Below are 72089 nucleotides of genomic sequence, written 5' to 3'. Positions count from 1 at the left end.
CTCACACCTACGTGGCCCTAACGAGAAGGCATAAACTTTTAGGAGGGAGGATGAAGTGGAGGCTTGCAGATGCAAATGGAGCACGTGGAAAATGGCGGAGGTACAATGCAGAAGCTTGTTAGTGACTGAGAGGCGAACAGTGAGGACGATCGCGACACCTCGTCACTCGCCTTTTATCTCTCGTCACCGGCAGATGAAAAATCACTGTGAATCTGCCACATCCGTCTGCATTAACATAACAAAGCCTCAGAGGAGAGAGAGAAAGAGAGAGAGAGAGAGAGAGAGAGGTAGAAAGGGGGAGAGTGGGAGAGAGAGGCCGAAGAGACTGTCCTTTCCAAGTCTTCCCAAAGTCCAACCAATGTGCAGATTTGACAAATTATCTCCTCTTTTTATCTATTATTATTTATTCTTTTTCTTTCAGCTTCTTTCTTTCTTTGTCTGTCTGCTGCTCTGTCATTCATACACAAACACACACACACACACACACACACACACACACACACACACACACACACACACACATTCACACAGGATACAGGCAGTGAGAACAGATGTCAAGCAGCCACCTAAAGAAGATCCTCCCCAATCTTAGCATCATCTCACCACTCAGCCGGTCTTGTCAGCACAATAGACGGGACAGAATTACAGACAGGGTCTCTCTCTTTCTTTAAAAAAAGGCACAAAAAGAGGGGCTCATCACCTCTCTTTTTTTCTCTATCTCGCCATTCCCCTCCATCACCATCTCTACCCCCATCCTTCCATACAAAGCTCATTGGGTGGAAAGAGAGAGAGAGAGAGAAAGAGGAATGGGAAGAAGGAGAGGGGGGTTGAAAGACATTATGCATATGAAAATGTCCTGAAAGAGGTGTGATTTATGTATGCATTAGATGCAGATTCCATTACGGGCCAGTGGCTCAAGTGAGATCTTTCCAGGAACACCGAGGCGACCTGATCAAGCTCAGTCTCATTACTGGCCATACGGACAGCCGGGAAACTACTGACGGAAGAGAGAGAGGGTGCAGCAAAGGGAGAGAAGAAAAAAAGAGATAGAGGAGGCATATTTACAACCTGGACACACACACCTCACCCACAGGGAGAGAGTAAATTGCAATCTGCCCTCCAAGACCGCGGCGGATCACAGACAGGCGTTCACCTGAAAGACGAGTGGGAGAGAAAGAGAGGAGCGGGGAGAAACAGATGGCAAGAAAAGTGCGAATATATGTTTGCGGATAACCGTGGTCAACTGTGAACGTTGCTGGGTGGTGCGTCTGTCTACCATCCAGCAGCATTATTTTACACCCAAAATCCTCACTCACTGGTGCTGTGTACTGTATGTGTTGCAATCCATATGCCATCCTAAAAAATATATATGCAAGTGCACGTCCATAGGAAGCCCAGGGTGGAGGAGGAGGATTGTTTGGCTTGATAATCATGTGCCTGCTCGAGATAAGGAAAAAGTGTTTTGTGAAAAGAAAACATGGGCTGCAGTCCTCCATCCTGACTGACCCCGGCGCTGTAGCCCCTGTGATTGGGGTCAGCCTGGAGATTCCTCTCTGGCCAGCTAATGTGATTGCATCGGAGCAATCCCCTTAAACGCCATCAGCTCTGATCTGCATAGTAATTGGCTCGACTCTCCTTGGACGTGACCTTGGAAAGGGGCGCGCTGTCACTCCTGCCGCTCTTTCCTGTACTGGCAATCATGCACACACAAATGCAAACTCTGACGCACACACATATAGTCGTTGCGTGGCCATGGAAGCAGGCAAGGTGAGGAGCGGGTGCCCTACATGGTTCGACGGGTAGTGACTATGTGTGCAAAGTGACAAAGAAATTCAAGTGACAAGCACTAATAAACTACCAGGAAGTGGGGGATATCTCGCAATCAACATGTATTACCGCATAATGACAAACTAAGTGTTGAGCGTCTGTCGTTGTGGTGGGAAACCTTGTGAAAGGCAACATTTTAGGTGAGTTAGCAGGGGTACAAACTACAGTCATCTGCTTTCTAACTGAAGAAGAAGTGTGGCAAACAGTGCTGAAAATGCCCTTAGAGCTGCTTTAAGAATAAATGAATTTCTTTTCATGATTAACAGTAATTCATAAAGAAAGTGCAGTGAGATAGGGGTTAAGTCATGCTGCTGCAATTCCGCTTTTCAAACACCCTGTAACCTTCTCTCTTTTTGTCCTTCTTGCATCAGCACTATTTGTTGAAGATCTTAACGAAAGACAAAGAAGCAAATGTATATTTTATGAATGTGTGCCTCTGGTTTATCTTCCTTTGTGGGGCTTGTGTATACAATCGAAACCAGCTCTCGAAGAGAAAAGTGCTTTTTCTTCTCCTGTCCCCCGATGTCAACGACAAGGTAAGTTGTGGCTTTGGCTGGCTTTTTGATATGCATTTCAAACGGGGGAAAACTTCACAACCATAGAGGCTAATTTGCAATGGAGATTTTTTTTTTTATTATTATTATCGTTCTGTGCTTCGGAAAGCAAAACAGTCAAGGGTGTCAAGCGAGTGACAAGTTTGTTTTCCTGTAATGACTTCCGCTAACTTGAGGTCTGTTCTGTTTTGTTCCTTAGACAGTTTGACCTAGTTGGAGTGCGAGCACGTCCCCTCTCTCTTTCCCTCTCTCATGCATTGTTAAAGCTGTGGGCCCGTATTAAGCACTCTCAAGTCATCACATGTCAGGGCTAATATAAACTGCGTGTTTGTGAATAGAAATGCAGTATTTTATTTTTGGATATAGATTTTATTAGCTTTTTGCTAAGTTAGAGCCGAAGACGAATCAAGAATTTTACAAAATTAACCAAAAATCAACCGAAATCAACTGCCACCGCGGTGCAGTTCACTACAACAGATTAAGTGACATTCCCTCAGCTATGAGTGTGACATTAAAACGCCATCTATCCTCACTCCCCGAGTAACCCTGTGCATGGCCGCAGCAGCCGCAGTGGATTATTCATTTGAAAGATTGGCATTGAAACAGGCCCAGTGTCTGCGAGAAAAAGTTTCTGAGGCATCCTCAAATGGCTGTGGGGGAAGACTGGGGCCCAGAGGATTTGACTGGAGCGCACCCAGCAATACTCAAGAAAAAAACAAAAAAGGCAAAAAAAAAAAAAAAAAGAAGTGCTTTGTTAGAAGAGCGAGAGGCATCCCTTGGGCTGTCTCTTTGAATAAGCCAGGAGTAAAGCATCCACCAGCACCACCAACCCCACACACCCTCCACTTCTCCTCTCACTCACTCACTCTTGCTCTGTACTAACCATCTCCTCCCCCACTCCCCTCCCCTCTCCTCTCCCTTCAGAGCGACAGAGGTATAATTGTGCCACAGGGTTTTAGGTGGTGTGACATATCTGTCACCTGGAGACGTGCCGTATCGTGCTCTCCGGAGGAGCCTCGCCTTCCTGTTGGGTGTTGTGGGGAGAGAGAAAGAGAGAGTGAGAGTGAGAGTGGAAGAGAGAGAGAGAGATGCCGGCTGGCTGGGTCTGTTTGTTGACTTTTGTCATAGCGCTGACGCTTTGTAAACTTTCCAACGCCCCAAAGTTTTGTTACCACGCTCTGGTACATGAGGCGGCACGGCGGCCACATGCGTGCTGCATGGCTAGGGCTCTTTTTGAGTGTCATTAAATCTAATACACAGACACTGAGAGCGAACAATGTCTCTGCACGCTTTCATGAACTCAGAGAACACCAGGTATTGTTGCAGAAACACATGCAAGACAATATGGCTCTGGCTGTTGTCCCTCCTAAGAGGATAGTCACTGACTTTATATGAAAAGTCTCATTTTTACATCAATTATGAAAAGGACGTGGTCCTAAGCTGTCTATCTCAAACGGGCCTTCACTCTCTTCCTTTCGCCCTCTCACTTCACAGCCAAATCAAGAATTCTGTTGGCAGTGAAATATATTGAATTTGACAACTCCAAGAAAGACTTTCTGGAGGATAGCGTTTTATTTTGGGTGACCTAATTGTACGCTCCCCATGGCTGCTCCTTGTGCGGTATCTCACTCACTCCTGAAACAGCTTCATTTCTACATTCAAATTATTCATCATCGCCTGGATTTATTTCCTCCTTTCTTCACTTTTCATACCTTTGGTGTTCTCTGCGGGGATTTGAGATGAGGCGGGAGAAAAAGAGTGCTTCTTTGTTTTTTTTCGCGAGCTATTGTTGAAACACCTTAAGTCTCTGGTGTACGGCAGAAACTGAAGTGATAGACAGGGCTGCCCTATTTACAGCCAGATTAAAAAGAATCACACAGGAAGACAGTGTTAAATGATGATTGTCTATGACATTTAACAATTGATTAAAGAAAGATAAGTTTTAATAGGTGCTGGTGATGTGGGTGTTGGGGGAAGGAGTGAGGGAGGGCAGGTGTTCTTCTCGGCAGCAGTATTTTTTTGTGCATGCCATATTCTGCTGCTTGTAACAATAAAATAATAAATTTAACATAAAACATCTAAAGTGTATGAAAAGGAGTTTAGGTATTGAAGCAAGTGAGGATTTTTTTTTAACTTGTACAGACACCGTGGTACTTTTTCTCACACAGTTGCACATGCAAAACACACAAAAATAGATTTTAATAGATTCATTTAACAAATAAGTGTAATTAGGAAATCGCTTTATTTTTGTTTTTGGTTGAGTACTTTCAGATGTCATTTGTTTTTGCATGTGCAATATTTTATTATCTTTAAAAGGTGTGAATATATACAGTCTGTCATGGGAAAAGGGAAAACACAACCATCCCTGTTAACTCCACACAAATTGATGCTAACTATGGTTTTGGTACATGATGACTCTTTACTTCCTGTAAAAATGCACTGAGTCTGAACCTATTGAACCACAATGGCTGCTATTTCGAAGATTCAAGCCTGGAACTTAGCGTATCTTTTGCTTGAGCAATCCCTTACAAAAAGTTGCCACAGTCAGAGTAGCTGAACTAACAGCTCGTCTGCCTCAGTGAACTGATTTTACACCTCTCTGTGTTTTTGACTGCGGCGAACATTCTCAATCATAAAATCAAAATCATAATCTAGTTGAGTGTTTTGTATTACTAATGTCTGTCAGAATTGTCAAACCTGATGTCAGTCTGTCTCGCAGCATGCTAATTACACGTGCAAGGCGAGGGCACTGGAATAAGGGCAGATAGCACGAACACCTGACACAACCGCCGATATGAACGCTCTTAGACAAACAGGCGGATACGTGCTGACAAAGAGGCAGACAGACAGACAGACAGAGATTCACTGATGGAGAAGTTACACGGCTTACTGAAACTCCTGTTTTCTCGAATAAAAGGACAAAGTGACAGATAGCGTGGGATATTTGTACTTTCAGAAACAGAATGTCAAAGAGTCCATCAGTGAAGGGCTGCCAGTAAACGTCTCGGTCAGTAGTGTAAGTGTTACTCAGAACTTCACAGTCAAGATTTGAAAGAATGATATGTGTAGGTAAATTAGTTTCAGATTTTATTCTTTTGTCAAAGCATGAAACTGACTTCCCATTTACCTGCATGGTAGAATAAGTGATACACTCTTCACTGTTAGCAGTTGTCTAACATGATATATGTTTGACATGAAAGCCCACACAACAAGAAAATGGAAAATCTGGCAACAAAACAAAAGTCTTTTATTTTTTTTAAACTACACAGTCGTAGAATGTTGTTAAGTTATATTTGAATCCCACTGTGACCCAAACAGTTAAAACGCAGACTCAAAGTGTGGCACTCACACAGCTTTTTTTTTTTCTTGCCTGCTAACCATGTGTTCATGTACGCTGAAAATGTTTCCACCCTGAACTTTAAAAAACAAAACTAGATGTAGATGTAGAAATTCCACAGAAACAATTCAAGTTTTCCACTAAGAGTCAACACTGACAAATACAACTTCATCTGAGAGTTTAATGAGTTGAACTGCATTGTGCTGTAAATAGTATCTCTCTCCATAGGGCACTGTATTGGCCTGCGGACGGTTCCTGGCATGTCTGTGAAGTGTGGAGGTGCCCTGTGGGGGACGGGAATGTGCACACACGCACACACACTCTCTCTCTCTCACACACACACACACACACAACAGCCCCACCAGCATCCCCCCTCGCAACAGCTGCCGTGCTGCAGGAGGCAGCCGTACCCCTTGCTGATCAAATCTTGTCCGTCACATTTCCCCTAATTAACGGGCATCTGCTTCCCCCATTTTCCCTACATGGCTACACACTTTCCCTCTGTAGTTCCAATCATCTGATCGTTATGACCTTTAACCCCATCCGAGCTCGTACGCCTCAGAGCACGCCTGTGTTCACCCGCCTGGCTGCTCACACCAGCCACCCTCCTACCTGCCACAAACCAGCTGGGGCGACGCAAGGGCACGCAAACAAACAAACCAATGAGGCAGTGTTCATCTGGGGGACAGACATCCGTCTTTTACAGTGGTTATTGTTCCTGCCAAACTTCTTGTGGAATTCACTCATTTTCAAAAATTAATTCACAAAGCAATATCTCAAACTTAGAGAGTGACTATTTTCTTTTCTACTTGGCTATTGCAGGTTTTTATTCCTGAAATGGTCCAAACAAACCCTGAACATAACTCATCGTAAAATCCTTTTTTTTTCCTGAAGAGATTTGTCTCATTCCTGCTCTAAAGAAAATCTCATTTTGGAGAGGAAAGCTTGCCTTACAGTTCTGTAATGATTTTTATTTGACTAAGAGGAATGACATAATTAAAGTGTGGTAAAAGCCTGGATTAACACCAGTCACTCAGACCCCTCAGCCAGCCACCACTGTGAGGAAATCTTTCTTTTGCTGTAAGATTTAAGTGTTATGGTAGGGACAGAGGATGATGATGATGATGTATGTGTGTGTGTGTGTGTGTGTGTATGTGTGTGCATTCCGTCATTCACAACACAGAAGCACCTGAGCAGGCACCAGCTGGCAATGTGAGAGGTGCGCTCTAATTTAAAATGCATCTCATTAGAAACAACCCATAGCCTGTCACTATACTCTTTCTCTGTATAAAGACACAGTGTGGAATTAATTATTTCCTCAAAAAAAAAAGAAAAAAAGAAAAAACTGCATCTGTGGAAATATCTGTGGAAATGTTTCTTTGAATTAATACATTCTGTGGGAAAGAATTGCATTTAATAGCTCTTTTTAAAAAATATGTATTTGTTTTAACCAATAGGAAGTTTACGTAGATTTTTCTGTTGAAGTTTGACCTTGAATTATGTGCATTTCTATTGAGGAGAGATTGAAGGCTTTTGTTTGTTTGTTACTATTGTTTAAAACCCATTTCCCATTTGCAGGGAGAAATATACTTAAGAGAAGTGTTTATTCATTTGTAGAGATGGCTCCACTGCCAAGGAGAGGAGACTTGATGGAAGCTCAGATTCATTAAAACTTAATTAATATGCATCATTATGTAAATGAGGGTGCAGTTAATGAGTTTTTAAAAGAAGCATTCCTTAATTAGTTCACTTTTAATGGCATCATCATTTATCTTTTTCTTCTTTGAAGCAGAATGATGCACTAGATGCAGGCAGTTCTAAAATGCTAATCTACGTTTTATCATCTTATTTTTCTGATTTCCATGTGATAGCGACTACATCTCGAATCTTGTCGCTAATGAGGGACGTTTACACGTTTTAATGTCAGTTATTTCAATTCGAGACACTGTAAAATTTCTGAAAAAGGGGGAGGATTCTAAACAAACACAGAAGGCTTATCACATATCCTGAAAAAAAAAAAGATAATTAAAAATGTATCGACCAGGAGAAGTTAAATCCAGACCCTTAGGCTACTCACAAATGCAGTCTTTTTTTTTTCCATCCCATTTGGGTGGGGGGGGGGTGGAAAAATCTCAACAGTTCCATTTCCCAGAGAACAACACTGGCAGGGTGTCGGAAGACTTGACAAAACCTGGAGACTTCTGACAGCGTCACACTTCTGGATAATTGGTCCCCAGCACTTCCTGTAAGAAGCGGGCAAACTTCCTCCTTTACAGAGGTCCCAATAAAACTTTCTTCACAGTGTTGCACCTTTACCAACACCGCTTTTTTTTGTATTCATTGTCATGCATGCCGCACTGCTGTTTAAACCATAACGTAAACTGCACAGGAAGTGTGTTTTTTTTTTTTTTTTTTTTTTTTTTTTTTGTCATATTTCATTCAGTATCGAATCCTGACAGCATGTGAGAACAGGATTGTCAGGTGACAGTCTGAGTTTTAAATGGCTGTTTTTCATAAAGATAATTCAGTCTGTCTATATGATACATATGATACAGTACGCAGCATTTGAAAATTTATAAAGAAATAATAATAATAAAGAAATGGAAGCAGTTGGCTAATGTCTTTTCACAAGGTGTTTTAACATCCAAAAACACATAATGTGAACTGTGTGACCTGGGTCTAGTTCATCCACACACGTGCACACACACACACACACACACACACACACACACATCTCCACCCTTTCACATCTTCTCCTCTGATGAACATTTTGATTGTTCCGCCTCAGAAGGAATCAGTTGCATCATTTCTCCGAGGGCATCAGCACTGGGCGGTACAAGCCTTTTGCATTAACAATAAATTTATCATGCATGAGTGTGGTCCTCTCCTGCGAATTGATAAGTGGATGTGAGTAGGAAAATGCAGTATATTGGCCTGCAAGTGAAAGAGGGGTGAAATGACACAGGGAGCCTCAAAGTCCAAATGTGCACACCAATTTTATGTCCAAACTCACATGAGATGTTTAGATTTTTGACAGTGACAACATGCATTTTTTTATATCCATCTGCATATTCATAACAATAATATAAATGTGTTATTACAGGAAGTTAGTCTAACTTAATTTGTAGTGATAGCAAATCAAATCCCCTTACATAACTTATTGTTTTATTATGATTAATATTATTAGCAATATCATTATCATCATTATTATTATTATTATTATCATTATTGCTGCTGGTGTTGTTGTTGTTTTTGTTGTTGTTTGAATGCCTTTGTTTTGCTATTATTATCTCTCTGCTTCCCCTTATAGATGAAATGCAGCAGTTTCTCTCATTATTTAGATGTGCATTCCAGTGGAATCAATTCTCATAGACACATATAAATTATTGTTTAACGAGAAGCTGTATCCTATAAATTATTCAAAGCACCTGGGATTACAATACGAGATCAAATGATAGGAAAGAAAGAGCACTCTGCTGGAGGCAGCCCGCACACGAGCCATCACATCCCCAGTTTGATGTTCCACACAATCTGCTTATGCAGGAATAATTGGGGAGTAACAGACACCATGTGTACAGATATGCGGGCCTCGCTTTTGTAAGCCATATTTGGAGAGAGGTAATTGGGCCGCTGGACATGGTCAGCAATGTCACCCCGACTAGTGTACACGTTTGTCCTCTGTGCAGGCAAAGTTAGCAAGTAAGCTCCAGAATAACAAGAAAAAAAATAATCAGCTTGTTTATTCTTTCTCCTGCAGGAATCCTTACAAATCGAGAAAAAACCGAATTAAAGTTATTGGGGAGGAGCTACTTGTTTACAACTATCAAGCCGACATATGGAGGAGCAAACTGTAATAATTTTTTTCATGGCCACTTTCTCCTGTCCGGGTAAATTTAAAACCTCAGATTTCAGTAGGTAAGAATACGGAAACAGTAGAATTTATTGGTGTGTTATGGTGCCCTGATGTGTTGTAAAAAGGACACTCCAGTAGATAAGGCGAAAGTCATTGTGTGGCGTGTGACTGATGGAGAAAGGGGATTTAAATTGAGTCCTCAGTCATAAAATAAATAATGTCTGTGTCACCAAAGTGGGGAGTAGATAGAAAGAGAAAAGAGAAAGATGACAATGATCTGCTCTCACAGGAACCCAGGGCGTTGTAGGCCGGTAGACGGAGGGTATAGTGGGACTGTTACAAACAGGAGGGATGCAGGTGCACTGAGGGATGAATGTGGTTTTGCTGAGTGCGTGTGGCTGCGCTGGGATGGGGGGGGGGCATAATTGCCCCCACAGATGGGTGAAGTGTAAAGAGGCAAGAAGTGGGTGTGGGGAAGAGGCGGGAAGCCAGTATGTGCCATGGGTGCAAGAACTACTATATATGCACCTATTTTGCTTTGCAGAAACCTCAAGCAAATGAGTTATCCAGTGTGAAATGAAAAAAAAACTGTTACTGAAATATTCAAACTTCACCAAGCACAGGAGAAAAAGTTGAACAGAATAAGAGTGTGCATATGTGTCCAAGACAAACACAAGGCAGAAAAGATGTGAATTAGTCTACTCTTTCTGCAAAGTGCGTTAAGTTTAACAGGTGCTGCAATACCCACAACAGGACTACTTTTCCTTTTCTCATGAATCTGAAATAGACCTTAAAAAAATAAAAAAAGACACAGAGACTAAAAAACTCAAGGAGGACGAGGGACTAAGATGAAGGCAGGACGTGCCGTGGGGAAGGAGAGGGTGTGAGAAACAAAGATAGAGGGAAACAGATAGAGGGAGCGAGCGAGAGAGTGGGAGGGTATCAGGAAGAGGAAGATCATAGCGAGGGAAAAGAAGAAGACCGAAAGATCATAAGAGATGGAAATGCATTTGCACACGAGAGAAAAAGAGAGAAAGAGGGGGAGAGGGAGCAGGAGACCGTAGGGGACTGTCCCCATTCCTGCACCCCAGGCTGAGAACTCCTCTCCTCGACCGTGCCACTTCCGATCAGCCACGCAGACGAGCCTCAGCCCCCATGACAGAACTGCTGAGACTGGCGGTGCCCGCTAAAGGCTGGATCCCCACTGAATATACTGACGAGAGAGAGCGAGAAGTTTGGGCTCTCAGTAGGCATGTTCTTCCCTCTCTCATTCATTTCAATTACAAGGGGCTTGTATTCCTGCAGGGCAAGGCCCTGTCGTGTGATCCACTGTAATGCAGTGAGGGCGACATGGAGAAGACACGCTGATGCACCATTATCTGCATATTAGATAGAGCTGGTTACATTAGTGGTTACAGCATGAGGGGAAACGGGCAGGAAGTCTGCGCAGAAAGGTGAAAAAAGTTGAAGTGATAACGTAAACACATAAACAGCAGATTAGATTTTTTTTTAAATTGTTTAATACATCTTGAACACACTGAAAAAGAAATGCATCTATTTATGCTGTGCTGCAGCTGATGCAATTTGTTCTTGATTCAAGCACTGCCCAGTACAAGTCCTTGAAATATTCCAAATCACAATATTAAAATACATATATCCCAAACATTTTGATTGAATCATATCATGCTCGCAAACACTTGAGATGTTTTGAATTCTGTACTGCCGCATGAAAACACACACATGCATAAGCTTGCACGCATGCACGCTTCCCAAGAGCTGAGCGTTGCTGCACCTCTATTGTTCATGTGCAAAAAAAAAAAAAAAAAAAAAAATACAGTCCTCATGACTCATATATCATATTGTCGGGTATTGATTAATCTCAACCCAGACATTCTTTTGAGGAAAGAATATATTTAGAGATTCTTCTACCTGAAGACTTCCTATAATCTTTAGTTCAATTTCAGAGGAATACGGGTGTTTTGTAGTACGACTTCCTTTTCAGTGAGGGCTCTCTTTGTGCAGGCAGAGAATGTGTTTTATTTGTATTTATGCATATGAATAGCATACGCTGAATGCCAATGATTAGATGGCTTAAGTTCCCCTTCAGAGTTCATATCCTCCATAAAACTGTCCAATTATCTGTTCATGAGCTGAGAGGAGGATATGTATGCATGTGACTGAAAGCATGCCCAACAGTGCCACCTAGCCCTTTAGAGCAGAGGGGAAAATTAATATCTTCTTCTGTTTCTGCATTTCATTTTTATGACCCATGAGCAAAGCGCTGTGAAGTCAGCATTATTTTCTGTTTTAATTAAGAGTTTTGTTCAGTTTTGATATCTTGCACTTGGCAGTTGTTTCGGAAAATATGTTGTATGCAATTCACAGTCATTACATTTAGGGTTTTTTAACGATCAGGCTGATACTAATAATTTCCTTTTTGCACAAAACAGGAAACCACAACACTCTATTTTGAAAATTCTAGTGAAATTCCAACACGGCATATAATATGCATACCTTGTCAGTGGTGCAATATAATACCTCACTGTGAGCGAGTGAGTAATTTTTCGCTGTGTGAGTCTGAGTCTGAGCAGGGGAGTTATTCTCTGCCTGATAACTGCCAAAATAACAGCAGATAATTAGGCCCTTTAGAGCGCTGGGTGTCTCTTAACAAAGGCACCTGCGTTTCCCGTGGTGTTTGCCGTGCACCCCGAGTGATTGTCATTTTTAATCTAGCACTCCCACTGAGACTTCTTCGGCAGCAGCTTAGTCTGTCGGGTGCCCAGTGTACCTGCATGGGAAGCATGCGGCTGTACGTGTGCATGTAAATGTTTGTGTGAAAGTGCATCCGGTTTGCCAAGCATGTGTCAGTGCACGCATATGAAAGCAGTCGTGCGTTAATACATATATATATATATATATATATATATATATATATATATATATATATATATATATATACACACATGCACATAATTCCTTTATACCTGTGTGTTTGCATGTGAGTGTATCTGTTTGTGTATGTAACGTAATGTGATGCCATTGGGGTGTTTATATCTGGTGTTCTTTCATAACTATGCCATAATTGCGCGCAAGTTAAACTGGTTGACATTAAAATTGACATCACACCAGAGGTTAATGTTATCAGTCAGCTTCTGCAAAGGAAATTGCCTCTCCAGCATTCACGTTTGTGTATTCATAAATGTGGCTGATTCTCAGCTCAGGATTGGCAACTTCAGCAGCAAATGTTTGCAAATGTACAGGAATGATTTTCAGTTCATCTGAATGAAATAATTTGTTCTGAACATCCTCCATCATCTGACTGCTCTGACAAGAAACAGACACCCTCCTCCTCTTCCCTCCTCTGTCTTTCTACTCTCTCTCTCTCTCCTCCCAATAAAGAAACAAACAGAGAGCCAAATAAACCCGTTGCAATTCCTCTCCAGTGCAGCCATCCACATCCTGGACTGTGCCAGGTTGGGGAAATCATTGGAATTGTTTACCCCCAACACACCCACCCCCAAAACCACCACCATCACGCACACACACCTCCCACCTCCCACCCACCACCCCTCCTTCTTCTTCTTCTCCTCTACAAAATGAGATGCCCGTGTCTGATCGCCTGAGCCAATTTGCAGGCCCATGTGGCACCCATCCCTTCAGACCTGGGCATTGTGCCTCTCGCTCCCTGGCAAAGAGGCGAGGAATTATTTTTATCCCCCAAACACGCGGATATGCACCGATGATTTCAAATGCCTGCCTCGCACATTGTCAGGGATGATTTTGGCCAAGTGCCAAACCTATTATATTGATCTCTCTTTCTCTGTATTTCAATAGCCACAGACAATGCAGATTTACTGCAGAACATATTAGGGAAATAAAAATCAGTCTTAGGCACTAAACTCGCTGAAACTGATGGTATGCATATGCACATTTGTGCGTGTGTGCTATTTTGCTAAAGGCTTTTTTCCTAAATTTTGTTAACAATTCTCTCAGGTTTGGGTTTATCTCCATGGTAGCCTAACATCAGTTTTCATTAGTTAACCTAATATGCAGCTTCTTCTAACCAAATGTCTAATTACATTCTGACATATTCTCATCATGTCATTGGGTATCATAACATTTGAGCCATTATTTTTTTTTTCTACCTCCGTTTATTGCTTTGGCATCTAGATCTTTTTCCTTGGAGTGCTTTGCTGGCATGTCAGCTCTGGCTTTGGTTGGAAACGATGAGACCTCCGATGTTTGCCGAGGTACACACGGGAATATTCAAATGTTGAAACTGGCAGGAAACGAGCTGTCAGCTAATGAGCGTGTCTATGAGAAAATGATTTGGTTGTTTCCTGAGAGGGAAATCACAGAGAATGGCTAAATGGGAGCTCTCCGAAGAGACTCTGCAGAGGCTCAGTGTACGGCGATGAGACCGCATTGGGAGGCCGGCGGATTGGATGAACACTGTCTGTCTACCTTGGTGCCAATGTCATTAGTGCTGAGGACTAAGAACGACCACCCTGTCCCCTTTGATTGCCATTAGAGCCTGGAGCCAAACAAAGAATCAAACAAAAGGCCCTGAATAGACTTGGAGTGGAGGTCATGCCAGCCACAGAGAGACTTCAATAGCAGTGCCTTTGGTGTCCTCTAGACCAGTGATTTTCAGCCCGCTTGGCACCATGGAACACTTTAAAAAGGCAAAACATACTGTAGCAATCATGCACAGTAAATGGATTGATCACAGACAGTTGAATATTTCATATAATATCCTTCTGGCTGATGTTACAAAAAGAATATCAAATGTAAACAAAGGTAATTAATGTGGGGAAACAATGTGTGATCACAACTTCTGTCGTTCCTTAAGGGATAATATATTTTTCTTTTTGATGCTGTTAACTTTTAGCCTTTGAGCTAAATCTCATTTATCATGCTACAGGTGCCCTGAGGAGGTTGTGAACAATGACTGCACTGTTTAGTGACAAGTAGGTCTCCATATTATTTTGTTTTTAACAATAAGGTGGTTTTCCCAAACTTTACTTACTATAAAACCATGCAAAAGCCTTAGGCAGCTTACTCCTAGGACCACCCAGACTCAAAATGGCATAGAGCAACCATGTGCCAAAAGCCAAACCCAGAGACACCCAACAGGACTATCCCGGTCCCATCCCCAAGGCCCACTAACCCAGGCAACTGCAAGAACAGCCAACAACCTCAGAGAGCGCACTGTTGTGCTGCCTCTAGCCTTACCGTTGACTCTGCAATTAAGAGAAATTCTAGTTCTCCATATTGTTAATATCTCACATTCTACCATCACCCACAGAGGCACTGTGAGCACAGCACCTTATTGCCAACTGCAGAGGGCAGTAATACATTCAAACAAAAGTCTCTCCAAATGCATTGACATGTTAGTGTGCACACAGTGTGCTTTGTTAAGAAAACCTATTTTCACAATTTGCTCCATGAACATATTATTTTCTGCCAAAGGTGGTAAACAGTTATGTACACAGACTTAAATAGTACACTGTACTCAACAAATGCATCATTTCTAAGCACCATATCAGAATCTGAATCAGGTGCCAGCCACTCAGTGTCCCACTGACCTGACTGGCACACTAGCCATGCTTGGTCAGCCATGACGTTGAACAAATGTCTACATTATCGCCATTGGTTTCACTTAATTTGCTGTGTAAATTTTCTGCTGCTGTGGAATAAATTGCAAAAGCTCAGTGAGCTACAAGTTTAAAGCTTCAGCAAACTCTAATTCAGTGATATAATCAAAACTGTACAGTTCATTGCAGAGATTAAAGCAGAGAATCTTGCAGTTATATACATGAAGCTTCAACTTCAGTGATGTTTTAAATATTCACTTAAATCTGTGTAGTTTTGTATTCTTGCTTGTTTGCTTGCTTTTTATTTTATTTTTATTTTATTTATTTATTTATTTAAGGCTGACTGATAACATTAACCTCTGGTGTGATGTCAATTTTAATGTCAACCACTTTAACTTGTGCGCAATTATGGCATAGTTATGAAAGAACACCAGATTTAAACACCCCAATAGCATTACATTACATTACATACACAAACAGATATATATATATATATTAAGTAATTAGGTACACTAAGGTTACTAAGGTCATTGTTGGTGATAATGTTGTACTGGACTGCATTATATTCAAAAGTATAACAGTATAATGTAGTCCTGTACAAGATCACTTTCAACTATGACCTCAATAGTGAATGTATGACTGAATTTACGCTTTCTGACTATGTCCTTGTAGAAATCCCTGTAAAGCCACGTCGCAACTGAAGATCTTCCTAGTTACCCAGTAGTTCAAACCATTAGTTGATTAGTCATTGAACATTTATGATACTAATTTAATTATTTAAATACTTTTGGGACATCGAAAAGCCTTTCAAATACAAACTTTACAATATCACACATGAAGGTAGCCACCCCTAAAAGACAATGATAATGGAAAAAGCAGCAAAGATTCTAAATTTGTTGAAACAACTAGAAAGCAGGCTGAACATTTTGTTACTTTATTTGAACACAGTATAACATCCCATACAAGTCACGCTGTTCAAAACACAGGAATAAACTTTAAACTTTTGGTTTCACAGAAAAAAAAGTATAGACCTAGCAACACAAAGCACTTATAAATTAGCTAACTACAAATTCATCCTCTCTAGCCTCGCACCTCTCAGGTGCCTGCCTGAACTCACAGTGTATTCATCGCCCTTCGAGTCACAAGCACCTTGGTACTGCATTCCCCATCATCAAACTGACCTCAGTCAGCCTCTGAAGCCCTTTTCGATCGCTGTCTGGGGGTGCAGCTGAGCCCAGTTCTGTTGCCCGCTAGCTTGGCTCCAGTTCACATTTCGCTGCCACTCCCCACCAGATTTCTCCTCTATAATTGGGCAGCCCTGGAAGATGTTATGGCAGGGCTGCATTAGACTGTACACATGTATCTTATAAGGTGGCCACTCAGTCCATGCATCAAACATATATTTGAAATAGGCTCTCTTCTTTTGCTTTGGCTTTCTGTGTGTGTGATTTATAGTGTGCCCTCTATGTCTGATGTAGCATTCATCTCATTGCCGCAATGCTAAAATATAAGGTTAAAAAAAAAAAGAAAGTAAAACATTTACAGCTCGGAATAAAGAAACAGTTAATGAGGGTATTCACTGACCTCTGAGCATCTCTGACAAGAGTAACACCTCATTGTTTGGCCTTGAGTTTTCACTCACTTATTAGACAGACATTCTGTGGTAATTGAGGTCAGAATGTCTTCCCAATGGTAGACATCATACAATGCTTTGATTTTGTGTTCATATTTCTTTCTCTCAATAGATGACCAGGTGCAATCATTGCCATTTAGAGTGTGTACGCAGTTTGCAAGAGGTTGTTTTTTCTTATGCCCTGGCACTGCCCAGGAAAATCCCATTTAGACTGAACTGTTTTTAATATATAAAGTGGATGCTGTAAATTGCGGCACATATAATAGCTGAGGTAGTTCAATGATGAGAAGAAGAAGAAAAATAATTTTTATTGATATCTTAGCTTGGATCCCAAACACACTGAGATACCAAAAAATATATTAAGAGGGGTTACAGCAGTAATGCCAAACTCATCATCGTGAGTTATGTTACATTTAGTTATACTGTATTATAATAGATATCATTTATGCTTGATACCTTGAATTTAGTATAATATTTGTGTTTGTGCATGATTCCATGCATCTGTTCCTGTGCAGGATTTCTTCGCTGATCCCATAAGACTCCCCTGGCTTGCGTCCCATCAGAAGTCGTCTCTTGAATGAGAGATGGCTCAATGGTGCTCAGATGGAGAGAGTATTGTCAGAGGAGCTACATGTGACTAATCAGGACTGGGCTCGCCTCCCTGCCTCCCAAACCATATTCTGCTGATTCAAAAGGCCACTGAGACTCCATGGTAATGGAAAAGCATGATGGGGCCATCAGAGAAAGTCAAGAACTGTTGTGGCTGATATTGCTTTGGTTGATGTCCAACACAATATGCGGTAATATATCAGCGAAACCGTTGAAAGCCATTATGGGATTCATTATATGGTGTAGATAAACAATTGATTGATCCACCCTGGTGTCAGTAATCAGCAACAAACCAAGTTATGGATCAAGAATATGAGTTACTCCTATCCAAGCTGCAGTCTGCCTTGTTGTTGTTTGTGCTTTCTGCCATATGCCTGTCTCCATCCTTTTCTCACCCCCTTTATATCGCTTCCTTTTTTCTCTCTCTGGTCACTCTCTGCCTTGCTCCGTGACTCCACACACATAAAATGGAGGGCAGCGGTGAGGTTCCAATTCAGAACTCATTTGTGGTGCTGCCGGCCCCCTACCCGCTCAGCAGTTGCCGAGGGGACCCAGGGGAGCCCTATCACAGCTCTATATGCAAATGTCCTTGCACCTGGACAACAGCGTGGGCATGCTGGGACTGGGAGCTTATTTATGCAAATCTCAGGGAGACAGTCACAGCACAGAGCCGGCCACAGACACCGGTGGCCATATCTCAGCACTAGCACAACAACTAGTTGGAAAACGCTGCAAACATGAAAGATGCAGACCAAAAGATGGGGTGGTGTAGTGACAGAGTCAAGAATATACGTGAATGTGGTAAATAAAATATATGAATGTATAGTATGTAGGCATTCAGTGGGCTTTTATCCCTGTATTTAAAGAGCATTTAGTATTATAACAAAGGAATGTCTGAAGTGTGACTGTACAGGTATGTGTAATGTATTTGTCTAATTAATGATTGACACAATTAATGATGAAAAGCTAGTTGTTGTTTTTTTTTTTTTTATTCACATAACGTACACAAAGATATATGACGTACCACACACACAGAAACACGCACTGCAAAGGTGTTTGTTTACCATCACGACAAAACTGACAAGAGGCAATAACACTGAATTTGTTAAAGCGCTCCACGGTGAAAGGAGAACAAAACCAATCTTTGTGTCTCAGCTGGCCCTGCCTCCCGACTGGGCCGCACCACTGTGCGAGACATCACACAGGAAAACGCTCCCTCTCTGCATACAACAAGCCACATTAATGTGCAAATGTATGCAAGAAAATTTCAGAAAAGCCAAAATTACTGAGCCAAATGAGGTAGCTGCACTCAAATTGTCAGGATTATGAATAATTACTGCACGTTTTATGGAACTTTCCTCAATTTCCTGTGAAACAATGACTTCAGTGGTTTAATTGAGGAAAATCCAAACGTGGTGTGAAGTTATTGTTTTCCAGTGGCTGGAGGTAGGCGCTACCTAAACCTATTTTCATATGCTGAATGAGGGGACACTGAAGGAGTCTGTAGTTGCAAGCATTAGTTCCCTTAGTAGTACCTGCCAGTTCTCCAGAAGAACATGGAACATACTGCCAGACTGAGGTGATACTGTTACTTTGAACAAGGTTCCACAGAAATGACCACACAATTTTAGCAGTGTGTCCTGAGCCACACTGAAGGACTGTCTACTCAGTTCTACTCGTTCTCTGTGAAACAAGCAGAAGCCACAAGTACAGGCAATTTGCACACTCAAACATGAAACACTGTCTGATGTCTTCCATTTGGTTCACTGTAATTTCATATTTGCTAAGGTAAGGAGCCAACTTCACCTTTGAGCTAGGCACTTTACAAGCAGGTCAAATAATAAAGGATTTACTATTTTCTTCTTCATGTAAAAACATTGTGTTCAGTTGTTCCAGTAGCAAACATGTTTATTTGCCCTTAGAGAGAGGAAGCGAGATCCGATCAACTGTGGTCACTTGAGACGCATGTTGAGACACATTCTAATGTTAAGTGTGAGCTGACATACTTGTGATCAAATCGCCCTGGATGCATGGTAAAGCCAGGCATAAACAGCTTCTCAGAAATTACCTCATGTTGTTCAGTGGCTGTGTGAACCCTGCAGTTTCACTGTGAGGACTTCACTTCCATGATGCTGCGATGTAAAGTCACCAGGGCCAAGCTAGTCGTTAATGGTCAGTAAATAGCTCCAAATTTTGTGGGCGGGCAGCTTGTTAAACTGTACCATCTCATTTTCTTTTTCTACACATGTTTAATCCTGATGTGTGGGTGTGGAAGATTTTAAATGCATCTTTGATGGAGCTACACTGAGTAAAGGAAGTAATGCAACAATAATGGTGCTAATTGCTTTTAGTGCTGAGTAATTTTTAAAGTAATGTAAGTATTTCTACAACAAGTAACATGTAATGAGTGATTCATATATTTCAAGTATGCTGGCTGCACAGCTGACAAACATTGCAACCCACCTAACATCTCAACAATCTCCCAGTTCAAGGGAAGGCGTCCTAAAACTTGGGGCAATGTCCCTTTAATCTGAGGACTTAAAAGAGTAGACCGGGTGAAAAGAGTGTTTTCAGGGTAATTAGCCCAGTGGCTGACGTGCTGTGCCTTAAACAGCAGTGGCCATGGAATAAGGGGATCTCATAGTGCTGTAATTCACCCTGAGAATGATGCACCAGCCTGGGGGCTGACTGGCAGCTTTGATGCTCTGATCACCAGGATGCTGCCTCTCACCTTCTGGTTCAAAACCAGGAGAGTAGAAAAGAGACGAGAGACAAGGTGGTTAAGAATGATGGCTTATGAGTTGTTGCGGTTTGATGGAGAGAAGCAACAAACTCGGATATGACGTAAGGTGCTTTAAAACATGTAGATGAGTCCATCATAAAAAGCAGATGAAAGGAGTCTTTGGTGATGTGGACGAAGAAGAAAAATGTCAGAGAAGAAAATGACTTAAAGAAAGAGGTAGAAATGGGAGGGGTTGGGGATGAAGGAGGACTAGGACGGCTGTTGTTATTGTGTTTGATGTAGTGCTTGACAAGAGAGAGAGTTTAAAAATCCTTGTGTAGTACGAGGCAGAGGAAGAGAGGGTTCATTTAAATGCATGCTCACTCAGGGCCCATACGGAGTGGGTGTCTGTTGAGAATTCATCATGGCCTTACTGATAAAGCCTCAGCCTCTTAGCAAGGGGAAAGGAGAGACAGATCACTCTCTTGAGGTGAGATTGCCTCACGGATGGACACTTGTTATGTAGAAATACACAACACTGACGGATATTACCATGGCACTTTTGAACTGGTTAGTCATCCCTCCATCCTCCATCCATCCATTCCACCATTTCCCCAGGTTGAATATGAAGTGTTCTCTGGGGACCATAAGCTGCAGACTGCATCAGTGATTAAAGCTTCATGACAATTAGGAGGAAAGTTTTCAGCCAGAGATGTTTTCGTATCTTTTTAGAGCATCCAGGTGATGGTAGTGATATGTATTACATTATAGATCTGTTTGAATGTCATTAGACATGTTAAAAACATCCAGACAGACCTATCACTTAATATTTTTATATCAGTAGCATTTTACCTCAGATAGGCCTAATATAATTTTGACACAAGCTTTAAACTGACATTGACTGATTTTTTGGGCCATTTTTTTTTTGCTCTGTTTTTGTCTCCACCAGCTTCGTAGTTGTTAAATGCCCCACAATGTACAAGAGCTAGTTGCTGACTTTGTCTGTCTGTCGTTCGGGAGTGGACTTAAAAGACATAGTGGCTATCTAGCTGTACCAATAGTTGCTGCTGCTGAAATCAAGGCTGATGAGAACAGTGTGAATGAACCAAATCAGTAAAGTTGTGGACTGTAAAACCAAAACAATATGCTGAAAGATGGTGAAATGTTCTGCAGAGCTGAGAGAAGCTGCAGTTGGATTACAGTTCTCCCAGGGTTCACCACTATTACCCTTTTCACATCACAGATACTGATTTGATCTATTGTTAGGAGATAGTACATTAATTACAGCAGCCTTTAAACAAATCAGACTATTAGCAAGACTGGCAACATCTACTGGCCTTGAAAATAGGTTTTATATTGTGCACAAACAGTGTGTGGGGGAAATCTGCTTTGCTTTATGGCATACGGGCTTGCTTTATGGTACAAAACAGATGTTGCGGGACTATGCGTTTTGAGCTTCTATTAGTATCACATGCAGACGGTGGACCAAATAAAAGACGACAAAAAACAAAGCTCTCTGAACATAATGTTATTGTTGACAGTAATGAAGGTATTAGGCCTACAGTTTATTTGATTTTAAAATGGCTACATATAGATTTAAAGAGGTATATTTAAAGGCTTTTTAAAGAGAAAATTCAGATAGGAGAATATTCCATGATATGAAATGCAGTGCAGTTGTAAGTTAAGGTTATTATATCAAGGACACTAAACTGGATTTATGCACCTGAATTACGTCAGTATTGGTTCTAACCACCACATCCTCATTTTCTATTATGGTTATTGTTGTTGTACTTTATTCTTGGGTTTGGTATGATGTGTGCATTTTTTGCTGTATTTATTCTTTGTGAACATTTCATAGTAAATGCATTTAATATTTGTCCCTGATAGTTGCGGTTTGTCACTAAAACTCTTTGTAAGATTGAACATAAGTGTAAATATGCCTCTGACACAGTGGCTATATAATGCAGGTGCAGGTGAGGTTGTCTTGAAGCTGAATCAGCACATTGTGTTGTTTCTTCTCTGCTTGTAGCTATTAGCTTTTGAACCTCCGTCATGTCCTTGGACAGAACTGAACATGCATCTGTCCTGCTGCAGAGGGCTCATGCTGCTAATCACAGTGAAATTTCAAGACCAAAACAATTCTCTTCCTTTTCTTCGTTTCTCTCTCCCTCTCCGATACACACTCGCTAAAATAAGTCAACCTTCCATCTGCTTCCACTCCAGTCTGAAAGTTGCAGATTTTTGAGCATTTTTTTTTTCAACTCTAATGTGATAGACGAGCAAACTTTTTTGGAGTGCAGGGGGGATTTTGGGGGGCTGGCATGGCGGCGATGGTGGCGGTGGTGGTGAAGTAGGCAGCAATTAGTGTGGCGCTAATGAACTCCCTCTCATTATCAGTGAATCAACAGGCCTGTGCTAATTACGGTTAGCAGGACAGACTCCTCTCTCCCACTGCGACGGGCTTCAAGGTCCCTCCGGAGCTGCAACACACCGGATGGTCTGCCAGCAGCCACAGGTGCAAAGCACTCACTGCCAATGTTAAAAACAGAACATAACACACGCACACACAAACATGTGGTCTAACACACACAAAATCCAGACACCAATATTCTCTCTGTCATGTGGTGGTCATCTGATGCAAGTGGCCCTATTGCATGGCCTTTTTCTTTTTATTTTGCTTTTTTTTAACATATTTGTTATTTGTTGAAATTAAAGTGCTGTTAACCCTTTATGGTCCAAGGGTAGACATGAGAGATGTATGATTCAAACACTTGGGCTGTTAGAGGACTTTGTTAACTGCACACCTGAAGCATCATTTCAGTTTCCTACAACTCAATTGAGACCTGAGAATATGCCAGCATTGCTAAAAAGAAGCAGCCTTACAACTTTTCACTTCCCGTCAGTTCCATGACACATTTTAGAGTCTTTCAGCTCACTGTTTTGGTTTTATGACCTGCAACAACAACCAAGAGCAGAGCTTGAGGGAACCTGTAAATGGACTGTAACTAAACAGAGGTCAAATGGTGGATGTGAGCTGAATAAGCCATCTGTTTGCTAACACAGTTTGTAATCTTATGTCAATGTTGTGAGTTCAGCCTTTTTCTCTGCCCCAAGCAACCAAAGAAAAAAGTTAATACTGCTTTAAACAAACTTCAGGGGAGCTTACAGGTGAATAATAAAATTGTCCTGGAGGTTTTATTTATCCTGTCCACAACTACATACAAAACAAGTGTGTTAGACTAGTTTAATCCTTTGAGCTGTACAGGTTCTGCTGCTACTTGTGTACATTTTAGCTGTACATTTTAAAAACAAAATCATCCAACCTCACAGCATTCCCTTGCTCCGCAAACAAGTGTTCCAGTGTAGACACAGTTAGATCCATGAATCTAATGCAACTTGTAGGCGAGCAGTGGCCCTCACCCATCAAACGCTTAACATTTAGTGAAAAGCACAAGTTCCGACTCCATTGATAAGGCTTTTCAGTGAGTCACTGAAGCAAGCAAACACCAAAAGATTCTCGGTGTCAGCCCACAGCATGAGCCATAAGAGAGGACCTAGGCATGTAAAACAGACCCCCCCCACCCCTCCTTTCCATCCATAACTTAAGCAGAGATCAGTGGCTAACACTCTTAATCCCAAGGGGGTGCTTTCTGAGCTGTAATTTAAAAATAGCGTTTTAATAACACACCACTGCTACAGTACATTAATCTCAGAATTAATTATCTACCCCACCCCCAGTCTATTTACTTGAAAGAGGCTCTTTGCTGCATTTCTTGTGTTTTAGTTCTATTTATTCCATGAGTGAACGGATAAAGAGATGCATGTAGAGTGTCTTGTGTGGAGTGCAGTAATTATGCAGTTGCAAGTATATTACCAGTGCGTATATGAAACCCAGCGAATGAATTAGAGCTGCGGGGTGTCATTGGCACAAATGGTCAGTAAGGTGAGACGTTCTTAAATGTTGCACAGTTGTTCTCAGGCTGTGCGATGTAAACAAGAAACGATTCAATTAAGGAGTGCATTAAATAAAAATGTGAGCTTAATCCAAAGATATTGTAGCAAACAGCTGCGGTATGTAACTTTGTGTTCGTTTACATTTTTATGCAAGAAAATGTTTTTAATCAAACGTCACTCCAAGCAATAGCAAATCAATTCCAAAGAGAAATTAAAGAGCATAATGTGACTGCAAGCCAGGCCTAAAGGCACGGCAAATATTCAAAAACAATATTAAAGTGCAATAAATAAAATATGAACCTTCTTTGGCAATATAACATTCAAATATCAGGGGACGTGGGCACTTAATGTAAGTTAATGAAACACAAGAATCATGTTTAAAGGCATGGCAATCACTGAGCATTTGTCGAAAGGTGGTAATCGTATTGTGTTGCTGAGCCCTCTGGCAGAAGTTGCAGGCTGACAAGAGATCAAGTTGAGCACTGACAGTGATCATCAGTATATGAGCTACGGATGTTAATAAAAATGATGTTAAAAAAAAAGACAAATCTGTCTTGTTCTCTTTCCCCCTCACTTCCTCTTTCTCTGATTGACTGACTGACTGACTGACCTCTATTGTCATAGTTTCACAGCTGACAGTGATCTCCACACATACATCACTTTGTATGTTCTCGGCTGAATAGCGGCGACGTGCGTGAACTCTGCATGAGGCAGGTGCCCCCGGGTCTGTGTATCACAGATAACCTTTACAAGAAGGTGTAGTTCACGCCTCCCGGCCCCCGCTCCCTCCTGCTATCACATCAAAGGATCTGGATGTGGTTAAATTCAGTCACTGGAGAGACAGTCAGGGCTTGGCATGCATGATTGATGTCAAGTTTGCAACATTAGGTATCATAAGGTGTAATATAGGAGATAGCGTTAAGTGTAAGATTGAATTTCAGCATGTTGAGGGAAATAAGAAACTCTTTGACAGCTCTTGGTGTTTTATGGGCTTCTGCTGGTCTTTTTCCTTTCTGGCTATCTGACCACAGATATAAAAACAAAGGCATGCCATTAATTTGTTATGCAATGTGTCCTCCTCTGTGTCTCTTTTTGACTTTTTGGCTGCCTGTGTTTTGTCTTCTCTGCCCTTAATGTAATCCCTCACAACATAAAAAACATGAAGAATCCCTTGCAGTCTTCCATGTTTCAATTAAGGTTTGATTAAGTTATGAAATATACAAGTCCTGCAGCCAAACCATAACAGAATGACATACATTCTGTTGTTTCTGACATGACGCTACTCAGATTTCTGTGTCTCCTACATGACATCCTTATTAATTTTGTTTATATCGAGGCAGGTGGTTGTCAGTAAAAGTCATTTCGTCAATCAATTTTTTTTTTGGACTGACTATTTTTCAAATGAAAAAATAAGTTGCTAATTTTGTCAGTGCTCTTTCTAGACACTGCAGGTTTAATTGCTAATTGTTAACTGGGAATGAATGCATTTGCATATTAATTAGTTAGCCCATTTGCATTTTTAATTTGCTGCCTTCAAAGGGGGTGAGATAAAAGGTCGCACAATTCTGAATAATTTAAATAATTTATGCTCCATTGGTGAAAAGAAGCTGAACAGAAGTGTTCTGCGGATATTAACCCCTGAGAGCTTTTACCGAATAAAGCACTCCAAAAATTGTTTTAACAAATCTAATTAAACGGAAAAAGGTCTGAACACACAACCACCCAGAGCACTAGGAGCTAGAGTGTGTCCTCTGGAACAAAAAACGCTCAGGAGAGAGTGATGGAGGGTATATGGATATGGAGGACGAGACTTCCAGTCCTCCATCCGGATATGAAGGCCTCTCGTAGTCTTTTCATCATTCAGATTGATCAAATACCCCTACAGGAATGCTGATGGAGTCAGTGCTTGGTACTGTAATAGTAATTCTCTCTGAAGTTAAGCTGCTCTTTTCAACGTGTCGTACCTCATAAGCAATCAAAGAGATGCATGTACTGTGGTGGATCCTTGAAAGTTGGCTGAGACTAATTTCAAGTGCGCATCCAAGTTGTCATTTTAATGAACGGACAGCCCAAGCACAAGTAAATTCATCAGATCTTCACAGAAAAGTAACAACAAATAGTCCGAATTTGAAGCCATGTGTTCCTCACTTTAACTTCCACTGCTCTCCTAACTACTGAAGTGTCCATTTTAAAAAAAAAATCTTTCCATTTTTGGGCACAAGGAGCTGATATTTTCTTTCCCTCTTCTTCAACCAGGTCCCAACTGCATTGTAAGACTGTCTCCTCGCCTTTGTCCCAGTGATCTTAATTACAGGCCCTGGGCCCTGTGCACAGAAGCCCATTTAAATCAGAACACATCCAGCTTCCATTATGGGCTTGGCATTTGGTCTTTGTGCCCATGCTCTTAAATTACATGCTGCCAATCCTAGTGGGCACGGGCAAGATGAGGAGCGGAGGATGGGTGAGAGATGAGGTGAAAGGGGGATGTGAGAAAGGAGAGAGGGGGCTGAGAGAGTAACAGTGGAGGGGGCCACAGGCTACACTTGTCGACAGACCCCCCCCCCCAACTCGCTTCTTCTGCCCTCTTTATCACCAGATAACTTATGTAAAGTAGCAGATGAAACCCATTCCCATTCACGTCGGCCTGATTGTCAGAATAAGCTTGCATTCCTTTGAAAAGTGATTGACCGTCTGAAAGGGTACAAATTAGGGGCCTGTTCGTCTTTTCTTCTTCGGTCGTGGGGTTTATTTGCGGCAGATTCACCCAGGCCCAAAATTAAGTGAACTCAGGCAGGGATGAATGGGAGAGCTCTGATTGAATAATTGATTTCCTTTGTGCGGCCTGTGTTTAAGAGGGATAACTAGACATCCTTTGGAGTGTAATGATTGTAATTACTGCGATGACTGGTCATGTCAAATATGACACAGGAAAGGACTGTTATTAACCTTTATTCTCCACATAAAAAAAAAAAAAAAAACTAACCCAATATCCTCTTGTCTCTCTCGTCTGCATATGGGTTTCACCTCTGGTGGAGGCATGGCTGGCGTAGGTTGAATGCATGGATGAACTCATTCCCTGTCTCCTACTCCTGGTCCATGAAAGGTAGATGGGTAATTGACTGTGCAGTCAGAGTCACTGGTGTGTCAATGACTCAGACGGCTAGTGAGCCTTGGGGTAACTTGCAAAGTACAATGCGTTATGGCTCCGAATTTAAGTGTAAAAGATAGGAGTTATAGCCGTGTTCATGATATCTGTCACATTCCCATATGCCTTGACCTCTCAAGCAGCACGGCCCGAATTGGGCTTTAATGCACTTGATGCATTTGAGGGCTTCAGTGAAACAGACATTCATCATGTAGTGATCAGACACAGGCTGCTGAAGTCACTGGACATGTCGTCCATATGAATCACTGACGCCACCGCTGATCTTCTGAGACTTGTCTGGCCCAAAAGAGAAGTCTAAAGTCTCAGCTTTGATATTGGCAGTAGTAATTCTCATCTTCAGGGTAGCCTACACTCTGAACAAAGCCTTCTCCCTGTATTTGACTACTGTAAAATGAAATATTGTACCATCAAGCAAACATGGCAAAACATGGTGTCTTTTACACATCCAGCAGGCAGAGAGAAACATTACCATTCAGCTGGAGTCATTTACTTGAGCGCTGTACCTTGAAAGTACACTTTCAAGGTACTTCTGCTTTACTTGAGCATTTCCATTTTCCACAGCTTTCAACCTCTGCTCCTTTAGATTTCATCGTACTTTTTCCTCCACTACTTATATTTAATTACTCAAGTTTCTTTGCAGATTTAGATTAGTAACGCAAAATATAATCAACAAATAAGTTATGATGTTAAAATTCTTTGTAAGATGTGATGAATTTCAAAATCTACTTGAACGTATATATAGTAGTATATAAGCACATTTTTATTCTAATATTTTTGCAGTTTTACTTGAATAAAATTTTAAAGTCAAGACTTCTACTCTAACAGACTACTTCTAAGCTTACTAAAGATCTTAGTACTTCTTCCACCACTATGTGAGTCCCATATTCACTCTCCTCCTAACTGTGTTTTGTTGTTCATCAAATCTTGAGGAAACAGATCTCTCTCTCTCTCTCTCTCTCTCTCTCTCTAGCTGCTAAATGCTCCACTGTGTTCACTCACTATAGTCTTAAAGTTTTTATGTCTGCCATTTTGGTGCTGGCAAATAAGATACAGTGCAAGCAAAAGCTTTTGTACTGAGCACTGCATCCTGCTGCGTTTTTAAACAAGGTTAATGAGAGAGAGAGAAACATTTAAGATGTGAGACGTAATTAAAAAAAAAACAAAACGATGAACTGAAAGAGGGTAAAATTGTGTAGTGCTGAAGAGACTGCAGAGTTTAGTGATAGTTTTGTGCACACTGAACATAACAGTTAACCCATTTCGCATTACATATTGATCAATTGATTCATTGATATAAAAATATCTATTAGTTCAGCTTTAAAGGGAAATGCAAATGAGAGTAGAGAGTTAAATGGAAAACCTCCAAAAATATAAATTACAAGTGGTATTGCAATAACATGGTCCAGCTCAGATTTAATTTGTAAATATAAACATGTCTCTGCTTAAACTGAACTACAGAGAGGCAAGACTATGGTTATAATGTCAAGCAATCAGTCAGCAATCAGTAGAGCTGCTCCATAGGCAGTAAATAATTGAACAACTGCAAGGCCACTGTCACAGCCTCAGTGGTGATTTTACTGGGATATGTAGCCATTTTATGATTCACAGCTGTGAGGCCTACAGTCACATAAAGCTCATTTGGATGTCAAACATCAAACATTCTATGAGCCCACCGAGTCACTCACTAATTCTGCGTCGTTGATTCTGTTAGGAGTTGATCCAGTGATTACCATTTTAGGCAGGCAGTTGTCTGTGTTTGTGGATGTTAACTGTCCACAAAAATGTGGATAAGACAATTTAGAGTCTCATAAAGGGTTTCCCTGTCGGTGCAGGACTCATGGGAAACTTGACAGAAGATGTTGTTCCTGTAACTGAACAAGTTCCCATTTCTAAAGCTTATCTAACACAATGTTTTCCCCCTTTTCTTGCTCTATTCCCAGCAACAATTAACAGCTTTTCGCCTCATCCACCACACCATGGACAAACCCATCCAGCTCAAGGCAAAACTTTTACAAACTCCTCACCTGTCACGGGGAACCTGAGGCCCCTTTGCCCTTCAGTTGAACCTCTAGTCAGTGCTGCCAGCCTTGCCAGCTGTGGAGACAACTGAAAAACTTCATTTGCAACTTCATTTGAAGCCTTTAATTAGGTACCACAACACTTGTACATGGATAATGTGACCAGTGAGCACCTGACAGATGGCACCAGGGAAACAGTAACACATTTTCCACCTGACCCAATTGAGGCTTGTCATATCGATATCAAGCTTGAAGTGTTCACATTAAGTAATTGAAATCATTACTTGTAGCCACACTAGCAGCATGAGGATGACAATGTCATGACTTGTCTTAGCAGGAAAAGCACAGGTGAAACAAATTTTCACAATAGTTCAGAAATAGTAGTCAAAAATAGTTCAGTGTTATCAAGTGTCCCAGTAAGTCAAACCAATGAGCATGAGCATGCAGGACCCTGAAACTGTGGTCATTTTTAATGTCAGCAATTACATCTGCCATGACAAGTCAAAATGTCTACACTGAAAAGGTCTATTAAGGGGCTTGCAAGAAAAAAAAGACGCTTTTGATGTCAACAGCATCACAGCCTCAACAACAGGAGCAAAACATGTGGACTTACTCAAGCAAAACTTGATAGTCTACAAACATTCATATTCTTTATGATGCTCTGCTGACTTTAAAATTTGTAGAATACTGTGGTTTATGAATACCTGCAAAACAAATGGCATTAGAATCAGCCTCAGCTGAACACTGTGTGCTAATTTGCAAAATTAGCTTGTTAACATGCTAAACAAGATGGTGAACAGTGTACAGATTATGCCTGCTAAAAATCACCATGTTAGCACTGCCGTTTTAAGTGTGTTCACAGTCTGACATTAGTACTGATATTCGCTGCCCTGCATGAATCTCTGAGTCCTCCTTCAGTCTGTGTCACAATTAGTCAAATTCAATCAGTTCAATTCAGTTTACTTAAATAGCATCAAATCCAAACAAAAGTTATCTCACAACACTTCACCTGCCAGGTTATGACTGTTTCTCTGTTACTCTGGCCTTGTCGCCATGTCCTGGGTTCCTTTATTTAAAATTCAAACGATGTCAAGTGGAGTGCTGGTTATCTTTCAAATCAATGGGCACAGGAGAATTATATTGCCATGAGTTTTTTTTGTTTTTTTTTTTTTTGTTTTTTTTTTTTTTAAATTTTGGCATCTGTTGCAACCAACATGAATTCAAGCTGACCTAGAAAACAACCACTGAATTTACTTGTAAGTTTTGATATCACTATTTGCTTTGAAGGTTTTAAGGGTGAAAATTTAATGAAATAAAGGCCTTACCTAAAGAGAGAATCTGAATTTGAAATATAAATATAATATTAATGAGCAAAAAAGTTAGTTTTTTTCCCGTGAGTCTATAAATGAAGACACATATTTAGTCTGGAGTTTGTTGTGACTGTGCCATCCTGCTATTTGTGTTCCTTAATGACTTTCTAATTCCTCATCAGTGGGTAGCTGGCCTCCACAGCAGGCAGACAGAGAGCAGTGGCAGGGTGCCATCCAGGAACAGGTGCTCTTTCATGTTGTGCTTATGGTGTCCGTAGGCCTCAGTTACATGCTTTAGGATGATTTTAAATTGGGAGCTTTTCAGTGGGTTCAATGCTCTGCTCCAAGCATAACATTTTCTACTTACACGCTTGACTGCCTGACTTCGACTAAGATACTGATTCATTTGTGGCTGCTGCTAAGTTGGCTGTCTTTGTTTTTAATGCAGCGGCAAAGTTAGCTGGTTGCAACAGCAGTGAGCAGGAAAGAAACAGACTTCAAACACAAAGAGAAACAGTCGGCCACCACTGCAGAGACAATTTTATAATGACTGGAAATCTTTCAGTTGTTGATCTTCAAAAGATTCAAATGTCATAAATGTTCAGTACTTGTGTAAATTATGTGTAAGCACGCTTATAAATAATGGTCATCTTGGACATTCACAGGTGACCACATCACTGCACAGTAGACCTACATGATGAGGTTATGGTTAACTGAAACAGGAGTCTGTGTGTGTGTTTTCCTAGGAGTTCTCTACACACAAGATATGACTAATTACTGTATGTTTAACAGTACATGTTATGATATAGGAAAGAAAACAACATGGGACAAGTGATTCACACCTTTCCAACCAAGTCACTTTTTTCATCATTAACTCAGCATAAGGTCATATCAAGTATGTATTCAGAAAACATTTAGATCTGACCATCAGCGCACATTTAGAAAGGGAACATGAAAGATGTTCATGATTTGATGCATCTGATTTTGCATTCCAACTGTAAACTACATTCATGGACTCTGGTAAATTTGGACACTCTCTGTTGGTCCAGACTATTTATTGACAACTGACAATTGTCAAGACGACACTTTTCTTACATTACCTCCACTTTAGAAAATTGTCACCACTGCTGTTTTTATTTTGTGATTCTAAAATATAAACATTCTTCTTCTCATTCTGAAAAGCATGAAAATGTCTTAACAAATGTACAACCTACATTTTAACTGTGGGAGTCACTGAGCTAGTATTTTAATTTCATGCTCATTAACTTCTCTTCTGTCACTCTCGAACAGCCTTGTGTAATTTTGTTTGTTCTCCTTCATGCTTTTTTTTTTTTTAAAAAAAAAAAGCTTCACTCCATCACACTGGTCAGTATTCACAGATTGACATCATGGTCAGACTTTCTTACATTACTGGCCACCTGCAAAAGTTTTAGGCAGGTGTGAAAAAATGCTGTTGAATATATATATAATTGTTTATTTTTATCAATTTACAAAATGCAAAGTAAGCAAAAGAAAAAAAATCTAAATCAAATCAGCATTTGGTGTTACCACCCTTTGCCTTCAAAACAGCATCAATTCTTCTAGGTACACTTGCACACAGTTTTTGAAGGGATTCGGCTGGTAGGTTGTTCCAAACATCTTGCAGAACTAACCACAGATCTTCTGTGGATGTAGGCTTCCTCAGATCCTTCTGTGTCTTCATGTAATCCCAGACAGACTCGATGATGTTGAGATCAAGGCTCTGTGGGGGCGTAGCGTCACTTCCAGGACTGCTTGTTCTTCTTTATGCTGAAGATAGTTCTTAATGACAGAATAAATTTGGTGCCAATCATACGCCTCGTTGATGGTATTGCGTGATAGATAAGCATCTGCCTGTATTTCTCAGCATTGAGGACACCATTAATCCTGGTCAGATCTCCAACCCCAGTTGCAGAAATGCAGGTCCAATCTTGCTCCACCATGCTTCACTGTTGCCTGCCGACACTCATTATCGTACTGCTCTCCAGCCCTTCTGCAAACAAACTGCGTTCTGCTGCGGTCATCACCACTTCTGACCAGACTTCTCCAGACAGTAGATGGGTGTACCAGGGTCCCACTGGCTTCTGCCAGTTCTGAGCTGATGGCATGGCTGGACATCTTCTGATTTTGAAGGGAAATAAGCTTGATGTATTTTTCATCTGCTGCACTAAGCTTCCTCGGCCGACCGCTGCATCTATGATCCCCAACGTTACCTGTTTGTTTGTGCTTCTTCAAAAGAGCTTGAACAGCACACCTTGAAACCTCAGTCTGCTTTGAAATCTTTGTCTGGGAGAGACTTTGCTGATGCAGTAAAACTACTTTGTGTCTTGTTGCTGTGCTCAGTCTTGCCGTGGCGTATGACCTGTGACATGAAACTGTCTTCCACAACCTCACCTTAGGAGCAGAGTTTGGCTGTTCCTCTCCCAGTTTAAAGCCTCCTACACAGCTGTTTCTGTTTCAGTTAAGGACTGTGTTTCAACGTACATGTGAAATCGACATGTGAAACTGAATCGTTAGCACCTGTTTGGTATAATTGTTTGATCATACACCTGACTATAATCTTCCAAAATCCCTTATTTTGTACCAGTGTACCTATAAGAATTGATGCTGGTTTGAAAGCAAAGGGTAGTAACACCAAACTTTGATTTGATTTAGATTTTTCTTTTGTTCCCTCACTTTACATTTTGTAAATTGATAAAAATGAACAATTATTATTTATATTTTTGACAGCATTCTTAGTTTACAGCATTTTTTCACACCTGCCCAACACTTTTGCACAGTAAAGTATACTGCCATTTCTCATAATGGTATCCAAGAACGCACTTTTGTAGTGTTTTTCAAACATAGGGATTTGAGTCCCCTTGGGTATGTGTCCCTACTTTCAGGAAAAAAACAAGAAAAATAAACAGAAAACAGTAGCTGGTGACGGAAGAATTTGTCCTCTTGGTGTGGAGAGAGAAGGCGACTATATGATCTTCTGGCTCATCACTCCATCAGTTGCACCTGTCATAAGAGATACAAGAAGGAACAAGGTTATAACACTTACAAGTTCAGGAGTAGCATGTAACAACCCTTGCCCTTTAACGGTCACCCATGGGTGCCATGAAAATGGCATGTAGAAAGTGATCGGCTACTGCTGGCTATAAAGTATAAAGGAGTAATGAGAGAATACATTGTGGTATTTTAATGTTTTCGCAAGTAAATGTACAAAACTTTGGGAAATATTCGGTTTTCTTCGAAAATTTTACTATGTGCAGGAATTAAAACTAATTTACAGCTCCATCCATAATCACAGGTAAGTCAAAGGCAGGCAAAAAAAAAATCCTGACATTTGGAGACATTTTCCAAGTTCAGTATACCAAAATCCTTCAAGGAAAAACACACAGTCACACATCTCAGTAAGTCTGTCCGCAATGACACCTCTCCTCCACTACGCTGGTCAGATCACTGATGGCAACATAACAATACACATCTACCGGGCCTTCTCTGATCTCACCCGGGAAGGAGACAACACTTTCATATCAACACCCTGTCATCTCACAATGTGGCATCTTCCCCTTTGAAGGTACAGTAGCATTGTTGCAGTTTCTCAGATGTGAAACTCTAGCTTTTATCATCCTGTTTTGGGCAAGGAGGAGAAGAGTGGGAGATGAAGGAAGCGATTTCTTTTTAACTTGGACCCACCAAAGTGAAAAGAAACAGCATGTTGACAGGCATGTGAAAGGAGTACTGCTGGGTCAACTGGGGAACTTCAGAGACCAGTTTAGAAGGCTTCATAAAATCTATCCGAAAAGGAGGAGTAAAAGGCTCACTGGCATCAGAGCAAGTACCAGCGCTCATGTGCAAATCAGAAGTTAGCACTGAAGGTTAGTTTCTATGGATGCCTAGACATGTTTTTACCAAAGATCATTGTTCGTTCAGATTTAGCCACATAGTGTGAGGCTTGCTAACGTGTCACTGAAGAGTCTTCAGACAGAAGCCACAGAGATTTGCTCCTTGTCCTGAATTACCAGCCAGCTGTAAACTACAAGTCCCACTCCACAGCAGGAGGATCACTCCTCCCATTAGCCTTGGCATAGTGCCGACTACAAATGTGAGATCCACGGTTGTCAGGAGCCCCAGTTGGGACGAGACCCTCTGTCACTCATGGCGACACATGTCATAAACTCATTGTCTTGCCATCAATCCGGGGACCTAACCACCTCCACAGCAGATGGAGGCCCAGCAGGAAAACAGGGGGCCATGCCCTGAGCCTCTGCCCCACACAGAGTGCACTCGGCAGGAGAAAGAGGGGCCACAACTATAGGGGAGCCCCATACCCTAGACTGGACCTCCCGTGGATACACCTCTGGATGAAGTCCTAATGTTGTCCATGATTAATTAGAGACAAATGTAAGTACCCCATCACTGCTCTTTAAAAATTGGCTTGCTTTTACCCCCTCAGATAACTATTTAAGTGTCAACTCACAAATTGTCTCCTTGTACAGTTTCTCTTTTTCTTCAGCAAATTAACATCATAACTACATAAGTAAATATATAAAGGTCTAAAACCAGAGTGAGCATAAACATGCCTCCCAAATTTAGGAGTGAAAATAGCAATAAACATGGTCTGCAAGGGATAAAGATGTCTTGCTTCCCCTGAATGGGGATATGTAATGATATTCATAAAGAGACCACCTACTGGGGGCACAGGAAAAACTGTTCCTAAGCAACAACATACACGCTCTTACAAGCTACATCTTGGGAAATTTTGACCGGATTGGGATGCAAACAACAGAAAAACCTTTAACTAGGCCATGTTCTGAGTCTGCTCCCTATGGCTGACGATCTGGTTGTCTCGTCTGGCACAAATCTCCCAACTAATGATACATAATGTATTTCAATAAAAAGAAAGAGAATAGAAGCAAGTTGCTGATGGTGTTGCTAAATCAAATCTCAACCCTTTTTAGTAGTCCTTCAGGTCAAAATGTTATGTGAATGAAAGTCATAGAATTAATGTTATAAAATCCATCAAGGGCAAAGTTCTTATCTTATTTTTCACACCTTTTTAAGCTCTTTTTCTTTAAAAAAAAATGTACAAAGCAGTTGTACAAGTTACTGTACAATGGATGCATACTTCAAAGTTCAAGAACTGGTCAACCCATCTATCTAACTCCTGTTCTAACTCCAGCACTCAAAAACCATTTCACCTCATCAGTCGATGGGAAAACTCTGATGGCTCAAGTGCATTGAAGAAGTTTTGTGCCTGTTTAATATAATTAGTTGGTGAGACCTGTCCACAAATTTGCATCATGACATTATTGAGTGTCAGAAATGTTATATTTGGAGTAGATAATGCCGAAGAGGTGTGTGAAAATCTTGTCAAAGCTTACCTATAAGCTAATGAAACATTCTGTTGTATTTTCTTCTGAAGACGTTGTTTACATATTTACATAAGCTTCAGAGGACTGCAAAGATGGGCAGACATGAATTCAGTCTTGCCGTCTGTGATACAGTGTGGGTATTTAATGTGTTAGACTGAATGTGATTTTTGCACTACGCAAGTCTGAAGTATACTTGCTATTATCCTCGTCATCCAGAAAGGCCTTAAAACAATTACTGTTCAGTAATGAGTGATGTTTGTTTCTCCCTGTCATTAATTACTATTAATCAAAGACAGCAGACGACTTAAAAGCATTACTCTGCAAAGAGTTTACAGAGGTCAGCTGACAAAAAATATCTTCTGGGTACAGCACTTTCAGAAAAAATGATCAAACAACAGCACAGGAAAACAAATTAAAGCACAACATGATAGATCGTCTTAACAAATGCTTCACAAAAAAATGATTAATCAGCACCTCACTACTATTATCTAGTCTACAAATCCACACTATAAGGTGAAAAATAAGTATTCAAAATCCTTATTTTCTTTCTTTACAGGTTGGACCATTTCTGAAAAGATTACTGAAGGTAAGGATGCTTCCTTAACTCTGATCTGCATCAGATTTTGCTGTCACCAAATGACTATTCTTTGAACCGTGTCTGTGCACCCACTGCGTGGCTATGGCTGAGGAAGAAGCCAGCAGAAGGGCTTCATTGCCCTCTTGTGGTGAAAAAATAAAACATTCATCCAGCTCCATCAGTCTATCTTAAAACAGGCCTTCTATGAATGTCAACATGAATACTGTATGTGAGGATGTGTGATATGGAGCGCATGACAAAGTAGGAAGAAGAAGAAGTGTGTGCAGCTAGAGGGAACGTGGGAGTTTCTATTCTCAATTTTGTGCTGCACCTGAGAAGTTGAATTTTGATGGCTGGTGTTACACCTTCGACAGGCTTGGTAGGGCCGGGGGACAAATCACAGAGCCCGACAGTGGGCGGGATCTGAGAGGGAAGGAGCAGGCAGAGAGTTTAGTTGCAGAACAGGAATATCTTCAGATCAATTTAAGTTCAATGGTGTATGCAAATTTCATAGAACACCTTGGAAGATATTTTAGCATACCAGGTCAAGTTTGAATCTTTTGTTTGGTGTCTCAGTCTCAGAAGGGCTGGGTCTTTTCATGCTTTGAGAGTACACACTGGGAGACAGACTCTGACTGAGTGAGACAGCAGTAGAGGACTCTTTAGAGCACATATCTTTTGTCTGACTTTCAACCCTTTCGGTGAAATTCCTGCCTGGGACAGCGAGGAGGGTGTCACTCGTCTGCTCAGTGCAGACACTGGAACAGATGGGACATTTGTCACAGACACCAATTCTTGTACAGGACAAAGAAAATGTTATTTTACTGTACCAATTTTAGAAAGAGCTTGGTTGGCGCAGTTCATTTTGACTTAATCTCACCATAAGTGTGAAGCATGTTAAAAGCAAATAGGGAAATAGGCTTATTTACTTTAATGCAAACACTTTCATCTGTGTGATAAATATGAAGCTACTAGCAGCAGACAGTTAGCTTAGCTTAGCACTAAGACTGGAAACAAGGAAAATAGTCAGCCAGCTGTGTGTTAAAGCGTCTCGATGTGGTTTTATGGGCAGTTATGTGCTTTTTAGTCAGTTGCAGTAACTTCCTGGAGCATTGTCGTTACTCTGAGGTTGACAGGCATTCAGTGGAGATCCCAAGAAGTAACTGCACCCAGCCAAGAAATAGTCCAGCACATAACCCCTCATAAAGCTACAAATAGTCATTTTTACGTTTGTTTTTTGTACAGATGAAATAAATGAGGTAGAAGAAGATATAATGAGGCAACTACATGCTGTTTATAGCTTCATATCCACTGTTCAGACATGAAGAAAGTAAATCAGCGTGTGTGAAAAATGTGGAGCAATTCACCTCTGAAACTATTTAAACTAATATATTTTCCCATCAACAAAGCATGGAACGGCTTGGCATACCGTGTCAGCTCTGAGCCTCTTAGCTGACATCTCAGACTCAAACCAGCCTTTTTTCTTTGTGGCTGCTTGGCCTGTGTTGACAGGTGCTGTGTGAAAAGGAGTGGCGGAGCTTGGGCGGCTCACTGTGGGCTTCATTTTAGGAGTGAACAACTTTTTCCATTTACCATTAGGCATCGCCCAGCTCAGATGTTCTCTCCTCACGTGCATAGCTGATACGATCATGGTTTCTTCAAAGACCTTACAGCGCTCTGCCACGCTGTAGACTGCAACAGCACAACATTGAAGTCTCCCACTACACTGCTCCATTTGTACTGAATTTAAAAAAGAAAGAAAACATACTTACTGCACACATACTCACTGAAGGACATAAATTCAAAGGGCAGGTCTATATTTCTATTTTTAGATCCCTGCATGTTGAAGGTAAACCAATCTGCCATGTTGTACTCAACCCCCCTCCTAAACAGATAGAAATACAGGCCGATGAGTTGATCAAGTAAAACTAACTACCAAAACAACAAGCTAATTTTTAATCTTATTTGCTCCAAACTGAAAGTACATAGAACACATGAACAAAAAGCAGCAATGAGTTAACATATTAGAAATGAATAATACACTTCATGGCTGATGCTCCCTGCCATAATTAAAATAGAAACCTAAAACCATGTGTCCTTACTTGTCACCGCCTTGTGTGGGTCCAGTGAAGGACTGCAGATTCACATGGGCCACCAAAATGTTCACGTTTCTTTCCAGACTCCCCACCATAAGTCTGATTTTAGATTCCACCAGGCCAACCCCGATAAAGCGAACGAAACACAATTTTTAGAAAAAGGAAAGCCCTACAGCTGGTGCAAATAAAATATTAAAAGTGTTTTCTCCTTATTAATAATAACTATTCTCACACAAAGATGTAAAACTGTCTGCAAAAATGTCTACATTAGTTCCAGTTTCACTTAAACTTGGCTTCTCCTTTTCTTTGCTGTGTGTACTTACCATTCAAGATGCTGCTTCTCTGCGGCTGTAGAAGCTCGCAGCAGAATGTAATGCCTTGACACATGAAACACAGAACAAAGTCACAGCACTGTGCCTTTGTATACAGGCTGGAATCTCGCTCCATAAATCATATTTCCTCTTACCAATAGTCATGGGGGCAGCAATGTTTACAGCAGGCCAAGCTACAGCACGAGGAACATCACTAAATACAGATGGTCACTAGTTCATTATATCATTACACATTTTAAATTCAAGAAATCTGTTACAAGACCAAACATCTAGAAAGACTCTGTCTATTTAATGTTAAACCTCGGCTGCACAATTTTAAAAATCTACATGAGAAACTGTACAGAACTGCTCACTCATCTCATCACGTCTTCATCAACCTGATAACTACATCAGCATCACATCATGACTGTCTGTTCTGACCTCCTGATGGCTAAACAGGTGTGTAAGGAAAAAAAAGATTCTGAAGAGTTTCAGTCTAAATTCAGCAAAATCAAAAAGAGAAAACAGAAAACACTGCAGATTTATTCAAACAAGTCAGCATAATAAATGCAACAGAAATAACAGAAGCTCCAGACTGATGCAAAAACAACAAATTTAAGTCAGACACACACAAAGAGCTTAAAAACCCATTCAAATCTCCAACAATCACTTAAATCACTTGAAGAAGCTTCAGTCCATATTTTGGATTAATGAGAAACGGCAAAACCCATTCTGTGCCTTCATAAAACAATCAGCATTCAGCTATTACATTCAGGTACAAATTTAAGTCAGTCACACAATAAAAAAAAACAATAACAGCATGTACAAGAAATTGTTTTTGGCACATTCATTACACAACAGCCATTCAAGAATAAAGCATGATCAATTTCCTCACAAAACCAGGACAGTCACATTATGCAGTGAACAAAGAGTCTGCCTTAAGTAGCTTAATTCAGGCAAAAATCATAAATGCTAATTCACACACTTTAAAGCACAATGTGTACAAACAACAGCACAAAATGTGAACTGAGTCATTTGTTTTGATACAGTATTACAGGAGCATTTTTACAGGGTTTACTTTTTTTTTATAAACAAGTATAAACATGTTTTCATTAAGAAAATCAAAAAAGATCAAATAAAAGGCAGTCTTTGGAGGAATAATTGAATAACTAGAAAGTAGCTTTAAAGCATGAAGTTTTACAGTTTCATCAGGAAAACAGAGGTGCATGTTGAAAATATCAAAATGATACACATTTGGGTCTATTTTGTATGTAGAAATTCACATTTTCATCTTAAGGCAGTTTAATACGTACCTGTACTTCCCAAGAAAGTCTGGTGTTTCAAAGAATTTCAACTAATCTGCTTTTTTCTGTTGAATGTCCTCAGTGATGGTGAGGCCTGTGAATGAGGAAGGGAAAGCTCGTTGAGGTCTGAGCACAGCACAGTAGTTGAAGTTGGAACCTGTTCCTGACTGATTTTGTATCTGAGCAAACACGTTCGTTGTGACATTGAGGCCTTACGCTGGGATCCAGAAAGGGAAGGATGCAGTTTGAGCAGTCCTTTATCGTCATCAAACAAAGATTTTCACTTCATCAACTGATCCTCATTTGAAACTTTTACACAGCATCCACATGCAGCTTCTTTTCCAGCACTGATAACAACTACATGCAGGTGCATACAGTTTATTTTGTATCATGTAGCCTGAACACAAACAACAAGCTCCAACAGACAAAAAACTGTTTTTAATGGGAACACATTATCAACCAGACTCACTTATGATTAAGTGACATGGATGCAGAGGATCACAGTGTCAAGTGAATTTCAGTGAACTCAGTTTAATGTTGTTTTTTTAACTTCACAAGGATATCAGGAAAGGAACAACTCACCACATGGAGCAGACCTTGGAGAATTTCATCATCAGGGTGGACGCTGTAGCATTTGGATGTGCCTGGCAAATTCTGGAGACCAGTATGGCCCAGGACACACCGGCCAAGAATGGCAGTGTGTTGGAGTAAATGTTCCACCCTGAAGGGAAAAATGGTTAAGATCTCCAGCTGACAATGTAACCTAAAAATGGCCTGCTCTAATTTGCTTTAGCCCACTGCCAACAGAGGTTTTAATTAAGCATAATATGTCTGTGTAATATAGTATACATAATACCTATGTGTATATAATATTGGTTACATCTGTTTTATTTCACATTACTTCTACTTCATACATTTTTTGCAACAAAAATGATGTAAAATTGGAGGAAAATGAATACAAACATGAGGTACAGCACATTAGATAATAACACAAATCTTAGAAAGATATACACCTTTCATACAGGAGACCTACAAGACACCCAGGAGATGTCCTTAGCTCCTTGGATGAGTGATCGGTTTCATTTTAACTTGGATGCAGTGAGCTACATTTTGCTTTAACTTTGCAAGAGATGACTCTACACAGACATGAACTAATGTCTTTTTAAACACCTTTGCTCCTTACATAATAAATACTCAGTATTTAACCCCATGGTGAATACTAAATTGAGACAGAAGTTATCATTTTGCATCACTGACAGTTGGAATGTTCACTTGACTGTAATTTCCATTAATTAAAACTTATGTACTGTGTGATTTAGGTAAAAAGTAGCACACAAGAAGCACTATGGATATGCTTTATGTTTTATCAGACTGTGAGCTTTTATGTTGTAACCTTTTATGCTTTCAGGTAGAAACGGTGCACTAGATAGCAAAATTGGGAATGATTTCAGGTGCAGTCAATGACATGCAGTCTTGTTTCAAATGAAGGTCAACTCAGGGCAGTTACATACTCTTTGTGTAAAAGTGCAACTATCATGTAAAGGGACAGATCCAAAACAACTTCCATCTGCTCACAGTCTCTTGATTTTTTAATTTGAGATTAACTAGTTGTGTGATTTCCACTCACGCTTGGTCCAATGCTCGATGGCTCTCAAAATCAGCCTGAAGGTGGGAATGTTTGTCACATAGAGGAGGATCTCTTCTGTAACTCTGTAGCCTACAAGATACAGAATAAAAAAACGATTAACATAGACATATGGAAAAAAAACATGGCATGTGACCCTGAACGTTCAGTTTCTACTGGCTCAGTATCTTTTAAGAAATTGCAGATATGTTACCCAGTGAAATGCTTTTGTCTACATGGTTTTCTGCCTGTGCCTTTTATTCAAGACATCAACACTAAAACATCAGTCTGATGTCATCAGTTTTTTTGTGACTACACTTATTAATATTTGAAGTGTAATGATGAACTTCCCTGAAACAAAAAAATGTCTTGTGTGACTATATGTTAGCTCATATATGAATTTTAATTTCATTTAAAATTTAAAGAGTTTGATCTAGACCTGCTCTAATCATGAGATAACTTTTGTTGTGAATTGGCGCTATATAAATAAATTGAACCGAATTGAATATAAAGCCAGAGAGAGGGCCCTTGATGATGTAACAAACCCAGGAGGTTATTTCAAACCAATCCTGTAATAACTAATGTATCACCACAAGTCCAAAGAAGGCCTGTGGTTTTAAAAGTCTTTCATGATGTGCAGTAGGAAGGTGAGCCACTTGTTCAGTCAGCTTATCTTTGAAAAAAATCATAGAAACAAAACAAAAACAAAAGTCATAATTGTAATTATCATTTCCAGTAAATTAGGCCATTTTGAAGCAATTGCTTGGAAATAACTTCTAATTACAAGAAAACAATATTTTGTTTTCACCAAATAATTAAGTTGTTATCAGAGGAAAACAAATGTGTTATTCTGCGATAATGTGACACCTGACTTGTGAACTTGAGATAACAGGATAAAAAAAAATGATTCCAAACTATTTCACCATTTTCTCTAAGGTAAATACAGAGGTGGATCTTTAGAGAAAATGAAAATACTCAGTGATAAAATGATTATATGGTCATGTCTCTGGACTGGATTTGTTGGGTGGGTGTTAAAGCTGCTCCAACTGATATTTCACACATCATATTAATCAAATGACCATATGTAAGGGTTTTTTTTTTGTATAGATGGAGAAACATCTTTTTTTGCATTTTTCCACTAACTGATTCTGTTTTGCTGCCACAACTTTTGTTGTGTTACAATAGCTTGCTAACAAGGTGGGCACAAGGTGTCAATGTCTTGTCTACTGCTTGTTTCCACTGCCCCCAAGTGGCCAACAAAAAGAAAAGTTAGTCATTGCAGGCCTTGGCAAGTGAGGCACGAGGCCAGTGGAGTGTAGAGATTTCTATATGTAATGATCATGTTCTACTATGATCATTATATTAAATTCTGAGTAAACATATCCCAGCATGTATGACTGTATAAACCAACAAAAATAAGTGTCAATCAAATATGTGTTATTACATTTACTGTAGGCATTATATCTGCCTCATTCATTTTACAGGCCAGAGAAAAGGTTGTGGATTATCTGACAAACTGGTTATTTCTCACCAACTCTGTATAAAACACTGCTACACATCCAAAGAGGAATTGTGGTTTTGAAAGTGTGTCAGTAATGTGGACAGTTGAGCCTGCTGTTCAGTCACTGGAGGATGAAAGTAGCTAAATACCAGAAACAAGATACAGAGCAAATAAATAAATCAATAAATATCGACCTAAGTCCAATCAAACAATCTGATTTACATTTCTAAATCTAAAAGATAATTAGGCCTCAACAAAAAAGATATGAGTGTCTTCCATACCAGTTATTGTTTTCTTTGTGGTAAACACAGTTTAGTTCAGCTGAACAGACAGAACAATCATGTTAAATGATTCTGCACTTCTGTATTTAAAACCCCTGAAACAACAAGTTTACCTAAGCCAACTCTAAACAAAAGCTATATGTATGTATGTGTGTGTGTGTGTGTGTGACAGAGCAATAGTCCCACTAGCATTTCATAAAACAACTGCTTTAATAAGACAAATACAAACTGCCAAAATAGATCAACACATAAATAATTGTTTCACCACCCGGAAAAGGTAGGTACCATCTACAAGAGAAAGTAGAGAATATGGAAAGGACCACTGTTTTGAGTAAGTACTGTGCTTCCTGATGGTGGCAAAATAAAAGGATGATAAATCATACAATAGTTGGCGTTTTTGCTACTGTGCTTTGAGAGGAGTTACAAACATCCAAATATGTTATAGATCTGGTAGTGACTGGGTAATGAATGTATGCTATGATATTAAATCAAATACACATTTCTGTGATAGCTGAAGTAGAAGTTATACTTTTGCTGTGTGACGATCCCCATCCCACAACTATACTATGCAATTCTATCACTAAATGGTGTTCTGAAATTTTGTAAATAATGTCTCAAAAAGCCTGTTTCTTTGCAAAAGTCTGTTTACGAAATTCTGCAGGAGGCAATGTGCAGGAATGCTTTGCAAATCTGACTAGTCAAGTTAACAGTACACTGTCTTAAAATGTTCCCAGAACACTGTAAAATAACACTGTAGATGAGATGCAAAAATGTCCTGTCCTGACTACAAAATCTGAAAAAAAACAGGCCTCATTCCACAAAATGTGTATTGTACAGTAGTTGAGCTTTTGATTTCGTTGAAGTGCTTTGATATGTAATTCATTTTGTTTTAATATTTGCCATTTGATGCTCTTTTTTTCTGTTGTTCATTTGTTCTCTTTAAGACTGGTGTGCAGCACAGGACCACCATCCAAAACGTGTATGATCATGGACCGTATTTAAGGATACTGGACACTTAGGTAATTTTTTATGAATAAATGGAACTGTGTTTATTATTACCTTTTGCTGCTTATATCCTTGAAATACGTTTACAGCTCATTGTCATCTTACGACCCTTGCAGGAACGGAGCCCGTGAACATACATTCCCTGACTTGTTGCTGTTAACGGTCAGAAACAACGAAATTTCCAGGAAGCCATCATTTCTACTGAGTGACTTGAACGCAGCATCCACAGGAATGAATTGAGGGTTGAGAAGGACGATGAAAACAAAATGGACATCGATGGAAAATAGCCTTGTAAGACTGAAATGTAATTGTATCATGTAAAAGCATCGGTGCAGCTTAAATGTACTGATAATGTAACGACGACAGATGGTGTATTTGCTTTATAAGATTGTCGTTTCGAGCAACGACTGCTAGTGTTGTTAGCCTCAGTAGCTTAGAAACGTATGCTAGCGTTATTAGCTGTGTGTAACATTAACGATAAGACGCTGACCCCTTTAAGTCTAGAGAAGGTGTAAATGTTAGCAAGCATGTTGTGATTGAAATAATGTTACACGCAAGCATCTTGTGAACCGACTGTTACGTTTGCAGTCGTTAATTCACTCCCCCTTCATCGGTGCTAGACCTGTCGGTCAGCTGTTATTGCTCCGTTACTGACATGAAACAGCAGCCATTGTTTCATCTCGCGGGACAGGAGCACTCATGTTGTCCTAAGTGATGAGGAAGCAACCGTGTAACAATTTATCTGCGACATCGGTATAGTATGAATAGATACAGTAATCTGGCTATCATTAAGTTGTTGTAAGGACATATTGTGTGTAGTTTGGCCGTTGTATTTTCTTTAATGGCCTCGGGTTGTCGCTGTTATGTGTTGACTTGCATCCAAGGGAGTCGATATGTTTGCATCTCGATTCTCAAAGAGATTGCATCTCTAATCACACTTCTCACTAGTAAGACTTACTGAATGAAGTCTCCAATTAAAGATTTCTGCAAATCAGTTCTAACTAAACTGACTCGAGTTGCAACTTCAGCCAAAACTCGTGTAGATGATGAACTATGTTTTGTTAACTAATGTGTTATCAGGTAGCTCAGAATGGTACAGCTATTCTGCTGTGTTATTGAAATACAAGAGTGCACCATGCATGACTGAGGGGCGTTTAGGGTTTGACGAATTCATGCTTTTCTTTCTTTATATTTTTTTTCTCAGTGTAAATGCTGTTGTGTTTGTCCGATATCCTAACAGGCTGTCTATGTCAGACATCTGACTGGCACTTTGCAAAGACCCAGAGAGGAGAGAAAGTGAGAGACCAGAGTTTGTAACCATGGAGGCTCGCTTTGGTAATATTGTGTTCAGCTCCAAGTTTGACTCAGGGAACCTGGCACGTGTGGAGAAGGTGGAAAAGGGCAGCTCCTGCCCAACTTCCGATACGGCTCCTGGTGGGAGTGGCCCCTCAGGGTCAAACCTTAGCCCTGACTACGAGTTCAACGTGTGGACGCAGCCAGACTGTGGTGGCACAGAACATGAGAATGGAAACAGGTAACAAAAGTAATGATTTTGTAGCAAGTATTTCATGCTATTCGTATTAGTAGAGAAAGGATGTGGAGTGTTTCTGGATAGATGTGTGCACTTTGTGCACACAACCCACACACTGAATTACATCACTTATGGCATTCCAAGTCATGTTTTTGTCTTTCAGATCATGGTTTTACTTCAGTGTACGGGGTGCTGCACCTGGGAAGATATTGAAGATCAATGTGATGAACATGAATAACCAGAGGAAGCTCTACAGCCAGGGCATGGCTCCTCTTGTACGCACTTTACCTGGCAAGAACCGGTGGGAAAGGGTTCGAGACAGACCCACATCTGAGGTATATGCTCATTCTCGGAGGCTGTCAGGAAGAGGGTATGGGCATCAGGAGCCAGCCTGTGCTGTCTGTCTGGCTTCCTGATAGCTATTATTATCTTTTTAATAATATGTCTTTTCTTTCTTTCTCCTGCCACTTTCCAGATTGTAGATAACCAGTTCATCCTCTCATTCACTCATCGGCTGTCAGAGGTGCGGGGTGCGACCACCTACTTCTCCTTCTGCTACCCGTTCTCTTACTGTGAGTGCCAGGAGATGCTGCAGCAGTTTGACAAGAGCTATCCCAATGCTGCTCAACTCAGTCCAAGCAGGTAAAACCCAACACACACATCAAACACACACCCATGTTGTTTGAAATGTGCTGTATTTGTCTGTTTTCCTTTTCTGTGCTCCTCTAATTTGTACAATTTCTGACTTTTTCTTCCGCTAATCTCAACTACTACTACCTCAACTACCCACCCCCACCCCTGTCAGTGCACCAGGCAGTATTTATTACCATAGGGAGTTGCTGTGCAACTCTCTAGATGGCAACAGGGTGGACCTGCTCACTGTGACCAACTGCAGCGGTATGCATGAGGAGAGAGAACCCCGTCTGCCTAAGCTGTTTCCCGACACAAACACCCCAAGAGCACATCGCTTCCCCGGCAAAAGGGTATCACTCAGTCACACATCAGCCCACAATCAGTATTCTCTTTAGTAAAATCATGACTTAATGGCTTTTAATGACAGCACTTGCTGCAAAGCTGAGACTGATGTGAAAATCACTCAAAAACAGTGATACTGACCATTGGCTCTTGTGTGTGTGTGTGTGTGTGTGTGTTTGTGTTTGTGCAGGTGTTTTTTCTCAGCAGTCGAGTGCACCCTGGGGAGACTCCCTCATCCTTTGTGTTTAACGGTTTCCTCAACTTTATCCTGAGAAGAGATGACCCTCGTGCTCATGCACTTCGAAACATGTTTGTGTTCAAGCTAATTCCCATGCTTAACCCAGACGGGGTCATTCGTGGCCACTACAGGTAAGAACTGCTCATGTAGAAACGTGCACCATCCTCACCACAACAGTGTGAACATCTTTGGACTCAGTGTTTGGTGTAATTAAAACTCTTTTGTTGATCACATGGTTTGCATTACATGATACACTTCTTGTCACTTGTAAATGTTTTAGTTTCCTTTATCTCATCACATGGCTCAGTCTGTAGCAGGGCTACACTTAAGTGTACTGTTCAGTTACACTTTCAGCAGTTAATTTTTGCTTGTATGGGCTGATGTGTGTATGTGTTTCTCATGGCTTTATCCAGCACACATTCAAGTTAGGCAGGAAATTAGAGAGAGATTTTGTATATGTTCCTGTATCCCTAATCAAATTATGGAAACAAGTATAGATGAAATTTAAGAAACCAGGTTACTGCAGAAACTCAACTGTAACCCAATTAGTTAAGTACATGTCAACACAGTGCTGGCCGGCCTGGCCAGGTCGGATGTCACATGTTGACTCTTTCAGCACATGCAGGGTCATCAAGTGTCAAAAGGCTGTTTTTTAGGTAACAGCAACCTGTCTGGTTTTTTTTTTTTTTTCTCAGGACCGATTCCAGGGGTGTGAACCTGAACAGACAATACCTGAATCCCAGTCCTGAGCTGCACCCTTCCATCTATGCAGCCAAAACACTGTTGCTCTACCACCACACACACAACCGCCTGCACAAGCCACAGTCCAGCACTCACTGTAACAGCTCCCCCCATGCACAGACTACTCCCCTTAACACCAAACCCCCCAATCAGCATCAGTCTCCCCCCTTCACTGCCCTGGAGGTCAGTTTGAACCAACGAAATGCAGAGAAGGATACAAACCCTGCACTGCCAGAAGTTCCCATGGTGACGGAGGAAAACGTCTGGACCTGCACTGAGATGGCGAAGGGGGATCAGAGCAGGTCATCAAGCTCCTCAGAGACTGTAGCTCCTGTTGCTGTAGAGGAAACAGTACCACAGGAACAGGAGTCAATTCCAGCCCAGGAGGGAGGGGTGGCTTATTATGTGGACTTACATGGCCATGCCTCTAAACGAGGATGCTTCATGTATGGAAATAACCTTCCCGACGAGAGCCAGCAGGTGAAGGTTATTTTATTTATTCACCCTCCCTTTGCAGGAAAGTGTCACATGACATTAATTTATCATTCTGTTATCATTGTGTTTTTAGCAGATTTTTTTTTCCTTTCAGTAAGAATATTAAAGCTGCTCTGAATGTTTTAAATTGTGTCCTTGACATATTTGTTTGTCCCCCATGGCATCCACAGCAGATGGGCTACTTATACTTAATACTTATACTTAATACTTATATCTAAGCTCCTGTGTACTCTGCTTCCTCTGTCTGCAGGTGGAGAACATGCTGTATCCGAGGCTCATTGCTGTGAACTCTGCCCACTTTGATTTCCTGGGCTGTAACTTCTCTGAGAAAAACATGTATGCACGAGACAAGAGAGATGGCCAGTCTAAAGAAGGCAGCGGGCGGGTGGCCATTCACAAGGCCATCGGGCTGCTTCACAGGTCAGTTTTGGATGGATTCATAAACCTCAAAGAGCACACAGCATTTGTTTTATCTATTAAAAAAAAAAGGATTGTGAAAAGCAAATGGAATTAAAAAAAAAGATTTTCTCACTGTTGAGCAGGTTTATATATAATTTTATCAAAACACAGTTGTATAGCTGTATGGTTATTTTTAAAATGTTTCTGCTATTTTGTTCCCACCAGCTACACTTTAGAGTGCAACTACAACACAGGAAAAGCCATGAACACCATCCCACCTGCTTGTCATGACAACGGGCGAGCAACCCCACCTCCACCTCCTTCATTCCCTCCAAAATATACTCCGGAAATATTTGAGCAGGTAGAAAAACACCAATACTGCTTTCTGTTCAAGTATTCCTTCTAATTTACAGGAAGTTGATTATTTTTTTATTTAACAATTGCAGTTATTTTGAATGAACGGCAGGACACAGTTCTGTGCTAGTGTTTGTTGCAGACGTGTTTTGTGTTTATGCTTTTGATAATTGAAAACTGTAAAGATAAGGGACTTGTGAAGTAAAGCATGTGATGCTGTGCATCAGGTGGGTCGTGCTGTGGCTATCTCAGCCCTGGATATGGCAGAGTGTAACCCCTGGTCACGGCTGGTGCTCTCTGAGCACAGCTGCCTGACGAACCTTCGAGCTTGGATCCTCAAGCACGTCCGTAACACCAAAGGCCTGAACACGCACATCCACACTCACCCTCCACTGAAAATACACCACAATGGCAGCAAGGTGTCACCGCCAAAGAACTTCAACAAGTGAGTATACACACATCTTTTTAATTAAACCCATAAAGACAACACACAGCTGTTCCTTCGGTGTCTTTGTCACATGTAATGCTTGGTAGATTGTTTCTGAGTTTGTCTCGCTTTTCCTGAGCAGTTGTCTGCCCGGCTCAGCATCAGAAAACACCCTCAGTCGTGTCCGCTGCAACAGCCACAGCAGCAGCAGTCAGACACCCTCCCCGAAGATGCACAGCTCCCCGAGTTTTACTTTTGGCTGCCCCCCACCTCGAACTCACACACAGCACAGCAGCACGCACGCCAGTGGACGTGGAGGTAACAAGACACATGGGCCAGTCAGGGGTAAGTTGATTTGTCTACCATCTGCTTGTGTTGCTGGCTGGCCTCTCCCTTGTTGTATCTCTGTTCTTTTCCCTTTCTCTCTAATTATTACATATTCTGCCATCTGGTTTCTCTCTTTCTTGCTATGTAGATGGACTTGTTAAGAGAGGCTGTGTCTGTATGACAGTTAGCTTTATGGTGACATAAAATTGGTCCCTAGCTTGATTTTACAGACATGAACTGAAGGATCCATGTTCTGGATGTTTGTGGCCTGGAACCTCAGCATGACCCCTGCATGACCCCACCTGCTGCTGCTGCTGTGTGTGCATGTTTTTTGTCAACTCTGAAAATTAGTTTGACCCTGAATGAGGATCAAACCACATGAGCCCTGCTCTAAGGCACCAAAAGCAAATCAGTTATTTGAATAGAAAAATTCTTTCAACATGCTGACGTAATTTTCAGCTTAGACCTGATTTTTTTCTGAACATCTTATTTATTTTAGGACATGGCTCTTGTGAAGGGCAGTTTCACCTTTATGTTTCTGTGTGCCCACTGTCCCTGCATGACTCTGAGCTGCTGTGTGTGTGTGCGTGTGTCTGTGTGTGTGTGTCTCCCTCTCTGTAGACCCTAAGCCTCAGGAGAAGAGACGCCCCCCACACCACCGCTCCATCCTACGATCTCCCAGCAACAGCCACACGCCCTCACGTCCCCCACTCTCACCCCCTTCATCCTCCTCCTCATCATCTTCCTCAGTGTGTACGGTGGGCTCCTGTCCCCTCCCGGCCTCCGTCAGCATGACAGGTCTGTACTCCCTCCAGTCCCCCAGCCTCTCCACCTTGCTCCCTTCCCTGCAGGCTCTGCCCCGCCCCGGGCTGCTCTCCAAACTGAGCCCCCTGCTCCTTCAGAGTCTACCACCAGCCACCAACACATCAACTGGGCCCACCCAGGACTGAATCTAACCTAACCTGTGAGAGCTTGATCTTAGGTGTGTGTGTGTGTAGGTGAACTGAGTGAGTGTAAGAGAAACCTGCACCTGTCTGGCTCTCCATGTAGGTCAAAATAAGTGCTCATCAACCAGTCTGGTGGGTGTGTGTGTGTGTGTGTGTGTGTGTGTGCGAGTGAGAAATATCATTGGTGCTAGCTCTTCTAAATTTCCCTCAAATATTATTGTTTTTCCTCCTGTGTAATTTCATGTGTCTACTGTTTTAGCACCTTAGGATTGATAATACACTTGCAAGTGCAAGTGATTCTCAGATCTCAGTCATAACTGAGATGAGATGTGTTGAAAAATGTTTCTTTTTCATGACCAACCTTGAATCAAGCATTGCTTATATTGGTCCTGTAGGTGTTCTTTACTGAACAAAGCAGACGGTTCAGTGTGTGAACGTGTTTAGCAACAAGAGACTGTTGCTTAGCTACACAGTCACCTTTGTTCCTTGCTCTGCAGGGTATACAGCAAACATACGTGGTATGTATTAATACATGAAATATTATACTAAAGGATTACCTTGCATTGAATATGTCTCTTTTTCAGTCTGTATATGTAATAAGCTAAGAAGATTTATGTACTTTTGCCTTGTTGCGCTTCCATTTTTGCAATTATTTATTTATTTATTTTTTTAATTTTGTGAATTTAGGTTTGCAGAATTAGACTGAACATAATGTGGCTTCTGTTTCTGTGAAATCTTTTAGAGCACCTTCTAATCTTTTGTTTCTTTTTCTCTTTGTATTTCGATTTCACTCTGTAATGTGTGTGTAGAACAGTCATGGGCTGATCACACCGTCCACCTGTAGTCATATTTGGAGTCAGTTGAGATCGGGCGCAGCATTGTGTAAACTGCATTTAAATTCTAGGGACTGAAAATCCTACTGAAAAGGACTGAGATTTGGTTTTTGTGTTTAAGACAGTGATTGATTTTTCTAATGCTTAGGAAACCTGTATCATTCCAGTGTCAGTCCAGTGTCTTATATTATGATGTTCACAGTGTAGCCTACTGCCAGAAACCTCATGTGGACCATCGCTGGATTAAATCCTCATGGATGGTGAAACCTTTAGAGTTTCTTTGGAATAAAAAGAAGTTGCATTATGGAGCTGTTTGCCAATAAGCAATATCATACAAAACACTTTGTTCGGTTCCATGGTCGAGCATTTTGACTAAGTCAAAGCTGACAAGTTTATAATTTTGTAATGAGATTCCAATGTTGATTTTGGTGTAAATAAAGTGTAGAGCTTTTTTAAATTTTATTCCACATTTCATCAGACTGGTGAAGAGAACACTGATCATTATTTTTTAATCATATTTGTGTGTTTCTTAGTGTAAATGAAACATGGCAGGTATGTAGTAGGCCGTCAGTGGTCAAAGTAAATGTATTTTGTGATTAGTAGAGGTGAGAATTTATCTTGTTGTCTTGGTGCATACCTAAGTCTCATAGATCAGTTGTGGAATAATATTTTGTCTGTAATTCAGTTTTGTGTGCTGTCATCCCAGTACTTGATGATGGTCCATGTTTTCAGGACCAGCCATTTAATATGTACTGAAATGCAGAAGAAGAGCGTCTGTAACCTGGAGAGGTTTTGTGAGCCACAGATGAACCAGATCATATATCGATAGGATTGAAGTAGCTTTCGGAACATGATGTGTTGTAGCTATGGTTCTGTTCCAGTGCTGTGCAACATTGTAATTATAGTGTGCCTTCCTCTGGTGTCTCTTGTAAGCGCAGTAGGTTTTGGAGGCTCTGCACATTGTTTTTGTACCTGAACGCTTGGATTATATTGTGATCTGGTAGGTCATCCACCCTGCCTCTTCATCTGCTTTTGTCCTTGAGTCAGGGAAACTGGAGAAAATAGGGATTATTTATTCATAATTTAATGACTATTTGAATAAACAGGCCTAAAACGCTGTATGTTGTTAAAACATATTCAGATAAGTGTGGACGTTAAGTTAAATGAGTCATATTTTAAACTTAAGTTGACCTTTTCACAAAAGAAAAGCTAAGTAGAGCAGAAGACCAATGCCAGTGTGTCAAAACTTTGCAAATTTGATGCTAATTTTGTGCTTTGTGGATATAAAAGTCTTACTTAATGGTCCTTTAGATGATGATTTTCATGTAGCCTCTGCCCGTTGCATCCAACACAGTGGGATATTATTTATTATGAACTTTTAATTTAGATCAGATCCCTGAAAAACGAGAAGAGCATACTGTAGTTTTATTCTGCTTTCTCACTGTGAAATTTGATGTCCTGTTTTTCCCAGTTGTTTCAGTCCTAAAAATTACATATAAATATAGTCACCCAGAGTGACAAAAAAAACAAAGCTTTAGGAGGAAACACACTGTATGCATAGTCACATTCTCATTGGGTCTTTCTGCTTTATCCTCCTTATGAGAACTGTGCCGTTTCCTTCAATGTGGTGCTAACCCTCAATACCAGTCAGACTACGGCTAAGTGTTTGTCTGTGCAACATCTTATCACCTTCTTGAATGTGCTGCTGTCTTTTACCGCCTCTCTGTTTAACCTCTGGAATAAAAAGTACCCCTTTGTGAAGGAACTACTGTGTGTGGGTCCTCTACTCTGTATTGCCTCTGGTTGTGAGCGTGTGTTTATAATCCTCTTTTTTATCTTCCATGTAGAATGTACTTGGCCACAAATGGCTTAAAACTGCTTGAAAGTCAAACATTTCTCCCTGTTAGATTGGATGGGACTGTCAAACTAACATCGGTCAGATAAAAGGAGGAATTAGAGATGTGCAACTCCTCTGTAACTATAGACCAGATATGTTTTTCCTATGGCCACTCATACATGAACATTCAACCAACAGTGTTCATAGGGCTCCTCTCCGTCTTCCTTCTGTTTATGTCCCTTCATCTGGTTAACAGGCATCAGCTGCCCAGACTTTCAGGCTGGTGGTCCCAGTGCAGCAAGCTGGTCCAGAATGCCTCTCCCCATGTGTCATGGGCGTGTGGGGAGAGGGTGCCCAACTCTTACAACTACTCGTCACCTTGCAAAGGCCAGCAAAGAGGTTAACCAGCTCCCTCGCAGAGACCAAATTCTCCTCATTTATTGTATCACCAGTTTTTTCTACAGTACATCTTGTACATGACATAAACTTGGTTCATAAACTATCACTTTAATGTCTCCATCTGTCACAGGATGCTAAAGACTCTGGGCCTGAACACATCCTTTCCTCCATCAAATTTAGCAAGTGAGTCCAATCTTGTCTCAGGATCTTAAAGCAGTTTTTAAATCTCAGAGAGAATATTTTGAAGCCAAAGAAGAAGTCAAAAATGGATTGAAATCCATATGGATAACAGTGCACAATGATGAAGAAAACCTCAGAAAAGTTACACATCTGCATTCTCACCTTGAAATACTGTATATTTTGGACATTAACTGTCTTCCTGCTGTGATGTATTAATGAATGGTGAAAAATAATAACCTCTTTGTTGCCCAAACCAGGTGTAAGCTGCAGCCTCATATGAGCCGCATCCCCATCCGGCAGGTGGGGTCAACTGAAACCCTTCCTACACATGACCATAAAACATCCCCTACCAGTATTAATGTAGTGTTGTCCAGAGACAAGGACGAGTCAGCCACCATGAAAGTCTGGAAGCTGCTTAGACCTGGCCTCCATCGACATCTGTCACTGTCAGGCATGTAGACATACGTACATGTGTTGCAGTTCCGTTAACTCTGTTTAGACTAGAGGGAGCTACAATGAGTGCATCAGCCAAAATAGGATAAGTGACATGCAATGTTCTACAAGTGTGCTATCTACTAGAGGTTCTTACATGACCTTAAAACTTTTGATTTCTCTTATAACAAATCATACACATATTAATTTTGTAATTATATGTATACATGACTACAGTGTTGGTCCCCCAGAATACATTAATTGTTTGTGGCATAACTTTGACTATATCTTTTAGGCACACTAGTGGTATGTACTACGGACTGCATTGTCGGTGTGTTGTTTGCTATACCACTTTGAACCAGATTGAAATATCTCAACTATTGGATAAATTGCGGTGAGGGTTTGCACAGGCAATCTGCCACCCCTAGCAAGTTAAAATGGTCATGTATCCAGTGAGAGATTCTTCCCAATACAAGAGTCACTGCATGACAGAAGGCATTTTTCTACTTCCTATGTGTAAACTGCACATATGCCAAGGTAACATGACTTTTATTTCATCTTGCAGGTGTATCAGGGAAAGAAGGTGCCATACAGTTGGCCTCTAAAACACTAATGAAGAAGAGCACAGACAGGAGTCTCCACTACAGAGGAAATACTGCTGTAGAAACTGCACCAGAGAGGGATGAGACTCTGCAACATGTGATACACACACAGGTACACAGTGTGTCAGACAGCATCAGTATACACTGAGAGAGACACTAAACACACAAATGAATCAAACTGATTAAACTTCTTCTTGTCTTTAAAGGTTGAGGAAACTCCGGTTATGCTTCTGCCTGAGACTGTGAACATATGTGAGACAGTGACCCTGTGTGGAGAAGCATAAGAAGTGCACAGATGAGGACTTGCTTGTGTATACCACACGTCTGTATTTGCTTAATATGAGTGTAAATTACCATACTGTGATCAAAACCATTAGAAACTACTAAATAGGAGGGGGTGTTTTCATCACAAGAGGATTGTTTGGGCTCTCTTAATGTGCAATACAACATTTTTCAATACTTATGCAGATTCTGCTGATGCATGGTGTTTTCAACCAGTGCTGTTCCAGTCAGACATACTGTAGGAGCTGTCCAGTACAACCACTGAGCAGTTCTACTGGAGCAGGTGGGAGTTAAGTGCCTTGCACAATGAAACCACAGCTGAATAAGAATCCATAGACTTGAAATATCTGTCAAGATTTCATTTACCATCACTGTATCTCACATATCATTTTAATCCTTTCCTCTTGCGGTTGCCTCCCCCTAAAGTTAAGTTAAATGCACTCTGACCAACACTGTTATGCACTGATAAGTATTTTCACAGTCCGCCACTTATAATTTTGCAGTTAAAGGTTGATTTGATTTTCACAAACTGACGAGCACAAGAGCACCTCTTATAACCTCCGTATTTACAGAGACAAATGTGAGTGTACTGAGTGTGTATTTAATGTGATTATTCCAGAAGTTCTTTGTACTTTGCATATTGTTTATAAAAGATATTCACCCCGTTGGACTTTTTCATGCTTCAATTGACACTGATCAGCAGCAAAGAACCTGAAATGTCAAACTATAAAACAGTAGATTTAAGTGTAAATTTGAAATTAGGTATTAAACCTCTTTGTTTAAAGATGCCAACATTTTTTAGAATCCTCATACTGAATTCATTGTCCGAAGACAGCCTTAAAACACGCTTGCACTGACATTGATGCCAAATGTGAATCTAGAGATTAGTCCACTTTGATTTGAATGTCCAGTGATAAAGTCCCAAGAATGGCTGAATACTTTTATACACACTATGTCAACAACAGCTGAACAACGTACTTTCCCTGTCACATTCCATTAGTGCTGTTTATTGCACAGTGTACCAATATGGGATCACATCCTTTATTACCATATATATTCATATGATATATTTTGTGTAAACTGTTACAGGAACTGTCTTCTTAAATGTAAAGATCATATCTTTGACCTTGAGACTTGCATTTACTGTATTAGAACTTTAAACAAAGTTGAAGTATAAATAAATGAACTTAGGGGAAAAAATTCCCTTGTTTGTTACTCTTTGCAGTATAACTCAATGAGAATTTACTGTATCTAATGCAGAGCTGCAGAATAACTTAAGGAGTTTAATAAAATATAAATGCAAATGGAATTCACATTTTTTTATTAGAAAACAACACTACTGTGCATAATTACAAAGAAATCCATCTCTTCGACAGAGGCTTGGAAAATGGGAAGGCTGTTTCCATGGGGGTGGGAGTCCCATCTCACCTGTGGGGAGAAAAACATTTAAGCAGGTCTGCAGGTGTTAAAGTTTGCAGGGGGGAGGGGGTCCTCTTTATAGGTGCATCAACTTCTAAACAATGACTATGATAAAGTCCCTTGCAAATTTTTAAGTATTGTCACTCCACATTTATACAGATCCTCAGTGTTGAAGCATTTATCAGCTGTGTGCTGAATGGGAACGACTCGACTACTTCTCCAATGACGTCATATCTCTACGTTTTGCACTAACATAACACTGTCTTTGCTGTTTAGTTAACCGAGTTAAAACCTTGGCTCAACAGAAAAATCAAATATCGATATGCTGAATCATCTTAGGAAAACAGAAATTGTACTTGCCCCTTTAATCCTAATGGCAGACTCTACTCCTGCTTCTTGGGGTTATTGACAGCAACATAGTGATATAACACAACCAGCAGGAACAACGACACACCAAGCATGTTGGCAAATATGGCCAGCTGCACGTCTGTCACCATTCTGCGAAAGGATAAAGAGACGTTAGTGCAAGTTTTACAAAGCTGCTCAGCAGTACAAAAAAAAATTATTAAGCTTTTAGTCAAAACCAGTTAGGAGTCACACCAGTGTTTTGCACGTTTGAGTTAATTCGCTACAGTTATGTTTATGTTATATTAGCATAACACTTCGGAATATATCGTTGCACTATATGATCTCCCACTCGTCTTCACATGAGTACCATTCACAATAATAGCAATGATGGTGAGCATAATTGTTCAAAAGTCATTCGGCAAATTTTGCTACGTTAACAAAAGGGCAACGACTCACTGCCAGGTAAGTGGACGCTGTAACAATCGAGAGATAAATTTCACTATTAAAAAATCTGCGTAATCTGTGTAAATTTTAAGACTGGGCTATAAATCTGTGTAACGTTAGCCTAGCCAACGTTAGCTAGCTAGGCTAATTAACGCTAGAACTGACACTGGCGAAATTAACCAGTATAAAGGGGAGTTACATATCAAGCTTCAAAAAATTAAAAACGAAAATTTATAGCAGTGTTGTTTAAGCAGTTTTATTACTTACCTTATCCCTTAAATTGGCTTTTTACTCTCGTTTCGAGCGATATTGCAGATGCTCAGCACCAAACAAGCAAATTTGTCTCTCTGTTCCGGCTTGAAGAGGAAAGCCACGTCACCACCACACCATAGAAATAGATTCAATAGAGCCGACCTGAGTAATCCAATTCACAAAAATAAAACCAAGATGCGACACCCCAACAACATTTATCCGCATTCTTTTTCTCAGCTTACACCATCACAATCTAAAATCGTGTCATTTTTTTGGTCACTGGATGCTTTTTTCTTCTATTATTGTTTCTCCGGCCAGAGGCGGCGGTAGTGAGCTCTAGTGAATGTTTGCACCGTATATGTATATCTATAATTTGCGTGGGAGGGGCCTAAATGTTTCGGCATCACCTCACCCGGCGTGAAAGGCAGCGTCCAAGCTAGATGATACTTCGACTAGGCAGCTAACGTTTGTTATTTGCATTTCCAAGAAGAGATATTATTTATCCCATTGTGGTGACTGTACCATCATGGTTCTTTACGAGTATGTCACTCAGGAGCAGCTTGCGGGCTTCGACAAATACAAGGTATGATTAATAGATTGTAATAGCCTGCTAGCAGCTAGCCACTGAGCCGACAGTACGTATTGATATAACAGTTAGCTGTCACGATCCACAGGGTCTTTCCCCGGCAAGAAAAAAATGTGCGTGAAGGTAGCCAGAGTTAGCCAGCTAAGATCACGCTAGATGCGAGTCACATTTCCCTTAAAAAAATAAAAGCCTGGTCTGTCGTTTATAACCACAGTATGATCTGTTGAGGTGACTTATGATGGTGTCTCATAGCTGTGCTTCTCTGACCATAAAGTTGTTGTTTGGAGTTTGTCATTAGTCATTGATTAGACAACATTTACGTTTGACTTCAGCAACTAAAAGGCGCCACTAGAGATAGTGTATTTACCGAATATCTTACTCAAGAATAGCAAGTTGTTTTGTTTTCTGCCCGTCAGATAGAAATATTATATGTGCTATCGTGAAGGTCAGATGAATAAAAAACAATACTTACATATTTCAAGGATTCTTTTGAAACGTCACTGTGAACGTTTGGACATGACTGTTGGCGAATAATACCTGTTATTTTGAAAGGTATTACTGGAAGTGTTATTGTTTACCATGTTGTGCTTGATTTCGGGGCAAATGTGCTAATAGTTAGCAAGGTATTACTGTTCTTCACGGCACTGCTTTCCGACAAAACAAGGCTTTACTTTATGTTTCGACATATTTTAGACGTTCGCTGTCAGCCTCCTCTTTGTATGCAAGGGCACATATTCCATGTTTGCCAAAACCACAGGAAAGACAACCAAGTAGCTGCTGTAATGGATAAGTAAGGGGAAAACCATTCAACTTGAGCCAGTGCACTGATGGCAAATGCCGACTGGGGCTGACTAGTGAAATCATTAAAAACAATTCCAGTGACCCCATAATTGTTTTTTTAAATGGCTTAAAACAGTAACACCCTTTCTGCATGTCCCACAAACTCTTTAGTGTTCAGTTAATTCCCGTAAAGATGAGCGTCAGTGTGGCAATACAGATACAAGGAGTCTGTTGTCCTCTCACTGGCCATGGAGGATTGTTGAAAACGGAAGTGGCAGTTCCTCAAGGACCTAACAACACAACACTGATCAATTTTGATAAGGTGGATGTAATTTGCGTGGGAGTTGTACATTTATTAATTTGTGATCATTGTAGCACACAGTGTATCCTTGAAGTTTACAGACTATCAACACAAGTGATTCTGATATGCAACTCTGTGCCATGTGTTAAGACTTAGGATTAGAACAACACTGAAAATTCTCATTTGTTGAAACCTGTACGTTTTATAACACTTTAAACACAATAAGATTTCTTTGGTTTTGTATTTTCCTCGTCCTTTGTCCTTAATTGACACTAGCATAGGTCATTCAGGCTCTCTTTCTTACACCGCCTCCTTTGATTACTGTGTGAAACTGCCCCCGTGAGCTGTTTTTCATGAAAGACCCTTTTCCAATAATTGCTTTCTAAGTGGCTCACCCCATGTACCGCAAGCATCCATGGCTGGAGGAGATTGGAGGATGACATGTGAGGGAATGAGAGGGCCGTGGCTCAGTGTTTATATTTTTGAGAGGTGCAGAGACACAAGCACACATGAGGAAAGCACATAAGAGTGAAAGATTGTTCCACTGATCAGGTTTTTCGTACGGCTGGTCATCTTTCTGCCTCTTGCATCCTCTTTCACACCTAACAGAGACTGCCACGCCTGTGTTGCTTCGAAAGTAACTTGCGTCTCAGTGTAAAGAGGCATGTACAGGCTTTTACACTGGTATGAGAGTGCGAATTATGGTTGCAGTTTCTCTCTTTGCATATGTGGTGATGAATTGTCACATCAGAGGCTTTTGATTTGGGGAACATCCTTTTGATATTACACAACATTTATCCACAGTAGACTTTCTGAGTGAAGCGTTGGAGTATTGTCAATATGTCTGTAATCTGTGAAATTAAAATCTTGATAATGGACTAGAGGATTAAATGTGCAGACTCAGTGAAAGCTTGTGTACATATAAGAGAGAGGGAGAGCTGTGTAGTAGTGTTAATCTGTGTCCTTGGTTTGCTGTTGTGCTTTTAACTCCTTTGGTTAGTTTGAGCTCCAGACGGTAAGAGAGTGCCATATTGAAAGTGAAAGTGACATATTTTGTCATTGGAGGCAACTCACTCCAACGAAATTCGTGCTCTGCATTTAACCCACCCAAGTGACGTGCACACACACACAGCAAACCCGGGGCAGTGGGCGACCACGTGCAGCGCCCAGGGAGCAGTGGGGGTTAGGTACCTTGCTCAAGGGTACCTCAGCCATGGACACCGGTATTGCACTGATCATGATAATACTTGTATAATTTTTAATATGAAAAAAGTTATATCTTGATGATTTAATATTCTGAGTAGTTGATGCAGTGATGTCATACTGCATCTGGTTATGACACTAAAAAAAACAACAGTCCTCCTTGTAACCATGAACATCCCAACAACACATGTGAGGTCAAGTAATACTTTCATTACTGTCAAGTGTGGATATTGTATCATTGTGTTAAAAGCGTGTTGACAACCCGAATTATACACAACAACAAGAAGCATAGCTGAAAGCAAAAATAACATTGCCACCAGCTCTATGGTGGTGCCAAAAAGGGGAGATGTACAACAAACCATTGTAAATGTACGAAGGGCAAGAAGAATGTGAGAACAAAAGGGAGAAATACAACAAAATTACCTTGCTGAAGCACGTAGTTGAGTAAGAGGAGAGGCAGAAAATAAAACGCTCAGAGAGCTCAACAGTTCCAGCCGCAAAGAACCAGCATTTACTCTTAATTTTAAAAGCCTAACATAACAAAACACACAGTGAGCAGCCTTACACCCATCTTAAACTGTATGAACACCAGAGAGGGTAAATTATGCTGTAGCATGCACGTGTTCGTCATACCTGGATAAAGTAACGGAGACTGGAATCAGGTGCGTTTTGATCTGCTTGATGACCAAACTTACCCAGTGAACAAGTTACATGTTAGGGCATATGGCCTTTTTTAGCTCACGTGCAGCAACATGAAGTGAACCAGATATTTAAAAAAGAAAAACACAACTGTCGGTTGTTGATAATCACATCCCAACTGATTAAACCCTGTCTCTTTGCAGTACAGCGCGGTGGACTCGAATCCCCTGTCTATCTACATCATGCACCCATTCTGGAACTTTGTGGTGAAGGTGAGAAAGACCTACTCAGCTGTGTGTGTCTATGTCTGCGTCTGTTGTTGCTGATGTTGTTGTGTGTGTGTGTGTGTACGCGTGTACATCATTAATGAGGTTTCCAGCCATCTGCTGTGATACAGTAACAGGACTGAAAGCCTGTGTCAGAGCACGTCAGTCTCTAGTTGTAATAGTTTGTTCTGGTCTTTGGTGATACTGCGGTGTTTTACTGTGTTGTTTTGGATGCGGTCATGTACCTGACAAATACACTATTTGTTTCTCAGAAAACACAAATCTGAGTTCCTTATAAACATTGTGTTAAGGCATGTGTTAAATGTGACCACAATAATTATTGTCAAGTTATTTTAGTCACTGTCGATATTATGATGAAAAAAGAGCCAAGTGACATGTTAATTAACTGTGATTCAGTTAATCTTTTCGTCCCTGTTCCTCTCTTTCCTAACAGTTTCTACCAACGTGGTTGGCTCCAAACCTCATTACATTTACGGGCTTCATGTTCCTTGTGTTGAATTTCCTCATGCTGGCCTTCTACGACTTTGACTTCACTGCCTCTAGTAGGTCCTCCACACTACTTTTTTTTTGTCCTACTTGCATCTGTCTGTCTAGTATGTGAGGAGGGGTTTGTTCACTTTATCTGATCACACAACATTCTGTTGAGTGTTTGAATCATCATGTGTTTAGGACCCTTGGAGATAAAACTAGAGCCACTAGTGTTGTACTGTTGGTTTATGAAAGGCAAAGTCCAGGAATGACTGAAACATGTGTCTGTTGTGGTTTAGGGTAATCACTTAACACACACACACAAACAGAACTAGTACTATTTACAGGTACAACAGTATCTCTTCAACACACACACAGACTGGTAATGCTCTGTGAAGATGCTGTGCTCTCTATATGTCTGTTTTCTCTTTTAAATGGTTACTTTTTGTACACGGGTCCAAAAATAAAATGCATAAAGACACGACTCTGACTATAAATGTCCTGTCAAAATGTCCTCACAAGAATATTCACTGTCAGGAGTCTGTCCTTACAAGAATAGTTAAGTCAAATGATGCACTCATGTTAATGGTTCACACAAAAATATGCTCTTCAGCAGTTGTTACTCCACTGAGTCTCTTGCACATTCCTTTCCGTTTTTAAATATATTTTAACCAACCACTGGGGAAATTTGAATCAAGTGAGAAAAGCAAAAATTCTTCCTGCTAATCTGTGTCTGTCTGTGTGCTCTGCTGCATATTTACATTGTTTGTGTCTCAGCTGCAGGACACGACCACGTGCCTAGTTGGGTGTGGGTCGCCGCGGGGATCTTCAACTTCTTGGCCTATACACTCGGTGAGTCCTATCCCCTGCTGCCCCTGTGTGTTGTTTTATTCTTAAGCTTTTCGAGAGACTCAAAGGAAATGCTTCCCAATGGAATGTTTTCTGTGCAGTGACTATAGGACTGTACACTGTAATCAGTATGGCAGGGATGGTGTACTAGTCAAAATCATATTACGGTTGCAACTAATGATTCTTTTAATTATGAATAAATCTAAAGATTATTTTGATGGCTATTCTTGTAGTCTATAAAAATGATAATGTCCAAAAAAATCATAAAAATAAAAAGAGCCCAAAGTGATGTCTTCAGATTGATTCTTTAGTCCACCTGACAGTCCCAATCGCAAAGACTTTTCATTTTCTATCGTAACTGACAAAGAAAAGCAGCAAATCCTTACATTAAAGAAGTTGGAACCAGCAAATGTTTGCCATTTCTTGTTGGAAAATGCATTGAACTGTCAATCAGTTATCAAAATAGTTTACTTGTTGCTGTTGTAAATCATATGTCTTCTACTAAACTATACTGTGTCTAATATTTTAGATGTTCTCAGAAGCAAGACTAGTAACTGTAATAGAGCAGTGTTTACATACCATTGTATAACATTTATGTAATGTTTGGACTTGTGTTCAAAAATCTTTCAAAGAGCCTCTGAATAATGCCCCATCATTGGAGTTTGTAACATTGCTTCAAAAATATCAAGGAAATCTTCTAAGTTTATAGGAATTATAATAGAAGTGCCAGAAGGGCAAATGGAATTAGATCCTTTATAAATGTTTTGGCTTGCTCACTCTGAGTGCCAAAGTCACTTCGTCATATACTAGATGCCCTTAAATTTTACCCCCAGGCAGTCATGACTCTCCTCACTGCAGTCAAATAAATACAGATTTATTTTATTGTCAAATTCCTTTTCTGTTTGTGTGTTTGTTCGTGCATAGGCGTGTACTCAGTGAACCAGACTGAGGTCAGTTTTAAAGTCTTGCTGGCCATTTTGTGAACCATTAAAATAGAACAACTTTCCATATGGTGTTCCTTATGAAAATGCATTTGCAGAATACTTCCATGTGTGGACAAAATGAGTGTAGTACGGATCTGTTGCTGTGACAGTGAATTCAGTGGTGGGAAGCAGGAATGTGACTGTTTTCAAAGACCTTGTACAGTTATGTGAGTGTGGGCAGCGGCCTTGACTCAGTTGAAGTAGGACACTAGAAAAAAAGGTTTATTGCCACTTTGTGTGTTTATTTGTTCCTGTATAAACCTTCACATAAACATGTACTTTATTTGATGATCTGTTCTTTATTCAATTTTTTTTTTTGCTTTGTATAGATGGTGTTGATGGTAAACAGGCTCGTCGCACCAACTCCTCCACACCACTAGGGGAGCTGTTTGACCATGGCCTGGACAGTTGGGCCTGCATCTTCTTTGTGGCCACTGTCTACTCCATATTTGGGCGTGGGGAAAGTGGCGTAGGCGTTGCCACACTCTATTACATCCTGTGGGTGGTGCTCTTCTCATTCATTCTGTCTCACTGGGAGAAATATAACACTGGCATCTTGTTTTTGCCCTGGGGATACGATATCAGCCAAGTGGTGAGGACACACACAAACACACATTTTTTTAGATGTGAAATAAGTTGAAATATACAGCAAGCTAATTGGCTGTTTGCTAAGACTGTCTTATTTAACGTTGGTAGTAATGTGCTGCATTTTCAGGCATAATATAACTCTGAGACTTACCATCAAAATTCCAAGTAATTAAAAAAAACCACACAGCCACACAGCCACTTGATGGCTGATGATTATGATATAATGGTAAAAGACTGACATCAAGCGGGATGTCCCTGACAACAAGCTAGCATCCTCGCTAGTTGATGAGTCATGAAGAAGTAAAGGAAGCTTACATATTTGGACAACCAAGACAGACATTAGATTTGTGGTTTATCGATTGTATTTTCAAGCAGTATGTTCCCCTTACATGACAAGAGAGGGCTGTCAGGATTAGGACTAAGCACTGTATTTAGTGAATTGAACATTATGTCAGATAGAGTTTGGCTGCAGTTGCTGGAATATAAACTATTTTGGGGGAGGAGTGGGCAAATGGACACTACCTTGACATGCCAATGTGATGATCTTGGGTCTCATCTCCTTCCAGACCATCTCCCTCGTTTACTTGGTCACTGCTGTGGTCGGCGTAGAAACATGGTACCAGCCAATCCTGTGGCACTTCCTCTACAGAGACCTTTTCACCTTCATGATTATCGGTGAGCTTGGTCACACACAACACTGTATACATTCATTGACTAAGTGAAGCAGCACAGTAATTAATGCCTTTTGATTTCCAGTCTGTTCCTTCACCGTGACCTTACCCATGAGCCTCTTCAATGTGCTGAAGTAAGTTAGCTTTTTAATTAGAGCTGTATTATCTTATAGTACTTTTATTACCCACAGCACTCTGAAGTCTTCTCCTCTGTGGTTTTGCAGAGCTTACCGAAATAACACTCTGAAGCACAGCAGCCTATATGAGGCCCTCCTCCCCTTCTTGTCCCCTGTCCTCCTTTTTGTTTTGTCCACAACTTGGGTAGTCTACTCTCCATCCAACATCCTCGAGCTGCAGCCCAGGATCTTCTACCTCATGGTGGGGACAGCCTTCGCTAATGTCACGGTAAGCATCTGCAGATTTCACATTACTCTTTCTTTTTCATAACCGTCTGTGTTTTGGTGCTAATGTTGTTCATGTGTGAATGTCTGCATTTATCCCGCAGTGTAAGCTGATTGTGTGTCAGATGAGTAACACACGTTGCCAGGCACTTAGCTGGCTGCTGCTGCCCATGACGCTGGTGGTGTTGTTAGCGGTGAGCGGTGTGCTCACCAACGAGGTCCTGCTGCTGTATCTGTGGACAGCTGCTGTCGTACTAGCACACATACACTATGGCGTGTCCGTGGTAAGAGAGCACACAACTCCTTTGTAATAAAAAAAAAATGGTATTAATTTTCCCATCTGTAGCATCTAAATCCACCACAACGGTAATAAGTGTATTTGCACATTGTTGAAATATTCCTTTAAGCAAGACCCTTACAATATAAAAATTGAATGTGGTTTAATTTAGACCTGCAGAAATCTGTCATTTTTGAGCAGTTTTCTTGTGGATTGTAGTCCTGTTTCTAATGGGTACAGTAACCATTTTAATACCCTTGGCTTCAAGATAACCAAGAATGACATGTCTTGGTCATATGCTGCTAAATGCTTGTGTTTTTTGTTTAGTTTTTTTTTTTTGAATCATCGTGAATTTGAATGAGATATACCGGTACTTTTTTTTCCCCATTTCTAGGTACAACAGCTCAGCAGCCACTTCAACATCCTTGCCTTCTCCCTGAAAAAGCCTAACAGTGACTGACAGGAGGAGGAACGTATCGGCTTGAAAGAAGCAGAGGTTTAGGCTCCTCCCCTCCTCGGCTTATCGACACTTCACTCTCGTCACTACGGAAACCGTATCCCCTCCCCTCCATCCATGAGGACACTGGAATGGACAATGGCCCTTTTTTTCCACTGTCCCCGAAGACACACAGGCACACACACACTTGCACACTCGCACACATGTTCTTAACCAACCAACCAAACTCTGGTCTCTGCGATAGGGCTGGCCCAGGGGCTCTGGCTTCCGTCACTGGTGATTGGCGAACTTGGTTGAGCCAATTAGGTGCAATTGTTTCCTAAGGAAATGTGCTTCAGTCATGAGAACAGGAGCCATGCAAGCACATAAATACACACATATATACATTATTCTGCTTCACGCAGATCATATATGTCTCATGGCAGGCATTTCAAATACGAATGCAGCCACACACACACACACACACACACACACACACACAGACACAGACACACAGACAGTTGTACTCACATAGTATTATGAATGTATGATATGCCTTGGGGAAAAGCCTTTTAAGTTTTATTATATTAACAGGAATGCCTCAAGTAGTGGTTGTTTCAAACATGACCAAACCTTTAGATTCTGGCCAGATGTGACTAATACATCCACAGCTGTGTCCAGAGTTTAAAGTTTCAGTCACCTTTAATCCCAGTGATAAATGTTAATAGCTATACATATACTGTATGTGTGAAGGGGTTTGGGGCATTTTATTTTCAAACTGAAACTTTAAAAAAATTGTTATTATTACTCCTGTAAAATATTGTATAAACTTCTCTCTAAATAACTCCACACTCTGCTCTGTGGTAAACAGAGTTGGATTTTGATGAACCAGGGCAGGAATTGACCAGGGTGACCTCTGACCTTTTGAACTCTACTAACCCTCCACTTTGACCTCTGTCTGAGCACTGGCATCCCGGCTCTCCGTACCCTCTGAGGTGTCGTGTCTTTATGCTGATTCATTCTCTTTTAATTTTTTTTTTATATATATATACACATTTCCTTGGTTTTTGGGTTTGTTTGTTTGTTTATCCTTTGCCATGGCAACTGTTTGCGGTTGAGTTGCGAAGCGCTTGAATGAAGAGTGTGTTCAAAAACCGTAAATGGAGCGGACTCACTCTGAGGGAACAAGCCATCGCACTGCACACCACAAATGCCACGACACTGCCTGGTGTTGCACTCTCCTGCTCACACACAGATTCTCTCACAGCTTTTCTACTGTCAGATAACTCGTGTAATGTTGCACTTCTTTTTTCTATTTCAGTCTGTTCAATATTGTTCCTCTGTGTTGTTCAAATTGTGTTTCCAGGGTTTCTCATCAAGCTGGTTGTCACTGGAAGGCCAGTCAAGATTTGTCAGTACTGACTAATCATGTGTCACCTCTGACTGCAAAAATCTGCCTTTTTTTTTTTTTCTTTTTCATGTTACAACTCAGACGGTTTGTCAGTGTGGTCATAGTTTGGAGGAAATTAATCTTTTGTGAGTAACCTGAGAATCCCCTTTGGCCTTGCTGTTTAAAAGTATCGAGTCTTGTCTGTCTGCAAGGACTCCAGTACCTGTTGATATAGAACCGAAAAGTCCAAACTACACTCAGAAGTTTCACAGTTCAAGCTGATTGAAACCTACATGATCAATGTGGAGCCAAGATGATATGTGTTTTTCATCTTCTCCACCAGTGCTGTTAAATTGTACTTCTCAACTAGACCAGTGAGTCCCACCAGACTCTGCGGGCTAGGATTTTCCATGTCATGCTGCACTTTTAGGTGGAACAGGTGGATCCAGTCAGCTTAACCATCGGTTCAGTGTCTGGGTCTCAGTGGTTCTGAAGGAAAATTGTTGAAATGAATGAGAATGACTTGAGACAGCTTTGTACTTGCCATGTGAACCTCAGTTGGGAGTTGTGTTTGTTGGTTTTCTGACTGAAGTCTGAATGTTAATCATTTCATATGCAGTTGATTGCTGCAAAAAGTGTCATGATACTTTGACTTAAAAGTAGGAAACATTTGATTCACTGGGGGTATACTTGGATCTTTGTGGATAATTTTACCACTTATCAAGAAGCTTTGTAAGTAAACTGTGATTGAGCAACACTGAACATGTAGACCACAGCCTTGTAGTGTGCTTGTAGCACCATCATGACTGGGAGAAACAATCTAAGGTCCAACTCTACTGCCATAATACCCAGTAAAGTAGCCTGCTTTGGTTTGCAGTACATCTGCACTGCAGCTGTGGAAAACTAGTATGCAGTCATGAGCACATTATTGAATAGTTGAGATTTGATTTGACACAAGATCAACTTACTGAGATTTCACCACCAAAATGGTGAAGTTTTTCTGGTGTGTACCTGCACTGTCTGGGAATGTGCATATTATGGTGTACCAGTCTGTTAATATATGGGTGTATACACACTCTGTATGTGAGGATGTTTGTGTAAATACATTCTGTATATTATTTCTTCATTTTTATTTTATTTTTTAAAGTACAAATGGGATCGTTTTCCTGTAGGCCGTTTTCTGTACACATTGGGAAATAATTTAGTTTTAGACCAGTCTGCTCCAAACCCTTCAAAGCTACAAAAATATCCAGTTCCTAGATCAGACATAACAGTTTTTGTTTGTTTGTTTGTTTGTTTGTTTGTTTTTGAACAGTTCACATTTCTGCTGCTCCACTGCTTTCTACCTTCAGGTTGCAAGCGTTACAAACAATGTTAAATTCATCAAGGTATGACATGTCCTATTAACAGAAAAATGTCAACTGGGTGAGAAAAATGGTGCCATTTAATGAAACAAAGGTCAGTAGGAACTATCAGAACAAACCTTAAAACAAGTAAAATTCTCATCCAGCTGGCAGCGACATGCATCAGTTTATTTATGATACGTTTAAAAAGAAAACAAAAACATTTCTGGGCATTTTTGGAGTGTGCTCTTCGGCTTCACTTACCTCTTTCTAAGAAGCAGTCCCCCCCACCCCCCACCCCCGATCACTGAACCAAGCTGTTCCAATTGTGACGAAGTAGTTGTATAATGCTGCCCTTGCCCACTGGCCCACAACCCAGGGCTTCAGTGTGGCTACTTGTGATGTTGTATTTACCCAGTGAAAGAACAGCCTGTCCAGGCACAAATAAAATTGAATTTTCTTTAACCACTTTACTGTGTTGTAGCCAGAAATTTGAACTTTTACAAGCTGAAGTTCCTTTAATATCCACTCTGGACCAGCAGGTTTTGGTCCTTGTGTTTTCAGAGACTGTCCTTTAGGTACCAGGGAGACTTCACCTTCTCCAGTTTTTCTTCATTGCTTACACACATTTCTTACAAGAGCCTCAAGTTTGCAACTATATTAACGGCATTAACGTATCAGGATCATAAAGTAACTAGCTTTTTCTTTTCACACACCGCAACCTATCAGATACTTACACATGTACAAACACATAGCAATACACACTCTAAACACAGTGTGCAATAATTGAAACAATATTTTTTAATTATGTATGTGGAAAAACAACAGCATTTGTGTTGAACAAATTTTCCTTTTGGGGCTGTCACACTCGGCACAGTTAGGCTATTGCAGATTTATTCAGTAGCTGCAGCCCATATTAGTCAGTATTGCAGAGGATAAATTGTGCTGTCACATTCATCTTCTATTCCAACAAAGGTCAGGCAGGAGAAACATAAAGTCATGCCTGCACTAACATACATATTGTTCATGTTGCTAATGATTTTGTCGTATTTCATCACAAATCAGCGCTTTGTGATATGACATATTCAAAGCTTGAAGCTTGTATATGTTCTTATGTAGCCTATATTTCTGTATTCTGTTTGCTTCTATATTACTTCTACACTGCTAGAAAGAAGTATGAAATGAATCATGCATTTAGTTTTTTTTATAAAAATAATATTGAGAATTACATTACTTACAAAGAATGAAGACTGAACTTGTTGTTGTTTTCACAATATTTGTAGAACATACCACAAAGATAAAATTGTTGTTTTGAGAAGCAATATAGTTAGAAGTTAATTTAGTAAACCTTCAGCCCATTTGTTTGCATCACACCAGCTGTCTTGACAGGTAAAATCATCCGTAAGGCTATCAGCCTTATATTATGCCAGGTGCATTTTTACTGTAAAAATTTTTACTTACAAAAATTTACTGTATTACAATACAGATGAGGCATCAATTCTGCACTCAGTGTATAGAATGTGTGGCGCAGAACTCATTGAGATGGAATGTATTTTGAGAACCGTACAGCAAGAGAAAAATTGTGAGAGCAAAACAAGCTGCACTACAGATAACCTTCAGCAGATGGCGCTACAGAACAATATATGCTTCATGGCTTTCTGCTGTGCGTTGATGGTTGCAGCAGTTGAGGACTAAGAGTTTTTGCATACATTTCCCTAGAAAATTAGGTTCACAGGTAAAACAACAGTTGGCATTTTTATAGTCTTCTTCACTTTGCGAACAACATGTGTGCTGAACTTAACACCTCTGACTCATGTGTCTCTGCTTTCAGTTATAGACTCCATTAGTAATTGATTGTCTCCCTGCCCACAAATGCGTCGGGCTCAAAAAATGTTTTGGTTTTTTTATTGTTTTTGCACTTTCACAGCACCTCCTAACACCAGCAGGTATCAGCGAGTTTGGGAGGGAGCACTGACTCTCAAACGAGTGAGCAATCAGAAATCCTCAGGTAACCTTTGAGAGAAACATCCAAAGAACATCAAAGGAAAAACTATATGCCCTTTAATAACGGCTTGTATATCATTGAGTCAGCTACGTCTGAACGCGGAGGCCCGGCATGTCTGTCTTGGATCTGCCTTTCTGTTGTGTAGGTGCTGAGTTCTGCCTGTCAAAACAGCTGCCAACTGATCACGACGGTCGCTTATCTTGACGGGATCTTTTTCATCCAGAAATATGACTCTCATTGAGCAAGGATTCATCCAAACAATGTGCGGTGAGCAAGCCAGAGCTTTGCTCGTCCATTAAATATGTGATCCACCTCTTTGTCTGGGAGCAGTCAAATGCAGTGGGCTTGGAAGTGTTTTCTTTGACTTAAGATCACCATACAGTGTCTTGAAACAAATGTAGAGATTTTTTTTCCAGATCTATCTCTGGTTCTCATTCTCTCATTCCAGAGTTCTACAGTTTTCTCCATTGTGCCACTTTAAAGGCACTTTAAGAATTCAGGTTTTCGTCTGTGTGCATGTATATACTGAACTGCATCATGCTGGATATTCATGGAAGGAATATATTTTACATTTTAATCTTAATGGTACTGCATACTGTACAGGATTTGTTGGTTGGTGTTTGTAAACACACCATTCAAAGCGGTCCAACGTGGTGATCGAGTGAGGTAGAGAGCCAGTGAAGAGAGGGAACAGTGTTGATGAGAATTGATTCTGGTGAATCAGAGACATAAAACGTGAACACACCCACACCTACACACA

At 40.6% G+C, this 72089-nt stretch overlaps 3 protein-coding genes across 4 annotated transcripts; 2 read left to right on the top strand and 1 right to left on the bottom strand.

Annotated features, from left to right (window-relative positions):
- The first annotated feature begins 44805 nt into the window (after window positions 1-44805).
- agbl5 (AGBL carboxypeptidase 5) lies at window positions 44806-56963 on the top strand. Of its 2 annotated transcripts, none has more exons than XM_046372502.1 (17): window positions 44806-44951; window positions 45901-46194; window positions 46355-46526; window positions 46667-46833; window positions 46997-47174; window positions 47357-47535; window positions 48100-48625; window positions 48891-49060; window positions 49265-49400; window positions 49621-49838; window positions 49963-50138; window positions 50769-50945; window positions 54021-54163; window positions 54294-54346; window positions 54601-54794; window positions 55341-55489; window positions 55584-56963. In XM_046372502.1, the coding sequence occupies exons 2-17, from the start codon at window positions 45980-45982 to the stop codon at window positions 55659-55661; spliced, it is 2931 nt and encodes a 976-aa protein (XP_046228458.1). In that variant the 5' UTR covers window positions 44806-44951; window positions 45901-45979; the 3' UTR covers window positions 55662-56963. The 2 variants fall into 2 exon arrangements, with proteins under 2 accessions (XP_046228458.1, XP_046228457.1); XM_046372501.1 differs by having other exon boundaries at window positions 49963-50165.
- On the bottom strand, window positions 56964-58145 carry ost4 (oligosaccharyltransferase complex subunit 4 (non-catalytic)). Its single transcript, XM_046372504.1, has 3 exons — window positions 58138-58145; window positions 57439-57576; window positions 56964-57087 (listed from the first exon to the last, which is right to left on the bottom strand). Exon 2 carries the CDS (start codon window positions 57573-57575, stop codon window positions 57462-57464), a length of 114 nt encoding a protein of 37 aa, XP_046228460.1. The 5' UTR covers window position 57576; window positions 58138-58145; the 3' UTR covers window positions 56964-57087; window positions 57439-57461.
- A 359-nt stretch (window positions 58146-58504) lies between these two features.
- Window positions 58505-69797, top strand: selenoi (selenoprotein I). The gene is made up of 10 exons (XM_046372503.1): window positions 58505-58705; window positions 61835-61903; window positions 62352-62460; window positions 63164-63238; window positions 64548-64810; window positions 65373-65481; window positions 65563-65611; window positions 65702-65882; window positions 65983-66162; window positions 66550-69797. Exons 1-10 carry the CDS (start codon window positions 58649-58651, stop codon window positions 66655-66657), a joined length of 1200 nt encoding a protein of 399 aa, XP_046228459.1. The 5' UTR covers window positions 58505-58648; the 3' UTR covers window positions 66658-69797.
- The last annotated feature ends 2292 nt before the right edge of the window (window positions 69798-72089 follow it).

This window comes from Scatophagus argus, chromosome 19, assembly GCF_020382885.2.
Source record: "Scatophagus argus isolate fScaArg1 chromosome 19, fScaArg1.pri, whole genome shotgun sequence".
NCBI classification, from domain to species: domain Eukaryota; kingdom Metazoa; phylum Chordata; class Actinopteri; family Scatophagidae; genus Scatophagus; species Scatophagus argus.
Note: the sequence above shows the minus strand (reverse complement) of the source record. Positions and strands in the feature narration are given on the sequence as shown.

Excerpts from the sequence above, each read along its gene's own strand:
- agbl5 (XM_046372501.1), top strand. The coding sequence starts at position 45,980 with ATGGAGGCTCGCTTTGGTAATATTGTGTTCAGCTCCAAGTTTGACTCA. Across the intron at positions 46,195-46,354 it reads GAACATGAGAATGGAAACAG|ATCATGGTTTTACTTCAGTG; the intron begins GTAACAAAAGTA and ends TTTGTCTTTCAG. Across the intron at positions 46,527-46,666 it reads GAGACAGACCCACATCTGAG|ATTGTAGATAACCAGTTCAT; the intron begins GTATATGCTCAT and ends GCCACTTTCCAG.
- ost4 (XM_046372504.1), bottom strand. The coding sequence starts at position 57,575 with ATGGTGACAGACGTGCAGCTGGCCATATTTGCCAACATGCTTGGTGTG.